This window comes from Lactuca virosa, chromosome 5, assembly GCF_052849685.1.
Source record: "Lactuca virosa cultivar CGN04683 chromosome 5, Lactuca_virosa_CGN04683_v6, whole genome shotgun sequence".
NCBI lineage: Eukaryota > Viridiplantae > Streptophyta > Magnoliopsida > Asterales > Asteraceae > Lactuca > Lactuca virosa.
Genome location: NC_136430.1, coordinates 460,531,770 through 460,603,858, shown reverse-complemented (window position 1 = coordinate 460,603,858; position 72,089 = coordinate 460,531,770). Strand labels below are relative to the sequence as shown.

The 72,089-nt window shown below is 37.6% G+C and overlaps 2 protein-coding genes across 2 annotated transcripts; both read left to right on the top strand.

Annotated features, from left to right (window-relative positions):
• The first annotated feature begins 25,143 nt into the window (after positions 1-25,143).
• On the top strand, positions 25,144-27,438 carry LOC145114578 (Nuclear pore localization protein NPL4). Its single transcript, XM_079050625.1, has 2 exons — positions 25,144-26,311; positions 26,929-27,438. The coding sequence occupies exons 1-2, from the start codon at positions 25,331-25,333 to the stop codon at positions 27,181-27,183; spliced, it is 1,236 nt and encodes a 411-aa protein (XP_078906751.1). The 5' UTR covers positions 25,144-25,330; the 3' UTR covers positions 27,184-27,438.
• Positions 27,439-46,881: 19,443 nt separating this feature from the next.
• On the top strand, positions 46,882-48,887 carry SWA1 (transducin family protein / WD-40 repeat family protein). The gene has a single exon (XM_079050624.1). It carries the CDS (start codon positions 46,965-46,967, stop codon positions 48,564-48,566), a length of 1,602 nt encoding a protein of 533 aa, XP_078906750.1. The 5' UTR covers positions 46,882-46,964; the 3' UTR covers positions 48,567-48,887.
• The last annotated feature ends 23,202 nt before the right edge of the window (positions 48,888-72,089 follow it).

Below are 72,089 nucleotides of genomic sequence, written 5' to 3'. Positions count from 1 at the left end.
TCTATAATTGTACAATGTATACAAGTTGTATATAATTCAAGATTAAATAGACCTTCGAATAAGTGATCCTACCCCAAAACCACAACCAAACAAGGAACAGGTAGTGAAGCGTAGATTACAAATTCTAAGTCTATAAAATCTCAATTATATATAACTTTGGAAGTATACATTGCAAGATTATAGACCTATCCGTAAGGGTCTTTTAAGTTATCACATAAGTTGTTTATATGGCCTAAAATACTCCTATGTATTTTAACGTAATGTACTTGGTATGTTTTAAACTTGTTATCGCGTTATGGTATCATAGAATACTCCTATAGTATTCTAACTCTAATGTACTTGTTCTAGTATTGTCGTGACTGGTGTTCAGGTAAGTTTTAAGACTGTTGCAACACCACATCATTCCCAAACACATGTCAGTCACATCTCGAATGAATATAGTTGATCAGGCTATATTGATCCTAGCTATGATTACATAACTGTTCAGGTTGACGACAGTGTTCAACCTTTAAATACTTTAGTTCTGTTCTCCTCTTGGTACTTGTTCTAATATGTACATGTATAAGCAAGTAGGTATATTTTTATAACTTATCGTTATACTCTTAAAATATATCATTATCCAGAGCACTTAAGCCCCATTGTATTTATAGTTGTATATCTTTTATCGGTTGATATACTTAGTTCACTATAAACAATGCTCTGATACCAATCTGTCACACCCCAAAACCGGAACGGCGGAAACGTTCGGGGGTGGAGGACGTCATGTGTAGTATCACAAGATATGCATTATAGTAAGCAAGTAATGAACAACCATTTCATTAGAAAGAAAGTGTTTACAATGTGTGTGTTCACAAAACATAGAATTCATAAGCAAATAACAAAACAAGACTTGAAGCTATTATGCTCCATCTTCTGAATTCCCAGCACGAGTACCTGTCTATTAGTCTCCTGAGAATACAGGTTATTTGAAAGAGTTGATCAGAAATTAAGCTGATGAGTTCATAAGATTTTAGTGATGTAAGTAAGTTGTAAAATGTTGTTGAAAAATGTAGTTGAAATTGTATCTGAAAGATGTAGTAAGTTGTAAGTTCTGTTTAGAAAAGTTCGCATGTTCCTCTAGAAAACCCTATATTTCCTACTTTAATGAAAGATAAGTAAAAATGACTTTACAACCCTTTCTATGAGTACTAAATGGATACAAGTTATATAAGACTCAGAGTAAACAAACAATCGACTGTGCGCATCTGCCCTAAGCCCACAACCAAACAAGGAACAGGAAGTAAGGCGGATAGCACACATCCCATTGTTTGTTAGATCATTGTTGTATATAACCCTGGCGTATTCACTTGTTACTCATGGAGTTAATTGTAATAGTTCCTTTATATTTAATGAAAAGATTCTTTAAGAAAACCCTTATTTCTTATAATAAAATGGTGACCACAGTGATTACTTCTATAATCACTTAGTTTATACTGGCTATATATGATCTAATATCGAATAGATAGTTAATTGGGTGAATCTGCCCTAAGCCCACAACCAAACAAGGAACAGGAAGTAAGGCGGAAAGCACACATCCAACTACCTATTGGGTACTAATGATATATAACCATGATGTATAAACTAAGATATTATAGAGTTAATCACCTAAAGGCCTTTAAGCTTATACTGGTTTAATAAAATGGATTAAACCCTTTACTGGGAAGTTTCTAGTTTTGTATACCAAAAGTTATTATTTGGAAAGTATGTTTTGTACTAGAAAATTGTGCATTGACTTTGTGTCCTATGACTTGACCCATACCTGGTACCCTTATGATGACTTAATGTATACTGAGCATATATACATATATATATATATATATATATATATATATCTAGAATCGAATAGAAATTAGACTGGGTGAGTTCGTTCCAAGCCCACAACCAAACAAGGAACAGGAAATGAAGCGGAGAGCACACATCCTATTACCTGTCGGATCCTATTGGTATATATATATCCTATGATGTATACATTAAGGAATCATAAGGTTAGCATTATGGTCCTTTCTATTAAACATAGCCTTCTACCAAGGCATCTACTGTTATGTGCTAGACTCGACTGTTTTGTTTGTCGTTTGTAAAAATGTAAGTTTTCCCTAGTTTATAACTATCTTAACTCGAAAATAGTTTTCATTTGTCTTTCAAGTGGTACTGTCACTTTATGAAAGTAATGGGAAAAGTAAGTACACAGTTGTCGTTTATAATGACATGCGGATGTACTTATGACCTTAAAACATGTTTATTTTATACTGGTCATAATGTGAAAGCTAGAACCCCTACTAAATGCTCTCCCTGTCTAGAGATTAAGGGAACGAAACGCGACCTCTGTAAATTCTTGCAAGCCGGGTAATTCACTTTAAAGTTATATGGTCATGTATACCCAATATAACTATCACCTTTTGTTTAAAACAATGAGTTAGTGATTCATTGGTATAATTAGATCATGTATGTTCTCATGCTATAGCAACTTAGTTTGTTTTTATTTTACTGTATATTGTACGTTCTGTTTGTTTCTCATCATCGTATGTTCTCTCTGTATGTTATTGTTTGTTTCTCATCATAGTATCTACTCTCTGTATGTTATTGTTTGTTTCTCATCATAGTATCTACTCTTGTATCTAGCATGAACTGAACCCCTAAACTATACCCCTTATAGTTTACTAGTAATTTACTTGTACTGTTATTGAAAAGACTCATTTTCTACGAAGTTATGTTGATACCTTTAAAAACGGAGTTTTGTTAAACTATAAAGTAACATAACTTTTAAAAGAGTTTTTGAAATGTTTTGACAACTTATAAATGACATAAGTAGCATTTTGAAAGATGTTTATTACAAACAATTACACAATTATCATTGTGTTCAACTTTTATTCCCCCCCTTAAAACATTTAAAACAATTAAAAGATTCATTATGGGGTATGAACTCACCTGATGTGGGTGATTCAAACGGGTATGCGTGTAAGGATGAGAAGTTCCACGAATGAAGTCCCGAGACACAATAAGTCCTAAATGACATATATTGGCATGAATATAGTGTTTATAAGCAACTATATGAAAGGAAACACCTTCCGGGACTAGGAAACACTTTGTCCAAGTGTTGGAATCACATGTGATTCATCAAAGGAAAGTGAAATGACACTAACATGAGTTTACTACCATGGGTTTACGGCCCAAGGGAGTTTACGGCCGTAAACTCATGGTCAACCATGCCTAAGTGTAGGTTTGAAGGCTAGGGAAGTTTTAGGGACTTTTGCTCTACACTAGTATGAAAAAGACCAACTCATTGAAGGCTTTTGATGAGTTTACGGCCCTAAGGAGTTTACAACCGTAAACTCATGATCATTTATGCATTTGAGAGTAGTTTAAGGTCCTATTCTCATCAATGAAGGGTTCTAGGTCACAAGCCTTGCATCTAGGAGGGTTTATGGCCAAAATGGCACCCTTAAAGGGGTTTACGGCCATGGGAGATGGCTTGGCCGTAAACTCCTTTTGATCTTGTGTTTGTGATGTTTTCAAGTCTCTAAGCATGATTCCTAACTAGATATGAAGTATAGGGAAGAGTACTTACGATCTAGAAGCTTGAAATGGTTGGTTTTGGCCAAGAACACTAGTGTGTGTTCTTGGTGAAACTTGAAGATCTAAGAAAAGAATGATTTCCCTGGATGAAATCAAAGAGGGTAACTAGGAGATGAAGTGTAACAACAAATCAAGGAAATAATACTTACACTTTTGAAGATCTAGAATGAAAATCATGATGATAGTTGAGAGAGAATGGGGTGTTCTTGAGTTGGAAATGAGATAATGAAGGAAGATGAAGAATATGAGCCTATAAGGGAGAGTTTACGGCCCACCTTGAGTTTACGGCCGTAAACTTAAGTGTTGTGGCCGTGAACTCTTTTTGAAGAGGTTAAGGCTTAATTCTTTGTATAGTGTCTCTAGCAGGTACATTCTAACACTCATTCTTTAAGTGTACTAGGCTTAAAACTCCTTAGAATGACCTTTAAACAGGCTAGAACTCATTACCAATGAGTCTGACACTCAGTTGAGTTGATTGACTGAGCTTTAAAAGCAAAAAAATTTCGGGTTGTTACATCATCCCCCCGTTAGATGGAATTTCGTCCCGAAATTAGCTTTCTTAGCATTACTACTGGGGTTGAGCTCCTCTGATTGGCAGAATACCTACTCGTAGACCTGGCAACTTTGCCATGGTGTTCATGACAGGATTCATACTTGGTCCATCTATCATTACCCCGTATATACAAGTCGTATATAATTAGGATTAGTAAGACGGTCGGATGTGCGATTCTGCCCCAGGTCCACAACCAAACAAGGAACAGGAGATAGGGAGGAAACACACATACTAAATCTGCGTAATCATAATTATATACCACCCTCGCGTATACACTGATTAGTGATAGGTGGGCTGTATTCGTCCTTAGCCTCTATGCTTGAACTTGGTCTGCTGGATGAGTGGTATTTCATGACGATCTGCGGACATCTGACGATACGGCTTCGGAGGACAAAGTACTCTTCGCACGAGTACTTCGGGGTTTAGAATACGAAAGATAAAACTGAGGATTAGGTCGGACTGTCGATACGAATGACGAAAGTTTCGACAACTTGCCGATCGAGGCGGTAGAAACATATGAACTTGGTATGGTGAGGACCACGCCAAATCATGACGAATGATAGTAACGGACTCTTTACTGAACAAGGTTTTGGACGATTTGAAAGAAATGTATGTTATACGATGATGTATTCCTAGTGTGTTCGACAATGTACCTCTAGTGTGTTTGACAATGTATTCTTTGTAAATGTTCCAGTTTTTCCTGTTTTCTCTTTCTGATGTTAACACTCCTACGTATCGTACCGCTATGTGCGCATACATACAAATGAAAGTGCTTTGATAACTGCTGATGATACTTTATATCATGATCCTCCTTGGTACCACTACGATCGCCTGCCATATACAAGTTATGAATAATTAAGATGAATAAGACAGTTGGCTGAGTAACTCTGCCTCAAATCCTCAACCAACTAAGGAATAGGGATTTAAGCGGAATCACTCACTCTAAGTCTGCAACATCTTAGTTATGCACAACCCTGATGTATAGGTTAAGCCGCCATAGCTTCTCTAAACGGATCTTTTAGTTCTCTTGAATACTGTGACCTATTTCAATATGTGAGTTGTTATAATTACTTTTAAGTGATGTCCCCAAGTTTTAATCTTATATGAATATAAATTAATTTCCAAAGTAATTACTATTTCGAAAACGTACCGCTGCTTGTCGACGACTCCGGGGTTAATTTCCAAAGTAATCTTATATGAATATAAATTAATTTTCGAAGGGGGAGTTTACGGCCCACCTTGAGTTTACGGCCGTAAACTTAAGTGTTGTGGCCGTGAACTCTTTTTGAAGAGGTTAAGGCTTGATTCTTTGTACAGTGTCTCTAGAAGGTACATTCTAACACTCATTCTTTAAGTGTGTTAGGCTTAAAACTCCTTAGAATGACCTTTAAACAGGCTAGAACTCATTACCAATGAGTCTGACACTCAGTTGAGTTGATTGACTGAGCTTTAAAATCAAAAAATTTCCAGGTTGTCACAAAGAACCCTAGACGTTTTTGGTGTGCCTCCTAGCCTCTCTCTCATTGTCTTCCATTGCTTATGGTGTTTGTGAACCATTTGAGGCATCACATTTGAGGTGCTAAGCTCTTGAAAAGCAAAGTTCTACAAGCTAGAACAAAGAGGTAATCATCTAAATTGTTTTATATTTTAAAATATCAATGTTGTATGCTAGTTAGGTTTCATGCTTTGGATAATATGAAATTGCATGTATAATTAGAGAAAACTTAGATCCAAGGCATTAGGGTTGTATGTGCACCATAGGAGTGTTATAGTACTTAAAACCCAACATATTTGGCCTTCAACATAAAGTTGGTATGCCCTGAGTGTCTTAGCCTTCAGCACAAAGCTGAACCACCCTCAACTTGTTCATGATATGTCTACCTATATAAATGCACAGGCAAACAAACAAACAAACCAACAACAACAGACAACTATCTAAACAAGTCTACCTTCCTAACAACTCACTACAACATACTAACATCCTAGCATATAAAGGATCCATACTATAGTATAAGGTATAGTGAGAAAACTCACCTGAGCTTAAAAAGCAGAAGCTCACCAGCAACCTCAATGCTAAAACAACTAACACAAGCCACCTAATAACAACCGAGACCGGTCCTTAGACAAATACCCAATTCTACCAAAGTTTGACCAAAAGTCAAAGTGGTCAAAAAGTCAATTCTATGGTCAACAGGCGTGTCGCGCCACCTCCTAGACGCTCCGCGCCCACAATGGGACAAAATAGTCGGGATTCCAGCTCAAAATAAATGCGACTAGACAACCCCTAAGGCGCGTTGCACTTTCACTGTACTAAAACTTATTTTTCGATTTAATCATTAAGTCCAAGCTTCCTACTTCCATATATTGATCAAAAATATGTTTTAATGTATAAAGTTTCCAACTTTATCTATTAAAACACTTCAAGCTAACTACATCTAAAGCCCTAGTCTCCAAAAAGTCAAAAATCCCACATGGAGTAAAGAGAGCTTTTGCATGCACTCTCACTCCATCCCAACATCAGATCTGAAGTAAAACCTAACACAAAGATCATGGGTTTGTAGAAAATTTGTAGGTCAAACCATCAAAGGGACTAAAATATCAAATAATGGACTAAAACTCCAAATATTCTTAGATCCAAAGGTGAAACTAAATAAAGCATGTAACTTTGTGACTTACAAGGGCCTAGAAGGTGAATGAAGGCATAATACTTTAGATATAAAGATCCCTTGATCAATTTTTTTTGTTTACCTCACTCTAGGCAACAAAGATCGCTAAATGAGCACCAAAATGGATTTTAGGAGAGATGTTGAGCTCAAAACCCTTCAATGGAGGCTAGAGTTTCATAAGGGTCGTTGAAGAGGTGATGGAGGATGAGAATGATCAAACCTTAAGGGTAAATGGTCTTTAAATACCCCTAAGACCCTAAATAAAATGTTCAGTTTATGGTCCTCGGAGCCCTGCATCCGACGTTTATATACGAAAAAATAGTCGTACGTGAATAAACAAAGGCGCTCCGCACCCTCAGTGCAAATCGGCACCGTTTTAGTTTTTTAGCAATTGCGATAAATGGTTTCTTGCTTTGCCCCTTCCTTCTACTTTCTTATGGACTATAAAACACCCCAATTAAAGAATGGAAAATCATAATCGGAACTTGGATGTTACAATCCCCCCCCCCCTCCACTTGAATTAGATTTCGTACTCGATATATGTCCTAACTATAAATGTAGAGAACAACCTTATCCACATTTCTGTGACTTCACCAAGCCACACACTAAACTTATGCATCCACATAGGGGTTCTCGAGTGAAGGTTTGTATCGATCGGATACGCTCAAGTATGAATAACAATAAATAAACAAACTAAGCAAAAGACTAAATAGAAAAACGAAAGAACATAAGTAATCACAAAGATGCTTTCACTAAGAAAGAATGTTCTCACCAAGAGAATGAAGGTCACAAAGACGACCACCAAGATCTTACATTAGGGTTTCACCCTAATGTTGAATATATACGATTACAATAACTGAAATCCCACTAATTAAGGGATGTATACCTATCTAAGTAAAGGTCTAATCCTAATCACAAAGATTACGGATCAGATATCTATTTATATATATATATATATATATATATATATATATATATATAGGTATAACTTCCTAATATACAAATGTTACTTAGATTATGAAGTTCACGCTGACACTGATGAGATCTGGTGTTGGCTTTGGCGTTGGTGCTGACGTTCGTGTTGGCGCTGGTGGTCAGCGTCTAATGTGTTTGACTCATTAGATCGTAAGGTGTGACCTTACAATCCCCTATCTGATGATGTCAAAACTAATCTTTAATGAAGTTTTTCCACATATACTCCCCCTGAGAAGGTATATGACTCCACTGAGCATATACCGTTCTCCTGAACCTACAACATATAGATGGACCGCTCTTTTGAGCCTACATCACGGGGTTGGACCGCTCTCCTTGGGTCTATAGTATCAACTGCACTGTCCATGTATCTTGTCCTACAACATAGAGCAAGACCGCCTCAACCCAACCACAATATGTCGACATATGCAAACAATCAAATAATAACCAACAAACACATATAATCATAACATATCTACCAGAATAATAGATCACTATAGTGTAACAACATCCTACACAAAAGGATACATACTGCAATACAAAGTATAGTGAGAAAACTCACCTCGCAGACTAGCATGCAATCCACACAGCTCACATGAAATAGAGACTGGTGCTATAAGCCACCTATACTACAATCAAAGACACATTCTCAACCTATAGTATGAAACCCTGTGACATCCCCAAATTCACGGCCAGAAAAGACCGGTTTAATTTATGCTTTTAAAATAATTTCAGAGTAATCATTTGATTAAAAGTGTTGCGGAATTTGTTCCCAGAAAAACATGATAAATATGTTATCAAATCATTTCCGAAGAAATGTATTTTATTCATTTAAACCATTGGGATGTCATCGTCAATACAAAAACATAAGCATAAACAAAACTTACATTCATTTACACTAGTGATCTACTTCTCTTTTAATCTCTCAGTGTAAAGCAACTTCGTATCGATACCTGTGATACAAATAAACTGAGTGGGTCAGGCTTGGGAGCCTGGTGAGCATATAGGGTTTTCAACCCACAATAAATAAATTTATTATGCTTAAACATCAAACAATCAACCAAATTACCCCAACCCCATTATCTTATTTATTTCTTAAGGATTTACCCTAAGAATCAACTATCACTCATTCCTAAGGAATTTTCCTAAGGAATAGGCACGAAGTCCATCGCTGCCCAAGGTTTATACTACTAGCACTAACAAACGTCGATCCCCACATACTGATCCTATACAGTGATCTTACTAGATCTAGCCTAAAGGATCGATATGAACAACCAACTGACGAAACTGCTTCGGAAATTCCCTAGCAGAAAACGAGGATAAAAAAAGACATCAAATGAGAGGAATGGAATAAGTTTCACCACGAACCTTCCTTCGTAAAAGAAAGAACCACAAGACAATTAAGTCAGGGGTAGTTATCAATGCCTAGCCGTGGTCCGAATATCGTGAGGTAATTTACCCCCAGACTTACCCTATCCAGCATCGAACTTTGCCTAGCAGTGGTCTGAATATCGTGAGGTATGTAACCCCCAGACTCACCCTATCCAGCATCGAACTTTGCCTAGCCGTGATCTGAATATCGTGAGGTATTTTACCCCCAGACTCACCCTATCCGGCATCGAGAACGGAAACGCTGACTCATGAAGCTCGTCCGATCACTTCATAAATGAAACGAAGACTCCAAAGCTCTTCAAAATAAAAAGTATAGGGAAAATACTAATAAAGTACTCCCGTACGCTCCCGTACCCCGACACGTAATAGTGTCAAAAAGAAAAACTATCGGATGAACACATAGTTCAAAAACACCTAATGAACATATAGTTCGAGAACACCTTATGAACATATAGTTCAAACATACCTACCGATTACAAGTCTGCTAACGTTCCACTGGACTATCTAGAGTAGTCTGTGGCCGTTGTCTATACTCTGCTAGATGATTAGATCATCTTAAACATCGATACCTCTCATAAATTTTTATTTCATCACACATCATCTAATTCATCTACCCATGTTTTACCCAACATATTTGTAGATAAAAATACATATACAGTTTAAAAACTTGTATAAATCATTCCTTCAATATCCATCTCAAATAAACAAACAATATATATTCACATAGCACGTATTTTATATAAAATACTTCATATCTATGTGTAAGATGAAAGTAACTATACACTCACTTGATTTAACGATAATCGGGCAGCACTTCGTTTCCTAAAGCAATCGTTTTCGATAAAACCGGGATGTTTTATTGAAAACCGGGCCCTGCAAGGGTGGAGCTTCAAACCGAAAAGATAAACTTCTCGGGCTTCTTGAGCACTTCGGGACGTGTTTCGGGTGTTAGAAATAATCCCGGGGCTTCGGGGGAAGTCAAAATAATAAAAATATTGAAAAAGGGGTGAAAAATGGCAATTTCCTAAAATTATCCGAGAAAGCTCGCAGCCTTCTATTTATAGGGCCGAGGTTCGGACCCGAAGCAACGAGAAGAAGACACGCATCGCAGCTGCGAGGTTCGGAGGCGAGGGAAGGCTGATGGAGGTGCGAGGCTCGGACACGTGTGGTCTTCGGATTGGTCCAGCTTCGGATGACTCACCTGCTTCGGATGACTCACCGAGATCGGACACGGAGAAGGCACGGGGCAGCTTCTGATTGGCCGAGCCTTCGGTGCGAGGAGGGTGCGACACGCCTCGCCAGCTGGCCTCGGCTGACTCAGCAATTCGGGCACGTGGCGCGCATAGAGCGAAGGTGACGTGGCAGAAGCATGACTATGCGAATTTTCTCGATTTTTGTGCAAAAACTTCTAAAATCCATAACTTTCGCATGCGAGCTCTGTTTTTGACGTTCTTTATATGCACGCGCAGGTAAAAATTACGCTCTACAACTTTCGTTTAGACTTCGTCGGCTAATTTTGATTTTAGTTTTTATATTATTATTTTTAACAGACCGGGACAGGAAATCCGTTAAAAATTCATAACTTCTTCATCCGACGTCCGTTTTCGTCTATCTTTTTACCGTTGTACTACTATTTACGAGAGCTTCGATTCTCGTTTAGGTTGTGTCGGCTAAAACTCACTCGATCTAAAATTCGAGTTTTTAGTTGTCTACTGCTAAGCTGAAACTTAGAAAAATCATAACTTCCTCATACGAAGTCAGATTTGGGCGTTCTTTTTATACATACTCTCGGTTTGACGAACACTACGACTTTTGTTTAGATCACTAAGGCTAAAAAGTAGTTTATCAAAAACTCACTTTTTACGTCATTCGGCACCGTGCCGGTTTTGTCGCAAAACTTCGACAGGTCATAACTTCTTCGTTATAACTCGGATTTCGGTATTCTTTATATATCCGTAATCCTTGTCACGACCACTACAACTTTCTTAATAAATATCGGCTTTATCTAATATTTATTTTCGACGCTCATTTTTATTCTTAATTAATTAAATCCTAATAATTAAGTATAAAACACATAATTCACATAATATTCACATAATTCCTTTTCATTTCTTCCAAAATGAGTTTCAAAGGTTAACCTAGACTATTATGTCAATATTAATGCCTAGCCTAGAAACACGGGCGTTACAATTCTCTCCCCCTTAGAATGATTCCGTCCCCGGAATCACACATCAGCAAACAAATACGGGTAGCGACTCATCATGTCACTCTCCGTTTCCCAGTTGAGATTTGGCCAATTCGTATGTTTCTAACGCACAAACACTAAATCGACCATCTTGCGTCGCAACTTCTTAGTCTTACGGTCAACGGTTGCCTCAGGTTCTTTAATCAACCTCTTGTTTCATCCAACCTTAATTCAGAAATGGGAATTATGTCGGGCACATCTCCCGTGAAATTTCTCAAATAACACACATGAAAGGTATTATGAATACCCTCCAGTTCTTCTGGTAATTCTAGCTTGTAAGCTTGATTCCCGATCCTCTGAAGAACTTTAAATGGTCCAATAAACCTTGGACTCAATTTTCCCCTTTTACCAAATCTTATAAGTCCCTTCCACGGCGAGACTTTAAGTAAAACCGAATCTCCAACTTCGAAGGATATCGGTTGTCTTTTCTTGTCAGCATAACTCTTTTGTCGATCTTGAGCTGCTAACATCCTTTCCCTAATCACTTTTAATTTTTCAGCAGTCTGATGGACTATTTCAGGTCCCATAAACTGCTTTTCCCCAGCTTCCAGCCAACATGACGGCGTTCGACACTTTTCTCCATACAAAGCGTGATAAGGTGCCATCTTGATGTTCGAGTGGAAACTATCATTATAGGAAAATTCTACTAGAGGTCAGTGTTCACCCCAGTTACCTTGGAATTCCAGGGTACATGCTCTCAGCATATCCTCCAACGTTTGAATTGTTCGTTCGCTTTGACCATCAGTTTGCGGATGGTAAGCTGTACTCAAACACAACTTGGTACCCAATTCCTCTTATAGACTCCTCCAAAACCTTGAGGTAAAATGTCTGTCACGATCGGATACAATCGTTAACGGAACACCGTGAAGCCTCACAATTTCCTTCATGTAAGAATTCGCAAGTTTATCCATAGACCATTTCTCGTTGGCTGCTATGAAATGTGTACTCTTAGTGAAGCGATCAACGACCACCCAAATCATGTCGTGACCGTTCCTTGTTCTGGGCAGTTTAGTCACAAAATCCATGGTAATGTCTTCCCATTTACCCATGGGTACAAGTAAAGGTTCTAAACTCCCATACAGTTTCTGATGTTGTGCCTTAACCCTAGCTCATGTTACACACTCGGCCACATACTTAGCAACATCGAGCTTCATCGTCGGCCACCAGTAATAGGGTTTTAGATCCCTATACATTTTTGTACTGTCGGGATGAATCGAGTACATGGTCTTGTGAGCTTCTTCCATCAGAAGATCTCTTACTCCTCCCGTCTTAGGTACCCAAATCCTATCTTTGAATACCTTCAGTCCTTGACCGTTTGTATCAAACACCGACGTTTTACCCAAACGTTCTTCCTTTCGGTCATTTTTCTCTAAAGCTTCCTTTTGAGCTTTCTTTATACTTTCCACAATTGTCGAGACAACTTCAATTCTCAATGCTCTTGGCCTTTTCTTTTCAAGGTTTACCTTTCGACTGAGAGCATCAGCAACAACATTTGCTTTACCAGGGTGGTAAAGTATCTCACAATCGTAGTCCTTGAGTAACTCTAGCCAGCGTCGTTGCCTCATGTTCAATTCCTTCTGATTAAAGAGATATTGAAGACTCTTATGATCAATGAAAAGTTTGCATTTAATGCCATAAAGATAGTGCCTCCATATCTTTAAGGCGAATACTACCGCTGCCAACTCCAGATCATGAGTGGGGTAGTTCTTTTCATGCTCTTTCAATTTCCTTGATGCATATGCTATCACTTTATCCCTTTGGGTCAGAACACAACCTAACCCAACTTCTTTAACAACGAACGCGATACTTCTATTGATCGCTTTGATCATCATTTACTTCAATTTGGCTTAAGTCAAATGCTACATCGAACTTGGTTATCTGAACCACGTAATAAACTCATCGTAGTCGGACTCGATTCGATATGACCTCTAGGGTCAGAATAACAATCATCTTCTTAGTCATTACCGAAACGATGGTAACGACAGACTAGAATAAGACGGAATCAATTACTAGTTCCTTGGTAACCTTGTGACTTTCCCTGATCCAAGTGTGAGTCTTGTGCTTCCAGTAGTATAGATCTCTACTACTATTCACACCTACTCATACTCGTCCCAAGTATTGTCTCGCAGTCCACAAGTCCTAAAATCACAAAACAATTTAACACATACGAATGTGTCCAATTAATCATAAAATTTTCCTAGACTCTACTAGGACTTCTCCCATGCATATCTTCAATCATCAATTCTACTTCAACTTGGTTGGTGATGGAAATTCTAGACGATGGGACAGCTTCAAGAATTACACCAATCATTCCATCATCCTGCCAATCGAAGGTGTACTTCAGACGTACCGTACCCCTCTAAACGTTCTGTTATTTTATCAGACATATTCTAAAGGCAAGATACCACTCTTACGATATCTTTTGATAGGTATCATTCACTATCATAAGCTTTTCATTTCCTCCATCTACTCAATTCTCTACGAGTCTTCACCATAACGTTTTGTACACCCAAGCAGGCGTTCGGTGTACTGGGCGAGAATTTAAGATATGAAAGCTTTATTTACGATAGACGTATAAATCTCCTTGTCACTCCGAAACGTTTACATGCTAGTTCTAATATCGTAGTCATACGCTTAGAATCCTAAACACATAAAGTTTCCAGATCCGGTCGGCAACAGACCATAGATCCGAACAAACAATAGCATATAAGGCATCTTTATAGCTATAACATAAAATATTTAACACATAAAACATTTTAGGCATCTTTCCTAAAATAAACTTATGCTCGTGTCAAAAATATAGCAGACACTCATCTCACAATCATCGCTTAGCATTCTAAGTTTAAATCTAGAAATCCTACAAATTCCTAGTTCGCTTAAACTAATGCTCTGATACCAACTGTGACATCCCCAAATTCACGGCCAGAAAAGACCGGTTTAATTTATGCTTTTAAAATAATTTCAAAGTAATCATTTGATTAAAAGTGTTGCGGAATTTGTTCCCATAAAAACATGATAAATATGTTATCAAATCATTTTCGAAGAAATGTATTTTATTCATTTAAATCATTGGGATGTCATCGTCAATACAAAAACATAAGCATAAACAAAACTTACATTCATTTACACTAGTGATCTACTTCTCTTTTAATCTCTCAGTGTAAAGCAACTTCGTATCGATACCTGTGATACAAATAAACTGAGTGGGTCAGGCTTGGGAGCCTGGTGAGCATATAGGGTTTTCAACCCACAATAAATAAATTTATTATGCTTAAACATCAAACAATCAACCAAATTACCCCAACCCCATTATCTTATTTATTTCTTAAGGATTTACCCTAAGAATCAACTATCACTCATTCCTAAGGAATTTTCCTAAGGAATAGGCACGAAGTCCATCGCTGTCCAAGGTTTATACTACTAGCACTAACAAACGTCGATCCCCACATAATGATCCTATACAGTGATCTTACTAGATCTAGCCTAAAGGATCGATATGAACAACCAACTGACGAAACTGCTTCGGAAATTCCCTAGCAGCAAACGAGGATCGAAAAAGACATCAAATGAGAGGAATGGAATAAGTTTCACCACGAACCTTCGTTCGTAAAAGAAAGAACCACAAGACAATTAAGTCAGGGGTAGTTATCAATGCCTAACCGTGGTCCGAATATCGTCCCAATTTTATAAGAGGAATGGAATAAGTTTCACCACGACGCTTATCCTACATGTTTTATGATCCCTCGAACAGATCTTGGAGAGTATCCCAATTCTCTGTAGCAGATTTGCACAACTTAATGTGCTCAAAGAGAGAAGGATGGACCCCGAACACCATCTCAGAAAATGAAACTTGATCTGCATGTAGTTTCTCGATGTCGGTAGCAGTGAGTGGTGTTGGGCGTTGTTCTTCTTGACCCAAGAGAGTTGCAGTGACATCTCTCACAGTTTGTCTGACTGGAACATGTGGACCTTCTTTCACGGATCTCCATATGTCTTCACTTTTTTCCTTACCAAGTAAGAACCTTTCCATTCTGACTTTCCAGTGATCATACTCTTCGACAACTAGGAGTAGGGCACGATAAGGGCAACCGACACTATTTTCTATTTGCATTGAATACATTTGTTGAGAATTAGGAGCAGCCATTGAAGTTAACATATTAGAAGAGAAGCGGTATATAGAAGAACTTTTATCTTGAACACAGAAATGATTGAAATACCAAGGTAATTTCAGATCAACTATAATCTATTCTTATGGATTTAAAGGACAACCGCTCAAACTCTGATACCAATTGTGAGTACTAGAATCAATGCGCAAGGACAAGGTTTGAAAACTCAAACCTTGAGTTAATCTTTAAGATCAACGTCTGCTCTTAATATGAAGTTCCAGTCGAATCTGGTAAACCAGTTAAGACTTGAAGATAAATATTCAACAAAGTATTCAAGTAATAAATGAAATAAACTTAAGTATAATCAATGCAAAGATATTTAAAGAACAAGAAGAATGTTATGAAAGAACTTTTACTTGAAGGAAAGTGAAAGTGATGTGAAGAGAATATTTTCTATTCTTGGATTATAACTTTGAATCGTTCACATGTATTAAAATGGTGAAACATTCACTCCTTATATAGTGGAGCAGGAACATATTACAAACTGAGGAACATTCTTAGGATTGGACAATAATCAATGTTTGACAAACTGATATCTAAAAGATACACATAAAAAATCCTATGAACTGTTACATCAAAGATAAGACAAAATGCATTGAATGCGTGAATAGACTTCGGATCTCGGAACATCTTGATCTCGGACTTGATCTCCATCTTGGAACTTCACCTAATCTCGGACTCAATTGACATCGGAACTTGATTTGTGGGATTTTTAGAGGTTCACTTTTCATGATTCAACAATTTAAGGTATGTCCACTATGTTTCATATTATTGTTTATACAAAAAGTATTGTAACATTATGATGTTAGTTAGTTGTTTGACATATTAATTTTGTAGATTTGGATCATGGAGACATTTTCCAACAGTATGATAGTTGGTACCTCTACACAGGGTGTAATCCCTCGGGCAGTTGCATACCCTAAGATGAGACGTTTACGGGCTTATTATTGTACACGTATTCTTAATGTTACAAATGTATGTATTTTATTTTACCTTATAATTTATAACTTACTATGAGAGACTAAGATATGATTAACCTTTATTTATAGTTTTATACAACTTCTACACAACGAGATGTTGTATCCTACTATGCAGGAGCGTGGTGTTTTGTGGTGGTCTGAGAGTTGGTCATGTATAGTAATTGCAGATTTACCTAGCATATGATTATATTGTTTGTATATGTTTAAAACAATTTCCTTGTTATGATGTAGCAAAAAAAAGTTTATATGACCGAATAATATATATATATATATATATATATATATATATATATATATATATATATATATATATTAGAATTATCTTATTTGGTACAAAGATGACTACGGGTAATCCAAATTAACAATATCATACTCTTGACTATTTGTTTGACTAGTTTTGACTTAGATCTACTCTTAGACTTACTATTACTTTTGACACTTGACTTAGTCCTACTTGAAGATTCATTTTTTGTTGAATCTACGGGAAACTGAGTGTCATAATTTCCGTTTGTGCGATCGATCCTTTGGCAACGACTGCAATTTTTTCTAAATCGGAACTTCACTTTAGGATAGGATACGATTATGGTTTCGTGAACGTTCCACTTTTCATTTTTCCATTAATGGTGGTAATACAATGGTGACTTCATCCAGTTGTTTGTATTCATTTGGAACTGGCACAAGAAACACAACCTCTATATATGTTGCTCGATATTTTTTTTATTGTGAAGTACGATGACATCCATTTATTGAAGTGTTTATATCTCGATCCCTTGAATACCACCATAACATGAGAACAAGGTATACCAGACAATTTTCATTTCCCACATGTATATGAACGAGATTCCAAGTTGACTATACCATTTTTTTTCATTTGGTCAGTCACTTCATATTTGCTTTGATGAATCAGGTATACCCGAAAACTTGAGGATTTGTTGATCCTCTTTTCGATAACCTTCTCATCATACTCAGTAACATGTTTTTCACTTTGAGCAAGAAAAATACAAGCATACTATCATGGACAATAAATTATGGTATAGTAATTTGAAAGTATTGTAATTTATATAAGGACCTCCAACATTACACCATTGTTGCATTGTTGCTCGAAAGAAGTCAATCAACATGGTTATTGGTAGTTTTCGTGCGTCTTTTTATAATGCATTGATGGATTCAATATTGTTTGATGTTATTAAAGTATATCGAACCACAAGGAAACACGACCTGACCCATTTATGGTTATTGATTCTGTATATCCATGTACGAAAGTGATCGAATAGGGCACGACGTAGCTCAGCCAAAATTTCTTTAAAATCAGACTCTCGCTAAGCTTTTGAAGCTTCCTAAAAGAAATTTGTGGTTATTTCTTGTTTGTCAATCTCTGTTCTCATATTCATCAATAAATAGCAACAATAGAGTTTGTAATATGCGTTCGGAAACACGACTTGAATGACCATTTCAATGGAATTGTCTCTATCTGATATGATAACCAATGCCTCCATGTCCCTAATACATTCTTTGTGTCTTGATAAAAACCATATCTATAAATCCTTACTTTTAGTTTTCCAACACCAAATTCTATTGGGAGTATTTGGTTATTATTGTCTATGCCTACTTCTAGGAGCATCCTGTCCAAGTATTTCCCTTTAAAATGTGTTTCGTCAATGATAATAATAGCACACAAATATGTTTGAAACGCTCGAACCTACAAAATAATTTAATAGATTAGTCATAGAATCGAATACACGTATATTTAATAGATTATATAAAAATTATTATAGTGCAACCGATAACCATGAAAAAATATTCAGATTTGGTGCCGTTACTTGTCTTTATATGTGTAACGGTCCCTATATTCTTCCTCTCCAAATTGTAACAATATAAAGGGAGTATTTGAAAGTTTTCTTTAGGGGTCCCGCTCACTAAATTTAAAGCATATACATTTGCACTCCATGTTTGCCAATATGAAATATGTACACTAAGATGGTCATTTGACGTTCATTGGATCTGTTTTCCCCGCAACATATTACAAGTACTATCAGCTAATTTTCCCTTCAAGAACTGACCCAATACTTTTTTGTTGGCTTGAAGATGATGGGGGAAGGAGTTGTGTGTTTGAGTAAGTATTGGTATATGATAGTTTAACCACTTGAAACGAATCAATGTCTTTACCGGTTGTATCATGTGAAATCCATTTACATTTTTTTGCAAAGAGAAACCTATCTTTTGTGTATTTTCTCACTCTAATTTGAAGTCCTTCGGTAACACATTTGAATCCAAAACTAAGCTTAAGTTCTTCTTTGTTTTTAAAGGGTGATAGAGTTTCACATAAGAACTATAATTTTAGGTTGTGGCATCTTTACGTTTTTATTGATATAATTTTAGCAATGGTAAAGGTTCAAGTATCCACCAATAAGTGGTTTGTGTTTATTTAGAATCATAAAAATAATAAGGAAACTTTTCCTCTTGCGCTTTTCAGGGTTTTAGGGGCTCAGTTTCCTCCCCTTCAGGTTCAATATCATCCTGATCAAATTCAATGAAACTTTTAAACTGTTCAAATGGCTCTCCATGTGGAATTATATTACTATCATCAACCAACAACATTAGTTTTGTCTGATCATTTGCAAATTCATCAACATCAAATGTTGGAGAAGCATCATCAACAACCTTACCTTTATACCTAAAATCACCCCCATCTACATGTCCATTGTAAGAAGGAACATGATTGAATGTCATAGGTAATAAATAGCAAATTTGGTTACTTCTAGCACCGGAAGACTTGTTACCATCCAAACAATTTTCCATGGGAAATCGATGAATACCACTTCCTATAACATTATTAACAACAAACAATTATATTGTTTTAGGAGGCATACTACTAACAAAACTAAGAAAATATATAACATCACTATAGTTAAGAATCTACATAACTATATTTGATCCAGGACATTGATAAGATAAACATATTTGATTAGTGTGTAACATGGACTTGGAAGCAACTAACATGATTAAACCAACGAAGTTGATATCATTGCTTATATCTATACAAAAGCATGTATAGTTTGGAGCAATGTACTGCATAGATCCATCAATTCGCTGCCATTACCCTCCACTAGAAACTGGTACTCGATAAAATTCCTTATACAAACTCATTTTTTACCACTACAGAATTACACTCTTTATTTCAAATCTAATAAACACAATACTTAACCAAAGAACCTTTAAATAACCCAAATTTACCACTGCAGAATGATCGTATATTCCAGAATACAGTTTGGAATGCGCTTTTCCAGCCTGGAAACGTACGGATGTCAAATTCCGGTCTCGGAATCTACCAACCACCACCAACTCCAAAATGGTTATAATTAGTCCAGAATGCCACATTTTAAAGTAAGTGATTATTTCAGAAATTTTAATAAATGTTCGTTCTTTTTCCAAGTAATTCACTTATATGGGGTTGTTTACATAATTTCCCATTAAAAATGTCGAGTCTATACGTACCCCTAAAATCATTTTTAATATGAGCTTATTTCACGGTTCTAAAAAGTTTGACATGGTTTCGTCATGGTTCCAAGGCTTGACATTACCGTCTTAAGTCACATCTTACAAACGTTGTGGCTCGCCACGACTCGTAAAAGCTTGAGGTTCGACATTGTCATCAAGTTTCGCCTAACGTTATTTAAAACCTTGACTTATTTTATACCTTATTATTATGTACTTATTTTTATTGAATGGTCAATACCATTTGAATATACAACTTATTTGTTTTTTTATTGACCACTTAATATATATATATATTAAGTGGTAAATATATTTTCATTCTTTATATATATCTAACCCTTTCTATTTTAATTGTATTCCAATTTCCCCCCTTAAGTATATTTTAGATTTAAATATTTTTTATTACTCATCTAATTAATCATTTATAATAAATATTTAAAAACATTTCATTTATGAAATATAACGTTTTTAACGATTATATAAGATTTTAATCTTTTTATTTACTTTTATAGCTATAACGTAATAATTTTTTTTCTTATTTTATGTATAAAAAGTAAAATTGATATACTTATATTTATACTATAACATCTGGTTTTGAAGCACATCTATTGTTAATCCTTATATTGAGATGTATTGCATTTTTGGTCCCTAAGTTATGATAGAATGGAAAAGGGGGGGGGGGGGGGGGTTAGTGGCATTTTGATAAAAGTTGAGAAGGGGTGAGTACGTCCTGTGTACGTGTGTGTACGCTAAGCATACTAAGGTTCACCTTAGTACGTGGGGCGTAATTAGGAAGCATGCAAACCCTCATCATAGGGCTTTGGCTCATATTTAAGCATCTTTATGGACATAAACCATATTATTATCCAACCTCTTTCATAGATTTCGACCCTCAAGCAACCCTAGAGCAAAAAGGAAGCCATTTTGTGATTCTTAAGAGAGTTTGGTGTGGTTTTGAAGAAAGAAGAAGTTGGTGTGAAGACCTTGGAGTGGAGTGCATTGTAGATCTATGATTTCTAGCTTGTTTGCAACATCAAAAAGGTATAAAGCTTGCATCTTTTCCACTCCATCTTGTAGATCTAGGTTTTTGCTCTTTAGAGTCTCTTTTTGGTCCCAAAATGTTGATTATTGAACAAAGCATGTTCTTGAACCATTGAGCTATCCTTTCAAACCCTTGGAAGGGTATTGAGTCATAAAAATGGAATTCAAGTGGTTGGTTTTGCTCCATGCATCATTTAGAAGGCCTTAATTGGTTAAGAAGTGGAGTTAAGCTCTTAATGGCAATGCAAAGTCATAAAGTTGGAAACTTTATGACTCTTGAGGGTATTTTAGCCATGGATGTGAGAAATGGTCGTGAGTGCTTAATCCATTAAGCACTTATTGGTTTTTGAGTCTTCTAGGAGTATGCCCTACGTACGAGGTCAACCACCCCGATGGTGGTCAACGTGCGAGGTTGCGTGTACGCCTAACGTACCTTCGGGGTACGCCCCACGTACGCACCATGAGTTGATTCGGTCGAGCTAACTCGGTTGGGTTGACTTGGCTGGGTTAACTCAGTTGACTTATGGGCTTTGACCAAGTTTGACCTAAGGGTATTTTGGGTATTTCGGGATTTTGATTGTGATTGGTCACTTGGAGGGATAGGTGTCAGTTGGAGCTGAGATTCGGAGTCGGGACCTCATCAACTATTGATCATATTGAGAGATGAGTCTTCCTCACTGTACTTACGAGTCGAAGGCACCAAGGACGGCCTATTGGATTAGATATCTTGTTATGTGATAATATGTTATTGTGTTGGAGTGATCTGTTAGATCGGTATCATGGTATATAGGATGATGTTATGCTTAGTGATCTGTAGATCTGGCCGATTGTCTGTTGACTGGTTATATGTTGGTTGGTGATTGAGGTTTTACTGCTATATGTGTGAGCCAACAGACCGGGGCATTCCAACCTGATTGTTGATTAGGCCCGAGGGTATTCCATCACGGGGATGACTGGACCCGTTGTATATTGACATTCCAACCCGATGGTTGATTGGGCATGGGGTATTCCAACCCGATGGTTGATTGGACCCGACATGATTGTATGGTATATAGTGAGACTGGACTGCTTTATGCATTGGTCGATAGGCATGGGGTATTCCAACCCGATGGTTGATTGGACCCGACATGTTTGGTATTCCAACCTGATGGTTGATTGGACTAACATGCTTATGATACGAGGGTATTCCATCTCGAGTATAATTGGGCCTAACGTAGACATGCCTGGTATTCCAGCCCGAGGCTGATTGAGCCAGGCATGAGCATTTGAGCATACTTGTTTGTATATGTTATCTGTTTGTGTGGTGGTATTTTGGGGGAACTCACTAAGCTTCGTGCTTACAGTTTTGGTTTATGGTTTCAAGTACTTCAGTGGTCCGTGGCAAAGCGAAGGCGTGACCGTACACATCCTTGGTTTTACAACTGATTGGATCTTGTGAGACTCTAATTTTAAATAATGTTTTGAAAATAATAGTTTGTACACTTTTATTAATAAATTGGTTGTTTTTGGAAGGTTTAAACTTGTTGAAATTTTTGGAATGTTACATATACTTTCGTTTGTCTGTAATGTTTTAGATATGATATATATTTCAGAAAACTAATTAAATGAGGGAGTTTTATATAATATTTTAGATAAGTGAGAATAAGTTAGTTATTTAAAAAAAATTATGGAAAAGGTTAGATCATTGAAAATGTCATTTAATTAGAGGTTAAAGATCGTAGATTGATGAGTTGATAATTATTTTGATTCATAACATAGGTTAACAGTTGGAATGATTTTGTTGAGATTTTTAAATACATAACTTACTTTATACCGTTTATTGATGCGGTGCGAGAGAACTTGCCAATGAGAAAAATAGAGCCCACCAAACATGTTCACAACAAGAAAACAATGTTAATTAGCCAAATATCCTGCTGTCATAAACTCTGATCGAATGGAATTCAATTGCATAGTCTTTCTAATTTGTACTTTTAGAGATGTGATCTATGCCGATTTATTGGGTTTTAGGTAGCCCTGTCGAAAATACCCGATACCCGAATTACCCGCCCGATTTTTTCGGGTATCGGGTAAAATTTTTCGGGTAATTGGGTAACCCGATTTTTTCGGGTCGGGTAAAGGGTACGTTTTTTGGCTTTCGGGTATACCCGAATTATTTTTAATTTTTTTTTTCGTAGAGCTTGTACTCTGTAAAAGGTATTTGATCATGCTTAAACTAACTATCATTATTGTAAAACATGAATCTCTTTTATTATGACAATATGATACTAACAATATTAAAAGTAATTGTTTATATATCATCATGTTCTTTAAAATTAACTGTTTTCTAAATTATAGTTTTTATTGCAACTAACAAACTCATTATCTTGACGAAACTTCAAAACATGACAAAACTTATGGCTACAATTATCTTAAACATTTTAAACTTTTAAATTACGATCTTTAAGTATTTGTTTTTTTTAACATCTTATTAGATTAGATTAAGTTGTAAAAAAATTACTTGATATCTCATGTATTATTCACTAAAAAATATCAATGTTCAAAGCTTAAGTAACTTCATTTATGCCTCGTTTGTTTATATAAACAAGACTAATAAAGCACGACGTATTTATTTCATTAAATTTATTTTCAGGTGAAATTCAAAAAGAAATTATATATTTCGGGTAATACCCGAATTACCCATACCCGACCCGATACCCGAATTATCCAAAACCCGAAAAAATTACCCGATCAACACCTCTAGTTTTAGGTTTGATGTAGTTTGACTACTATAGTTCTTGAGTTTAAAACCCTGTTTTGTTTTTGGTTGAACATGTCAAGTGATAAGTGATAATTTCCCAAGTGATAATTCTCCATTTTAAGTCATACTTAGTTTAATTAATATATTAAAGGGGTGTTTGTTTTTTGATAATTCACTGATTGTTTGTTTTTTAAAAGCCCATAGACCTAAAAAGGTCTGCACGTTCTTTTTTTGGCACAGACATTGACTAAAGTTTTCTAATATCTTCAGAAATCTTCTAGTTAAAAAAATATTTTTTTTTCGGTTTTAGTCATTTTATATAACATAAAAAATTATTTTTCCGGTTTTAGTCATTTTATATCACATAATTATATGTCGTTTTATATCACAATTATATTTGTGAAAAAAAAAATCGTTTGATAAGTTGCGATAAAAAGATTCAAATGATATGATAATTTTCATGCATTTTCAATTGGAAGTTACCCTAACGGTCCCTTCCATTTTGTTTCATCGTCACAATCTAACCTCCTCTCCTAATTTTTACCATCCCTCTTAACGTGAGCACCATGTGAAGATGATATACGATTCTCACCAAAACTTAATTAAAGTACCCTTAATTTTCCATATTTTAAGTGTAGATATTACTTCTTAAACTATATAACTTTTAGTTATAAATTGTTTTAACATTTGCAAAGCTTTAAGTTACTACTTCTTATGAAATAATTTATTAAAACAAAACTTTTAACCATTAAAATTTATTTAACTTTGATAATTACTGAAACTATGCTAGTTATAAAATAAAATCATATACATTTAAAAATTTATAGTCCAAATTTGCGGGTGTTACATATATAAATTTGATGGAACCTTTCGGTTGTAAACTAAAACTATTTAAATTTTAGTATTGATAAATTTTTAAATTTAAAATATAAGTTTATTAAAATTTTGGTTTATTTTAACAGTCTGCGGACGTTAAAAAAATAAACAGTTTTCTTCTTGTAGACTGTAGATTTTTTGTCCATCTCTTCTACTGCAGATGTCTATAGATATGATGCGCAGATTTCATATATTTTACCTCTAAAAAAACAAATAAATAAATAAATAAATAAAAAGAACTAAGGAAGAAAACAACTGTTAAAATGTCTTTTTTTTTCAAGGGCTAAAAGCCTTAAATGTTTAAACAGCGAATCATAGGCCCAGTGCTAAACGTTTGATAGGATTCTTGGCCCATAGTTAAAATCTTATACTATAGTTTGATAAGTTGATTGTTTTGTTTCCTTTTTTGTTCACAAAAGATTGCAACCGAAGTTCCGAACACATTTGGAAGGTAGACGAATCCTACAACTTCTACACTACCAAAGTTCCTTCCTTTTGCTTGTTCTCCAAGAGATCTGTCTATAAAGCTTTCATCTTCGATCACCCATCCTCCAGATTGTTCAATTTCACAGGTTGTTTCACCGGAATCTGCAAGATGTTTATCAGAATCCGAAGCAGAGACGGATTAGAGCGTCTGCAGGTCGATAATCCAAACATAACGATCGCACAGCTCAAAACCCTAATCGAATCGCAACTCAGAGTTCCAGTACACAACCAAACCCTATCAACAAACCAATCATTACTCTTAGCCAAAACCCCGACTGAAATGTCACGATTCTCCGACATGTCTAACACTCAAACCCTAATCTCTACTCTCGGTATCGCGCACGGTTCTATCATCTACCTCGCTTACGAAGGTGAACGCACTGTTGCCGGACCCAAAATTCGTCCTGCCGGATCTTTCGGTCGGAAGATGACGATGGATGACCTAATTGCGAAACAAATGAGAATCACGCGACAAGAGAACCCTCACTGCGAGTTAGTATCGTTTGATCGTGATGCGGCGAATGGGTTTCAGCATTATGTGAATGAAACCCTAGCGTTTGCTGTGAAGCGTGGGGGTTTTATGTATGGAACGGTGTCAGATGAGGGGAAAGTGGAGGTGGATTTCATATACGAGCCACCGCAACAGGGGACGGAGGATAATCTGATTTTGTTAAGGGATCCCGATGAGGAAAGATTGGTGGAAGCGATTGCGTTGGGATTGGGGATGAGAAAAGTAGGGTTTATTTTCACTCAGACGATTGGGCAAACAAAGAAAGATTATACTTTGTCGAATAGAGAGATTTTGCAGGCGGTGGAGTTGCAAGGGGAGACTGATTTGAAGGAATGGGTGACTGTGATGGTGAAATTGGAAGTGAATGATGATGGTGGTGCTGATGTTCACTTTGAGGCGTTTCAGATGAGTGACCTGTGCGTTAAGTTATTCAAAGATGGGTGGTTTGAGACTGAGATTGCTGCAGATGCTGAACCAAAGTTGTCAAAGATGAAGAAGGATGTCGTGGTTGGGGGAAAAGATACAAGGGAAGTGGATAACGATTTCTTCTTGGTGGTTGTGAAGATCTTTGATCACCAGGTTCTTTTTCATGTCTTGCTTTTTAGCTTCTTGAATCTTGATTGCTTGGTAGTTGGTATATCATATATGATCTGGTTCTTAATCTTGAATACTTTGATGATATTATATTATTATATACTGTCAGTAACCTATGGTAAAGAATTCGGTATGCTGACAATGTTGCTTTCATGCCTAAACGCATATCTGCTTCAATTATTTGTATGTTTGATGCAACGATCTTCAACTAGATGCTAACTAATGGTCCAAATCTCTCGTCTCTCTAGGTGTGATCAAGCTATAACATAGGATTGATATACCTGAAGTGCCTTTATGTCTATGTTTCTATGATGTTTCCTTTTATGGGCTATGTGTTAACTGAATTTCAAAGGTTAATTATTTCTTGAAGAATAAGCTGTTAACTGCATGTCAATGGTTTAGGTGTGGTTCTTAGTTGATGCCACATTATTGCAGCACATGTATGTTAGTGGCAATGATGTTTAAGTGTAAGCATATATGCATTTCTACTCTTTTTGACCTAAATAACACTGCGATAGGTTTTTTTTTGGTAGGATTTGGTTAAATGGGGTTTAATATAAAGTTGTGTGTTGATATGTATTTTTTTTGGATTTGGATTGCAGGGTCCGTTGTCATCAACATTTCCAGTTGAGAATCGAAACACAGCGATTACGATGAGAACCCTGAAGAATCATTTGGATCAAACAAAGAATTTCCCTTTTGTGAAGAGAATTTCAGACTTCCATGTGTTGCTTTTGTTAGCCAGGTATCTGGACGTGAATTCTGATGTGCCAGCATTAGCAGGCTGTGTCCATGCACAGGCAACTGTTCCTGAAGGCTACCAGATCCTAATCGATTCCATGGCAGCATCTGCTTGAAGCTTGATAGATCTTATTATGGAGTATCTCTCTTTCAAGTTTCAACCAAAACCAAAACCAATGGAATGGGCTTTGGTTTTTGAAACATCTCATCTGTTCATGAATATGTCATCTGATTGGGTCGGGTTAACCATAATCGTTTATGCACATTCTTTTCTATGTTAAGTTCTGTTCTGTGTATTTATAGTCTGACTTTTACCCTTAAATCCAATCCATCTCTCAAGCAATACATGTTTTCGTTTTAATTTCGGTTTATCTTTTCTTGTTATATCATCAATTGTGATTGTCTGTCCTTTTTGGACGCATGAAAAAGGGCAATCACGACTTTTGCATAAATGAAGGCATCTTTATGGGTGAGACAAATGAAAGGACCATTTTCTATACTTTCATATTTCTGAAAGACCCAAACTTTCATACTTGACAATATAGTTACTCCAAAACATGCTACATGCATATTTATAAAATAATATTTTTACATTGATAAAGTGATTACAAAAGATTGGATACAAACCAACTATGTTTTAATATTTTACATAACTATCCAGGATATTGTAAGTCTATACAAACCTAAACCAAAATACAAAAAATAATATTACAACTATTCTAAGTCTTCCAACTATACTGGGTGCTTATTGCCTGCATTATGTTAAAACATTGGGAGGGTAAGCGATAACGCTTAGTGAGTTCAATAATAGATACAATATAACGTTATGTCATATATACCAATATGGCAGAAGCAAATAGGAGCAAGGAACAACAAAGGCATAATGTGATAAGCTTTCCCTAACAATTATTGATTTGATTCACAGATATACAAGACATAACAATTTCCATACTTGATATACATCAATAACGCTTTGGCCCAAATGGCACAGAAGACATACAACTTCGGATTAACCTTTTAGTAGATTTCAGGTTTTTACGCCCTATCTAACCCTTTTTGCCAATACCATAGAATAGAAATCATTCTCTTTCGGAGACATGTTCTACATGGCCAGAGGCTACATACCAGTACCAATATGAATCTAAGTCCTTTCACTGATCACATGGTCAAAGGTATTACTTTGCTATTAAACGTAGCGAATAAAAATTAACACGGAAAAATACTCAGGAATATTATTCTACCGAAGCCAAAGTGATGCCTATGTCATACACTTCATGGTCAACGGTTCATACCAATACCCAAATGATGCCTATGTCATACACTTCAAGTCAGAGGTACAGCCTTGCTATAAAAATAGCGGAAACAACAACTCGAGATGATAACATGGAAAAACACATAGCACATATAACACATAACATACAATTGTTCCTATATATTAAACTCACCGTGAAATAATCGGGGGTCAAAATAGTAATTCGGGCAGCACTTCGGCTCTAAATATGACTTTCTTCGTTGAAAACCGGGAGTTTTCTTGAAAACCGAAAAGATAAATTTTTTGGGCTTCTCGGGAATCTCAGGGCGTGTTTCGGGCTTTGGAATAAGTACCGGGGCTTCAGGGGATGTCGGGATAGTAAAAATATTGAAAAAGGGTGAAAAGTGCCAAAATTCTAAAAATACCCGGGAGGGTTCGCATGGTTGCTATTTATAGGGGAGGAGGACCGAAGGCTCGGATCCGAGGCTGGGAAGCGAGAGGCTCGTATGCGAGGCTCGGACCAGCTGTCAGCAGGGCGAGGCTCGGTTCGGACAGATGCTCGCTTCGGATTGGGCCTCCTCCTCGGTCGAATCAGAAGCCTACACGCGGGTCGGATCACGTGGGTTGCATGCGAGGATCACGTGGCTTCTTCGGACACCTGTGCGACACGCGTCGCCTCTCGGACATGCCACACAGCAGCTTCGGACACGTGCCCAGCTCTGAGCGAGGGTGACGTGGCAATCACTATTCATGTGATTTTTCTCGAAAATTGTGACAAATCTTGTAAAATCCATAACTTTCTCATACGAGCTCCGTTTTTTACGTTCTTTATATGCACGCGTAGAGAAAATTATGCTCTACAACTTTCGTTTAGACTTCGTCGGAAAATTTTGACTTTATTTTTATATTATTATTTTTAACAGACCGGGACTGGTAAATCCGTTAAAAATTCATAACTTCTTCATCCGACGTCCGTTTTCGTCAGACTTTTTACCGTTGTACTACTAATGACGAGACCTTCGATTCTTGTTTAGGTTGTGTCGGCTAAAAATCACTCGATCTAAAATTCGAGTTTTTAGCTGTCTACTGCTAAGCTGAAACTTGTAAAAATCATAACTTCCTCATACGAAGTCAGATTTTGGCGTTCTTTTTATCGAAATTCTCGGTTTAACGAATACTACGACTTTCATTTAGATCACTAAGGCTAAAAAGTAGTTTATCAAAAACTCACTTTTTACGTCATTCGGCACCGTGCCGGTTTTATCGCAGATCTTCGATTGGTCATAACTTCTTCGTTATAACTCGGATTTCGATGAGGTTTTCGCCTACATGTTTCTAACGAGATTATCTACAACTTTCAATAATAAAATTTTACTTATTTCAAATTTTATATTTTCGCTAAATTTCACTATTTAGCTTTTAATTGGAATCTCATAAGACTTCCAATAGTTTATGAGTGATTCTAAACATAGTTTTACCTTATTTCTAATAAAAACTATCTGTTAGAACTCAATACTCAATTTCACATAATATTTCATAATATTTTTAACTTTTTGAATTACATAACACGATTTCAAAACGTGTATGTTACAACAAACATTTGTAGTATTGGCTGATTGACATCAGTCTTGGTCAAATTTATGCCAAACACAACATATGACTATCTTGTTTTGTTTTGTAGAAAGAAATAAACAGGCCTTAAAAGATCTCATGTTTTTTCCTTCATTATGATCATCGTTGTTTATGGAATACCGTTCAAAGTGTAAACCATAAAAATGTGGTTCCAGGGAAGTCATGATGAATTGGTAATCTTTAATATGACTGTTGTTCTCATGTTTTGAAACTACATTAGTCTGTTATATGAAAATGTCCTCATCTTTTGCAAGAATAATAAAGGGATAATGACTTAAAGGGTAATGTAATTTTTTGTTTTGTACACATTTAATCATTGAATTTTTTTGTCCATATTTGCCCATTAAATTTGTTTTTTTTTTGTCAATATCTGACCTTATGACCGGTTGGTGTGGGTTTATTCAGTTTCCGGCGGTCTTTGCATCTTCGGTGAGACTTTGGTCATCTTCTCCGGCGAGTCTCCAGACTCCGGCACACATGATTTTTCCAGCAAGTTGTAACACATACAAGTAAGGTTTTGATTTTTAGATCAACAACTCAAGAACACACACATGCATCACACCAGGTTTGGATTTTCAAATAAAAAACACAAGAACACACACACACACAAATCTGAGTATTTGGAATCGTTCAACGTATCTTGTTCTTGTTTAAGTTTCGAAAGCATGTGTGAGTTTTTTAACAGAAATCGATGTGTGTTCTTGAACAAAAACCGATGTGTGTGTGTGTGTCTATTCATCTTCTTTCAAAAATCAAATGATCTTCAAAGTTCGTAGATCTTCACCGTGTCCATCTTCATCCCATAAATCAAACGATCTCCAGAAGTGTTCGTGTGTATGTTTTCATGCTTTGATCGATTCATGGGTTTTTGGGGCGATTTTCAGATCTATGTGTGTTCATGCTTGATTTTTGAACAGCGCATACGAACTTGAATCTGAAATCGAGTTCATACAAGAAATCTAGCTTTGGAGAATAGAAAATAAGGGGATAAAAGATTACCTGAGAAGACTGTCGGAAAAAACATTGTTTGCTAAAGAAGATGACTGGAGACTCGCCGAAGAAGATGACCGGAGTCTTTCCAAAGATGCAAAGACCGTCTGAAATCGGCTAAACCCACACCAACCGGTGATAAGGGTAAGATATGGACAAAAAAACAGGTTTAATGGACAATTAGACAAAAAGAAAAATCAGTAACTAAATTTATATAAAACGAAAAATACATGACCCTTTTAAATCATTATCCCAATAATAAAAGACTATTAAGTAAATTGTGGTTCATAATAATTATCTTTTGCTAAGAAATACATGTTAATCCAAACGTAACATTTGACAACGTATAACTTTTGTTTGCTAAACGTATTCATAGGTCCAGATTAGATTCTAGATGGGTGGGGATTGAAATTTTAAATTAACCTTAAAAGTTAAAACACAATTCGATCAAGCATAAGAACGGTTGCAATTTCTTTATACTGTAAAATAAGAAATTAAAGTAGCCCTAAAGCGAAAATAAACTATCATATTGGAGAGATTGAAGGATATACTTCAATTCTATATAAAATAACTAGGTTATATCCCGTAGAAATGGACAAAAATAATTAAATTTTTACAGTAAATCTCATAATTATAAATCAATTATTTTCAACCAAGAACGGACAAAAGTCTTTTAAGTTGGATCATGGTGACAAACGTCACCCCCATCATCTAACTGACATGTGATATAATTCTTAATAGAAGATTCAGGAACCAACCAAAATTGTTTGTCTATACAATCTATTTTAAGCCAAATTGTCTAGGCTTGTGAGCTTTTTGGAAGCCTTTTAACCATTTAGTTAATATGGTTTGAAGCATTTATGACATTTGATTCTGTCATAGCGTTTTAGTGGTCTTTTAAATCATTAAGCACAAAGACAAGTTTGAACCATATCGACGACAACATTATTCGAGCATTGGATGGATGATGGTTGACGTTCTACCAATGAGTTATAGTGAAGAAAAGCATTATGGATTTCTTTTGAGATTACTTGATGTATTTTCCGAACAATTGTTAGTTTTGTTTGTATTTAAATTTATAGCAATATGGTTGTTTTATGGTTAAACTTCAAAATATTTTGTGTGTTGTCTTGACCTTTTGAGACATTGTTTAACGCCCACAAGATAGAGTTAGATGATTAAAGAATAATATGATAATTAATAGTCTTTGCGATAATTAGACATTATCAAAGAAGAATTATCTAGGAAAAATAATCTAAACGAAAGTCGTTGTAGTCGTTAAACCGTGAGCGTTCATATAAAGAACGTCTCAAATCTGACTTCATCAGAAGAAGTTATGATTTTTCGAAGTTTCAGCGCAACAACATACGGTTCAGAAACCGAAGTAGAGATCGATTGATTGTTAGAAAAAAAAACAATCCAAACGAGAGTTGAAGATCTCATCCATATGGTTTCGTCGATATAAAGATAGTTGAGAACAAATATCATATGAATAAGTTATGAATTTTTAATGAGCTTTAACGGTCTAAGCCTGTTAAAAATATAGCTTTAAAAATAAAGTCAAAATTAGCCGACAAAATCTAAAACGAAAGTCGTAGATCTCGTCGAGAGCTTTCCGGGGATATAAAGAACGTCAAAAACGGAGTTCGCATGATAAAATTACGATTTTCTGAAGTTTTCCGAGAAGCATCACGCGCAGGTGGGCTGCACGACACGCACCTTCTAGAAGGTAGGGAGTAATCACAGACACTTTGTCAAGTGAAGGCATAGTCATTTTCATGAACATTATTTAATAGAAGTATTAATTAAATATTAAATATTTTATTGCCTGGATTATATGTTAGGATATATACTATGCTATGTGCGGACCAGATATGGTTCTATTTTATGTTAGGATAAACAGATAATATTATATAATAATATTGAAAGTAGAATTGTTAAGAAGATAAATTATTAATAATACCTAATACTCTTATGGAATCTATATACACAAAGATAGGTTAGTGTCGCCCAAGAATAGAGTCGGTATTAAAAGTTGGTTGAGACACAATAATATAGTCTAGGGATAAACTTAGACTCGTGGAAGATACCTTAGCTCAATTAAGTTTGATATTAGGTAGTCTCATTAGGAGAATATGTGTAACCTAGGAATGAAGAGTAAAGTTTTGTTTCATGACATTATCTGTAACGCACGTGTCTCTAGGCTAGGCATTAATGATAATGTAATAGTTTAGGCCAACCTTTGTAACTCGTTTTGAAGTAATAAGAATGAATTATGTGATTTATACTTGTAGGCTCGTAACCTGTAGGTGTTTTTGAACTAGGTGTTCATTAAGTATTTTCGAACTGAGTGTTCACTAGGTATTTTGATTTACGTGTTCACCAGTTGTAATCTAAATATCCTGGCAGCTGCGCCTATTGGATAATATTGGCAGCTATGCCTAATAGATACAACATAATCCTGGCAGCCGCACCTAAAGGATAATATCAGCAGTTGCGCCTAATAGAGAACGTCATAATCCCGACACCTGCGCCTAGATGATAATATTGGCACTCGCGCCTATATGATAACATTGACAGCTGCGCCTAATAGATGATACTGGCAGCTGCGCCTGGTTGAGAACAACACAATCCTCGCAGCTGCGCCTAAAGGATAATATTGACAGCTGTTCCTAATAGAGAACGTTGGCAGCTGTGCTATTGGCAACGATGGACTTTGTGTCTATTCCTTAGGACAATCCTTTGGAATGAATGAGTGAATGATAGAGGATTCTTAGGGTGGAACCTTAAGAAACTGTAGAAGTATCCATTAAGCAGTGTTGTTACCCCGATGATGATCCTTAAGCTAGGTCCCATTTATTAGATGTTTAGGGACGTAAAGTGAGGATAACGGGAACGGGTAATCATGGTTATTGTTGATTGATTAAATTAATAAATTTATTGTTAGTTGATGAAAATTAATAAATTTATTTATTGTGGGTTGAAAACCCTATATGCTCACCAGGCTCCCAAGCCTTACCCACTCAGTTTTCTATATTACAGGTATGGAACAAGAGCATAGTTGGACGATGACGAGAGATTTTGAATTATAAGCCAGTAGATATAAATAACTGTTGTAAGGCCTATATTGTACAGTTTATGCTTTTGGTCTGTATCGATATGGACATCCCGAGTTTTGTAATGAAATGAAAAATACATTTCTTTAAGAAATGCTTTGATAATTTTTTTTTATCATATTTTGTTTTGGGGACAAATTCCGCAACACCTTTTGAAAGATTACTCTGATTTTATTTTAAAAAGCATAAACGAAATCGATCTTTTTTGGCCGTGAAAATGGGGATGTCACAGTTGGTATCAGAGCATTAGTTTAAGCGAACTAAGAATTTGTAGAATTTCTAAACTTAAACTTAGAATGCTAAGTGATGATCGTGAGATGAGTGTCTACCATATTTTAGACACGAGTACTAGTATATTTTAGGAAAGATGCCTAAAATGCTTTTATGTGCTAAATGCTATATGTTTGCCATATATGCCATTATTTGTTTGGATCTTTGGTCTGTTGCCGACCGGATCTGGAAACCTTATGTGTTTAGGATTCTAAGCGTATGACTATGATATTAGAACTGGCATGTAACGTTTCGAAGAATTTAAGCGTCTATCGTGAATAAATATCTAAATTCGCCTAATTTAGTGTATAGATCAAATGGCAAGAACCCGACGTGGAGCTGGAAACGCGAATGAAAACAGGAATCAACAGTCTCGTCCCCAAGTGATTGCGCAGGTGCCGATAGTAGAAGCTACACCAGAGCCAGTCACAATGGCTGGAGTTCAAGCCATGATTCGGGCTATGATGGATGAACAGAAGAAATGAGACAATTGTTGAACAACAGGGATGAACCTTCAATGCTTGCCGAACAACCTGAACTAAATGATGGACAGTCAGAGGAAGGAAATTACAGCCGTACTGTCAGTCAAGCGGAACCCACAGTGGCAGAAAGGAATGACCCGGAGAGGGAAATCAATAGAGATGGGCGTATGTATAAGAATTTCTTGGGCGCCAAACCGCCAAGTCTTTCCGGAAGCCCAAAACCTGTAGAGATTATGGACTGGATCTCCGAAATGGAGATGGTATTTGAAAGCTGCAACTGTAGCGATAAGCAGAAAACAGTCTTTGCGGTCAGACAACTAAAGACCAGAGTTTTATGCTGGTGGAATTTATTGGAAGATACGATGCCATGAGGAGAATCCTTGAAAATGTCTTGGGAAGCATTCATAAGGCAGTTGAAAATGCAGTACTGCTCCGAAATCGATCTGATAGATCTAAACAATGAGTTCTAGAACTTGAAGAAGGGGAGAATGAGCATTGATGACTATGTTACTGCATTCACCGAAAAGATGAATTTGTTTCCATACTTGGTACCAACTGAACTCGCCAAGATAGAAAAATTTGCTAACGGATTGCCCTCAGACTTTGGTCCGACGGTCAAAATGGAAAGCACGTTGAAGGCAGTCGTTAGAGCAGCCAAAAATGTTGAGACCCAGCTAAAGAAAATGGGTCTGGAGGGAGCCGATGTTGGCGAGAAAAGGAAGTTCGATGGATCATCAAAATCCAACAAGAAGAGCAAGTTTGGTTCAAAGTTCGAAGGAGGAGGAGGTGAAGCAATATGGTGCGATAAGTGCAAGAAGAAACACGTAGAAAAATGTGGCGTGGAGGTGACATGTTTCAAATGTGGAAAGTATGGGCATTACGCCAATGAATGTACATTCAGTAAAAGGGTGTGTTATGGATGTAATGAAGAAGGGCACTACACGCAAGACTGTCCAAAGAGGAAAGGAGCTACAAAGCTAAACGTACTTCCGAAACCAAAGGCAAAAGCATTCCCGATGATCCTTAATGAAGCAGGCGAGGATGCAAGGGATCGGGAGTAAGGACTATATGTTCCAAAATCAAGATATAACGTAACCATGCAGATAGTATTCGGTGATGTAGCCTTTTAGAGGCATTGTATAGATTAAACTTGAACATCCGTGTAATCGTTTCAAGAAGTAATATAAAACGTGGTTTTGTTATCTGGTGTGTTAAGCTTTTATGTGATTTTCTTGTATGGTGACTTGGATAAATTGCGAGACAATACTTGGGACGAGTATGAGTAGGTGTGAATAGTAGTAGAGGCCTATACTACTGGAAGCACAGGACTCACACTTGGATAAGAGAAAGTCACAAGGTTACCAAGAAGCTAGTAATTGATTTCGTTTTTGTTCAAGTATGTCGTCGCCATCGTTTCGGTAATGACTAAGAAGATGATTGACATTCCGAACCTAGAGGTTGTATCGAATCGAGTCCAACTAAGATGAGTATGTTACGTGGTTCGGGGAAAGTTGAGTCCAAGGTTTATTGGACCTTTTAAAGTTCTTCAGAGGATTGGGAACCATGCTTACAAGCTAGAACTACCAGAAGAACTAGATGGTATTCATAACACTTTCCACGTGTGTTATTTGAGGAAGTTCACGGGAGAAGTTCCCGACATAATTCCAGTTTCTGAATTAAGGTCGGATGAAAGCAAGAGGTTAATTAAAGAACCATAGGCAATCGTTGATCGTAAGACTAAGAAGTTGCGACGTAAGATGGTCGATTTAGTGCTTGTGCGATGGAAACATAAGAATGGGCCAAATCTCACCTGGGAAAAGGAGAGCGACATGATGAGTCGCTATCCGAATTTGTTTGCTGATATATGATTCTGGGGACGAAATCATCATAACGGGGAGAGAATTGTAACGCCCGTGTTTCTAGGCTAGGCATTAATGATAATGTAATAGTCTAGGCCAACCTTTCTAACTCGTTTTGAAGTAATAAGAATGAATTATGTGCTTTATACTTAATTATTATGATTTAATAAATTGAGGATAAAAATAAGCATCGAAAATAAATATTAGATAAAGTCGATATCTATGAAGAAAGTTGTAGTGGTTGAAACAAGGATTCCGGAGATATAAAGAATACCGAAATCTGAGTTATAACAAAGAAGTTATGACCTGTCGAAGTTTCGCGACAGAACCGGCACGACGCTGTGTGACGTAATAAGTGAATTTACGATAAAGTGCTTTTTAGCCTTAGCGATCTAAATTAAAGTCGTAGTATACGTTAAACCGAGAGCGTGCATAAAAAGAATGTCCAAATCTGACTTCGTATGAGGAAGTTATGAATTTTCTAAGATTTGGTATAGTAGTATGCAGCCCGGAATTCGAATTATAGATTGAGCGATTTTTAGCCGACACATCTAAACGATAATCGAAGATCTCGTCGATAGTAGTTTAACGGTAAAAAGACAGCCGAAAACGGATGTAGGATGAAGAAGTTATGAATTTTTAACGAACTTTTGCGGTCCTGGTCTGTTAAAAATATAACTTTAAAAATAAAGTCAAAATTAGCCGACGGAGTCTAAACGAAAGTTGTAGAGTATAATCTCACCTACTTGTGGATATAAAGAACTTAAAAAATTGGAGCCTGTATGCAAAAGATATGAATATTTGACGTTTTAAATATAAAACTCGAGGCTTATCCAAAGTCGTACGCCCAGCGTACGAGTTTACGGCCCGCGTACTCGGACTAGGTCAGAAGTTGGCCACGCTGCCTCTTTCTTCGGACGGATGACACGTATCTTGTACATCTACGCGTCCGAGGCCCGAAAACCGAACCAGCGACACGTCTCTCGGAACGCCCAGCGTACTCGGTCTACGCCCAGCGTAGAGCCTCGCAAGGCAGTACGCCCCGCGTACTTTAGAATTACGCCCAGCGTAATTCGAGGCATCAGCCTCCTATAAATTGGATGCGAGGCTTCCCATAAATGGTTGCTAATTTTCTCTCTCTCTCCTTCACTCTCTATACCCTCTCTAGCCATCTTAAAACACCCCGAAGCCTCGGGAACACCCCTAACACCCGAAGAAAGCCTGGAGCCCCGAAGTCACCATGGAAAAGAGTTTTTCGATTCGAAACTCTGCCCGCGTGAAGCCCAATTTTTAAGAAAACATCCCCGTTTCATCAAAAAAGATTGTTTTAAGGGACGAAGTGCTTTCCAATCACCATCTTATCAGGTGAGTGTATAGTCACTTTCATCTTACACATAGATATTAAGTATTTTATATAAAATATGTGTTATATGTATATATATTGTTTGTTTATTTGAGATGAATGTTGAATGAATATTTTATACATGTTTAGAATGATTTAAACTGTATATGTACTTTTATCTACAAATATGTTGGGTATAACATGGGTAGATGAAATAGCTGATGTGTGATGAAATAAAATGATGAGAGACCTCGAAGTTGTTGATGTTCCAGTCATCTAAAGGAATATAGATGACGACCATAGACTTTTCTAGACAGTTCAGTGGAACGCTAGCAGGCTCGTAACGTGTATGTGTTTTTGAACTAGGTGTTCATCAAGTATTTGGTGTTCATTAAGTATTTCGAACGGAGTGTTCACTAGGTATTTTGATTTACGTGTTCACCAGTTGTAATCTAAATATCCTGGCAGCTGCGCCTAATGGATAATTTTGGCAGCTGTGCCTAATAGATACAACATAATCCTGGCAGCCGCGCCTAAAGGATAATATCAGCAGTTGCGCCTAATAAAGAACGTCATAATCCCAGCACCTGCGCCTAGATGATAATATTGGTAGTCGTGCCTAAAAGATAACATTGACAGTTGCGCCTAATAGATGATACTGGCACCTGCGCCTGGTTGAGAACAACACAATCCTGGCAGTTGCGCCTAAAGGATAATATTGGCAGTTGTTCCTAATAGAGAACGTTGGCAGCTGTGCTATTGGCAACGATGGACTTTGTGTCTATTCCTTAGGACAATCCTTTGGAATGAATGAGTGAATGATAGAGGATTCATAGGATGGAACCTTAAGAAACTGTAGAAGTATCCCTTAGGCAGTGTTGTTACCCTGATGATGATCCTTAAGCTAGGTCCCTTTTATTAGATGTTTAGGGACGTAAAGTGAGGATAACGGGAACGGGTAATCAGGGTTATTGTTGATTGATTAAATTAATAAATTTATTGTTAGTTGATCAAAATTAATAAATTTATTTATTGTGGGTTGAAAACCCTATATGCTCACCAGGATCCCAAGCCTGACCCACTCAGTTTTCTATATTACAGGTAGTGGAACAAGAGCATAGTTAGACGATGGCGAGTGATTTTGGATTATAGGCCCGTAGATATAAATAACTGTTGTAAGGCGTATATTGTACTGTTTATGCTTTTGGTCTGTATCGATATGGACATCCCGAGTTTTGTAATGAAATGAAAATACATTTCTTTAAGAAATGATTTGATAAATTTTTATCATATTTTGTTTTGGGGACAAATTCCGCAACACATCTTGAAAGATTACTCTGATTTTATTTTAAAAATCATAAACGAAATCGGTCTTTTCTGGCCGTGAAAATGGGGATGTCACAGTTGGTATCAGAGCATTAGTTTAAGCGAACTAGGAATTTGTAGGATTTCTAGACTTAAACTTAGAATGCTAAGTGATGATCGTGAGATGAGTGTCTACCATATTTTAGACACGAGCACTAGTATATTCTAGGAAAGATGCCTAAAATGCTTTTATGTGCTAAATGCTATATGTTTGCCATATATGACATTATATGTTTGGATCTTTGGTCTGTTGCTGACCGGATCTGGAAACCATATATGTTTAGGATTCTAAGCGTATGACTATGATATTAGAACTGGCATGTAACGTTTCGGAGAATTTAAGCGTCTATCATGAATAAAGATCTAAATTCGCCTAATTTGGTGTATATATCAAATGGAAAGAAACCGAATCGGAGCTGGAAACGCGAATGAAAACAGGAATCAACAGTCTCGTCCCCAAGTGATTTAGCAGGTGCCGATAGTAGAAGCTGCACCAGAGCTAGTCACAGTTGCTGGAGTTCAAGCCATGATTCGGGCTATGATGGCTGAACAGAGGGAATAAATGAGACAATTGTTGAACAACAGGGATGAACCTTCAATGCTTGTCGAACAACCTGAACTAAATGATGGACAGTCAGAGGAAGGAAATTACAGCCGTACTATCAGTCAAGCGGAACCCACAGTGGCAGAAAGGAATGACCCGGAGAGGGAAATCAACAGAGATGGGCGTATGTATAAGAATTTCTTGGGCGCCAAACCGCCAAGTCTTTCCGGAAGCCTAAAACCTGTAGAGATTATGGACTGGATCTCCGAAATGGAGATGGTATTTGAAAGCTGCAACTGTAGCGATAAGCAGAAAACAGTCTTTGCAGTCAGACAACTAAAGACCAGAGTTTTATGATGGTGGAAGTTATTGGAAGATACGATGCCATGAGGAGAAGCCTTGAAAATGTCTTGGGAAGCATTCATAAGGCAGTTGAAAATGCAGTACTGCTCCGAAATCGATCTGATAGATCTAAACAATGAGTTCCAGAACTTGAAGAAGGGGAGAATGAGCATTGATGACTATGTTACTGCATTCACCGAAAAGATGAAGTTGTTTCCATACTTGGTGCCAACTGAACTCGCCAAGATAGAAAAATTTGCTAACGGATTGCCCTCAGACTTTGGTTCGACGGTCAAAATGGAAAGCACGTTGAAGGCAGCCGTTAGAGCAGCCAAAAATGTTGAGACCCAGCTAAAGAAAATGGGTCTGGAGGGAGCCGATGTTGGCGAGAAAAGGAAGTTCGATGGATCATCAAAATCCAACAAGAAGAGCAAGTTTGGTTCAAAGTTCGAAGGAGGAGGAGGTGAAGCAATATGGTGCGATAAGTGCAAGAATAAACACGTAGAAAAATGTGGCGTGGAGGTGACATGTTTCAAATGTGGAAAGTATGGGCATTACGCCAATGAATGTACATTCAGTAAAAGGGTGTGTTATGGATGTAATGAAGAAGGGCACTACACGCAAGACTGCCCAAAGAGGAAAGGAGCTACAAAGCTAAACGTACTTCCGAAACCAAAGGCAAAAGCATTCCCGATGATCCTTAATGAAGCAGGCGAGGATGCAAGGGATCAGGAGTAAGGACTATATGTTCCAAAATCAAGATATAACGCAACCATGCAAATAGTATTCGGTGATGTAGCCTTTTAGAGGCATTGTATAGATTAAACTTGAACATCCGTGTAATCGTTTCAAGAAGTAATATAAAACGTGGTTTTGTTATCTGGTGTGTTAAGCTTTTATGTGATTTTCTTGTATGGTGACTTGGATAAATTGCGAGACAATACTTGGGACGAGTATGAGTAGGTGTGAATAGTAGTAGAGGCCTATACTACTGGAAGCACATGACTCACACTTGGATCAGGGAAAGTCACAAGGTTACCAAGAAGCTAGTAATTGATTTCGTTTTTGTTCAAGTATGCCGTTACCATCGTTTCGGTAATGACTAAGAAGATGATTGACATTCCGACCCTAGAGGTCATATCGAATCGAGTCCGACTAAGATGAGTATGTTACGTGGTTCGGGGAAAGTTGAGTCCAAGGTTTATTGGACCTTTTAAAGTTCTTCAGAGGATTGGGAACCATGCTTACAAGCTAGAACTACCAGAAGAACTAGATGGTATTCATAACACTTTCCACGTGTGTTATTTGAGGAAGTTCACGGGAGAAGTTCCCGACATAATTCCAGTTTATGAATTAAGGTTGGATGAAAGCAAGAGGTTAATTGAAGAACCAGAGGCAATCGTTGACCGTAAGACTAAGAAGTTGCGACGTAAGATGGTCGATTTAGTGCTTGTGCGATGGAAACATAAGAATGGGCCAAATCTCACCTGGGAAAAGGAGAGCAACATGATGAGTCGCTATCCGCATTTGTTTGCTTATATATGATTCCGGGGACGAAATCATCCTAACGGGGAGAGAATTGTAACGTCCGTGTTTCTAGGCTAGGCATTAATGATAGTGTAATAGTCTAGGCCAACCTTTGTAACTCGTTTTGAAGTAATAAGAATGAATTATGTGCTTTATACTTAATTATTATGATTTAATAAATTGAGGATAAAAATAAGCGTCGAAAATAAATATTAGATAAAGCTGATATCTATGAAGAAAGTTGTAGTGGTTGAAACAAGGATTCCGAAGATATAAAGAATACCGAAATCCGAGTTATAACAAAGAAGTTATGACATGTCGAAGTTTCGCGACAGAACCGACACGACGTTGTGTGACGTAAAAAGTGAATTGACGATAAAATGTTTTTTAGCCTTAGCGATCTAAATGAAAGTCGTAGTATATGTTAAACCGAGTATAATCTCACCTACACGTGGATATAAAGAACGTAAAAAATGGAGCCCATATGCAAAAGATATGAGTTTTTGAAGTTTTAAATATGAAATTCGAGGCTTATCCGAAGCCGTACGCCCAACGTACGAGTTTACGCCCCGCGTACTCGGACTAGATCAGAAGTTGGCCACGTCGCCTCTTTCTTCGGTCAGAAGTTGGCCACGTCGCCTCTTTCTTCCCAGAAATGGTTGCTAATTGTCTCTCTCTTTCACTCTCTATACCCTCTCAAGCCATCTTAAAACACTCCGAAGCCTCGGGAACACCCGAAGAAAGCTCGGAGCCCCGAAGTCTCCAAGAAAAAGAGTTTTTCGAGTCAAAACTCTACCCGTGTGAAGGCCGGTTTTTCAGAAAACATCCCGGTTTCATCGAAAAAGATTGTTTTAAGGGACGAAGTGTTGTCCAATCACCATCTTATCAGGTGAGTGTATAGTCACTTTCATCTTACACGTAGATATTAAGTATTTTATATAAAATATGTGTTATGTGTATATTTATTGTTTGTTTATTTGAGATGGATGTTGAATGAATATTTTATACATGTTTAGAATGATTTAAATTGTATATGTACTTTTATCTACAAATATGTTGGGTATAACATGGGTAGATGAAATAGCTGATGTGTGATGAAATAAAATGATGAGATACCTCGAAGTTGTTGATGTTCCAGTCATCTAGCGGAGTATAGATGACAACCATAGATTTTTCTAGACAGTTCAGTGGAACGCTAGCAGGCTCGTAACCTGTAGGTGTTTTTGAACTAGGTGTTCATTAAGTATTTTCGAACGGAGTGTTCACTGGGTATTTTGATTTACGTGTTCACCAGTTGTAATCTAAATATCCTGGCAGCTGCGCCTATTGGATAGTATTGGCAGCTGTGCCTAATAGATACAACATAATCCTGGCAGCCGCACCTAAAGGATAATATCAGCAGTTGCGCCTAATAGAGAACGTCATAATCCCGGCACCTGCGCCTAGATGATAATATTGGCACTCGCGCCTATAAGATAACATTGACAGCTGCGCCTAATAGATGATACTGGCACCTGCGCCTGGTTGAGAACAACACAATCCTGGCAGCTGTGCCTAAAGGATAATATTGACAGCTGTTCCTAATAGAGAACGTTGGCAGCTGTGCTATTGGCAACGATGGACTTTGTGTCTATTCCTTAGGACAATCCTTTGGAATGAATGAGTGAATGATAGATGATTCTTAGGGTGGAACCTTAAGAAAATGTAGAAGTATCCATTAAGCAGTGTTGTTACCCCGATGATGATCCTTAAGCTAGGTCCCATTTATTAGATGTTTAGGGACGTAAAGTGAGGATAACGGGAACGGGTAATCATGGTTATTGTTGATTGATTAAATTAATAAATTTATTGTTAGTTGATGAAAATTAATAAATTTATTTATTGTGGGTTGAAAACCCTATATGCTCACCAGGCTCCCAAGCCTTACCCACTCAGTTTTCTATATTACAGGTATGGAACAAGAGCATAGTTGGACGATGGCGAGGGATTTTGAATTATAGGCCAGTAGATATAAATAACTGTTGTAAGGCCTATATTGTATAGTTTATGCTTTTGGTCTGTATCGATATGGACATCCCGAGTTTTGTAATGAAATGAAAAATACATTTCTTTAAGAAATGCTTTGATAATTTTTTTATCATATTTTGTTTTGGGGACAAATTCCGCAACACCTTTTGAAAGATTACTCTGATTTTATTTTAAAAAGCATAAACGAAATCGGTCTTTTTTTGCCGTGAAAATGAGGATGTCACATTATCAGGTGTTGATGTACGGTAGCTCCGTACGGGATGACCAAAAGTGGTGGGTGTCAATTAGGAAACTGTTAGCAGTATGTCTGGTCACCCTAGAGTAGGTGACAACACTTGATCATTCTAAACGATCTTGTAAATTACGTTGCTAATGTGAGCTCATTACTCACAGACGTAGATGAATTTGAAAACAATATTCATCAAATACTCTGACAACTCATATGCCTTTATGACTTACACCGACAAAGGAAGCCCCTAGTTGTGTGTAGTCAGTCTTAACGATTCACCAGGCAAGATAACTTCTCTATGATAATCATTGTTTAGGATTTGTGAGGATTGATAGAAATGGATAGTCTAGGATATGTGAGGATCGATAAAAATGGATAGCCTAGGATATGTGAGAATCGATAGAAATGGTTAGTGTACGATTTGTAAGGATCAGCAGGAATGGATATGTAGGAATGGTTATTGTATGGTGACAGTTGATTTGCAGGTCTGATAATTATGGAATATTATCATATCAATATCATTGGATTGAAATCCCTATGTATCCCACCAGGTTTCCCCAACCTGATCTATTCAGTTTATATGCATCACATGTATCAAGACTTAAGCTAATAGAACTTGATTAGGATGATGAGTAATTAAGAGACAACCTGCAATAGTATTCAGGACCATCAAGTCTCTACGCTGTAACTTATATATCTATATTGATTATGACATCCTTAGGGTTTTAACATTTTGGAAACAAACATTTGTAATCAAAATGATCTTTTGTACTGAGATTTTCTGCAAATATAAATAAGTGATTTTAAAGCGTAAAAAAAAGTTTTAATTGGTTCTGAAAATTAGAGGATGTCACATATTGTCTTGCTTATTAAAACATGTTGATTTTTCTATATATTAACAAAGGTTGAGCCAAAATGTGAATATCATTTTCTTTACGACTTCAGAACATAATTTTATTTTTCTTTTCTTTCTTTCCGAATTAATAACACAATTATTATTTTTTCTATTTTTTTTCTTTTCTTTCCATTCTATTTGGAATCTTTTGGTTGACCCCTTTCCTCTTAGGCTACTTCTATTAGTGACAACCAAGTTTGTTATTAATAAAGTAAAAATATTGTTTTTGCGATAAGAGTCTCATGGTTGAGGAGTAGAATTTTAAACAAGATATCTAGGGCCCAAACCTTAAAACACCAACAACAAAAAAAATACCAGTGTTCCGTAAATGACCTCTTACATGACTTTAGGACGGGTTCATGTGGACCGCTCCGACCGAAGTTGAAATAGTAAGTGCAACATCACATATAAATTCACGCCACAATAATTTTCCCCTTTAACTAAGTTTTATAGTTACAAAGTATACATTATTCTTCTTTTAAGAATATAAAAAAGGGAAATTATTACTAGTGTAATCATCTTTGTCGTTTTGTTCATATTTAGACAACTTTTTTTTATATACATTTGACCATTTAACTTCTTATATGTGTTCACGTATCATCATTGTCACCGACTATAGCATGTGACAATGGTAATATGTGAACACATTTAACAAATTAAATTGTCAAATGTTTACAAAATAAAGTTGTCTAAATTTGAACAAAACGAAAAATTAATTACCATGATAAGTCATTTTCCCCACTTTTAATAGCGATTTTATTTTTCATATTTGTTAATATTATTTTTTTCAAACGTTATTTTTAAAGTATTCATAATGTCTTAAATATTAATTAAATATTGATTACTTCTAAACTTCACTTTTTAATTAATAATTATGTTTTTATTTTGTAAAATATTTTATATAGCCTCTTATATTTTTTTTCTTTTGTTTTTAAGCATTTACAATATTTTTAAAGTAAATACTATCTAACAATAAAATTAAATAAATTAAATATGTATCAATAAGTATGAAATGTCTTTAAAAAAATATTAGGTAGCAAATAAAAAAATAAAAAATCTATATAATGTAAATATTTTAAAATTATTACAACTTTTTAATTAGAAGTTTATACACTTTTAATTTTTTTAATACAATGTTTTAAACTAGTATTTAACGAAAATATTTTAAAATGTTATACTCCTATAAAAGTATTAAATTATCATAAAAAATTTATGAAACACTTTAAATATGTTGTAAAAGAATGTTTAGAAATACTTGTATGAAAAAGTAAAAAAAAAAGGTTAAAAACTTGTAAGAAAATTTTAAAACATTTGTAAAATATTTTGTTTAAAAGTGTTTGTATTAAAATTATATGAAAATATAAAAAAAGTTATACAAAAAAATTATAAGCAAAGTTTAAAATAATGTATTAGAAAAATTTATAGGAAAAAATATCATAAAAATATCGTAAGATATTATAAAAAGTCTTAAAATATTTACAAAAAAAGTTGTTCACATTTAGACAACTTTCTTTTTCAATACACATTTGACCGTTCAACTTGTTAAATGTGTTCAAATATTATCATTGTTACTTGCGATAGAATGTGACAATAGTAATATATGAATAACTTTAACAAGTTAAATTGTTAAATGTATACAAAAAAATTGCTTAAACGTGAACAAGACAAAAATGTAATTAGTGTGTGAAGTCATTTTTTCCATAAAAAAACAAAATTTATTAGAATTTATAATCTTTGTACGAATAAAGATTAGTTATGATATATTTTGATATTATTTTATAACAATAAAAAATTAAGTTGAACTCAATTGCGAATAAAATTTATAAATATCGTAGATAAAAAATGATTTGATTGGTTGTAAACTTGTAATACAAATGCCAAATTTACAAAATCCTGAAGGATGGGGGACTGAAATAGCAAGAGAGTAAAAGTTTTCAGCATATACACAACGAAAAACAGAGAGGAAAAACCCTAAACCCTAAAATCAAGAGCCTGTCTACCGTCGTCTTCCTTCCTCTACTACAATGGCGGTCGATGATCGATCGGAAGCAATCGTGAAGACATTCGCCGTAAAACCAAAACTCAAACCCACTACAAACAAATCCACCCCAACGCCGGAATCCAAATACTGGAAATCGTTTAAGCCAAAACAAACTCAAACCCTAGTATCATCCGTAACATCACTTTCTTTTTCCCCAACGGCTCCACATGATATTGCCGCCACCCACTCTGCAACTGTCACTATCTTTTCATCGCAAACCCTAGAGCCCAAATCAACTATCTCCTCCTTCAAAGACACCGCTACATCCGCATGTTTTCGTTCTGATGGCCAACTGATTGCCGCTGGTTCATATTCTGGTCAGATCCAAGTGTTCGACCCTAAGAAACGATCTGCGCTCCGGCGCCTCCGTGGCCACTCCCGCCCAGTCCATTTTGTCAGTTATCCTCGCGTTGACAAGCTCCATTTGTACTCCGGTGGTGATGATGCCGTAGTTAAGTACTGGGATGTTTCGTCGGAGATTTTGATTCATAATCTAATTGGCCATAAGGATTATGTACGTTGCGGTGATGGGTCTCCGGCAAGTGATGATATGTTTATCACGGGGTCATATGACCATACAGTTAGAGTTTGGGATGTTAGGGTATCAAATCAAGGAGCCATGATGAACATCAACCATGGAGCACCGGTAGAGGATGTGATTTACTTACCATCTGGTGGTCTAATTGCCACCGCCGGTGGAAATAATGTGAAAATTTGGGATGTGATTGGTGGTGGTAAGCTGTTGCATTCTATGGAAAGCCACAACAAGACTGTAACTTCACTATGTGTGGGGAAAATAGGGAAAGATAGTGGTGAGTTCTCAAATCAGTATCGGATTTTGAGTGTTTCATTAGATGGATATATGAAAGTATTCGATTATTCAACACTGAAGATCACCAGCTCGATAAGGTATCCATCTTCTCTCATGTCAGTAGCATTCTCACCAGATTGCACAACTAGGGTGATTGGTGCTTCAAATGGGATTCTATACGCAGGGAAGAGGAAAACTGATGAAAACCTGGGGTCTGTTAAATCTGAATGGGGAAAATACGTTGGTTTTGGAGCCATAGATGAGCCTGAGAAGAGAGTTCTAAGGCCTTCTTATTTTCGTTACTTCCATAGAGGCCAAAATGAGAAGCCTTCAAAAGGAGATTACTTGATCATGAGACCAAAAAAGGTGAAACTGGCTGAACATGACAAACTGTTGAAGAAATTTCATCACAAAGAGGCTTTAGTATCTGCTTTAAGAGCAAAAAACCCTGAAAACATAGTAGCAGTGATGGAGGAATTGGTGTCAAGAAAGAAACTATTGATGTGTGTTTCAAATTTGGGGATGGAGGAACTTGGGTTGCTTTTGAGTTTCTTACAGAGATACTCAACAATGCCAAGGTATGCTGGGGTGTTGATTGCATTGGCTAAGAAAGTTGTTGAAAACCGATCTGATGATATTAGTGGTTCAGAGGAACTAAAAGGCCATATTCGAAATCTAAAGAGGTCAATCATGGAGGAGATAAGAATCCAACAATCTTTGCAAGAAATACAAGGTATAATTTCTCCTTTACTGAAGATTGCAGGGAGAAGATAGTTGATAAATCTCATATGCAATTTTTGTTTCTCGTCTTTAGGTTTTGGGGTTTTAAAAAGTTCTACAATTTTGTTTGCCAGAAGTTAAATTGTTGTTTATTATTAAATTGTTGTATTTTGAGGGATATGGATGCTATTCTGTGACCTTATATTTTGTTTGATCCAATTAGAGGTGTTACTCTTAGTTTATTCAAATTCGGGTCAAGTTTATCATTCCTTTGCAAATTTACCCTTACATGGTGGTGATCCAATTGTACAATGTTTGGTAAAAGGGTTCTGACATAATCTTGACTAAGAAATAAGAACCCTACTTCGTTTTAAACCTTCAATATCTAGTTTGTAATATGGTCTTAAATTTTGAATCCAATCCAATGAAGACTCTTCCATAAATTTCCTTTAGTCAAAAAAAAAAAAAAAAGTCGTGTGTTCAAGGTGAAATTATACATGTGACAAGATTTGCAATTAAGGTTCTATAGGGCATGGTTTGGCCACTACCTGGGGCACCCCAAGCACTCACAAGAGAGAACATAGAAGAGGAGAAAAAGAGGAAGAGAATATAGAAAAGATTCAAAACCCTAACCCCATCCTTTACTAATAATGCTCCTCTCATCTGATTCTCTCAACCTCTAACAGGCACGAGAGCACAATTGCATCAAGAAGACACAAAACTCTAAGTCGATAAATCGCCTAGTTAATCCGTCAATAAGAAGCAAATAAGATAAAGCCTCTCATGTCCCGACGCAAGGAAGACAACAACACATTGGATTTGTTACATTTTATTTAGAATTGCTGAGAAATAAACTGAAACGCAAAACTGATCAACCCATGGGTTGAACTCAAAAACCCGACCCATAAACCCAAAAACCGATCAAAACTCAAATACCGAAATTATCGGTTTGGATTCGGTTTCACTCCAAAACCAACCTGTGCAGACCCCTAAAATTTGAGGAAAATACAATGTTGTATGTTATTAATTTTTTAATGGATATTATATATTAATAATTTAAAAGAAAAATGAAAATGGATAAGATATTGTTAACGGGTAAAATGGTTCATCAAAGTCATTTCGTGACTTTCGGTAGAAGATGTGTAGGGGATCATTACCCTTTAACATTTATTAAAAATGTATTAAATAATTACTAATATGTATATCGGGTCGAGGTTTGAGTCGGTTCGTTTAGTGGGTCGGTTTTAAATCCATATCAAATTTTTAGGTTTTGAAAAATCTAAAACTCAAAACCGACGGTTTGGTTTGGTTTCAATTTAATCGGTTTTTCGATTTCGCTTTTGCTCGACCATAGTTAAAAGTTAAAACAACTTGTGTGAATTAGAATCATGTCATTACAAGAAAAAAAATATAAAATAAAGAATATCATAAGAGATTAAGAGTGGATACTTTCATGATTGGCCCAAGAGAGAAAGGAATGTATCGGCCCGACACATGTAATGAATTTTTTTTTTTTGAACTAGCAAATGAATATATTGATAAAGCGACCCAGCAAGATGCTAGTCAGCGAAGGAATACAAGTAGATAACATGGAATGAATCACAACTTGGAATCTAGGATCTCAACTTTGCATCATAATTAATACCTCTTTAAGACCTGGGTATTGTTTGTTTTCTCTACAACTCTTTTTGGTCTGTTTTGTTTGCGTCATGTGGACATCAATCATACAATAGCACTTGCATATTGTTTGTTTTTAGAATACCGCAGACCTAAAAAAATATGTGCACCCTCTTCTTGAAAAGGACATTGACTAAAGTTTTCTCACATCTTCTAACTTAAAAAAAAACACATATATCTCCTTAACCATTGTATTTTTAAATGATTTCCAATAAATAAAAAAAAGGATTTCTAACTTAAAAAAAAAATACTAACACCATCAAAATCACTATTTTCATATTTTTTTCCTGCATTTTAACCGAAATTAAAATAAAATATAGATTAAACTTATTAAAAGTCAGTTATTGATTATTTAACTTATAATCAATAAAGCATATATACATAAAAAAAAAATTTTATTTAAATTTTAATGTTGAATTTTTTAAGTATAAAAAACAGTTTATTTAAATTTCAATTTATTTACTTTAGACGTTTAGTTCATCTATTTTTCTGCAGATGTGGTCCGTAAACTGCAGATATTTTACCTCTTAAAAAACAAAGAAAACCATGGTTATATTTCCGGTTAGTCAATAAGATATAGTTGTATTTACTTAGACCGGCACGATACTCACACTTCACATTTCACATTTTCTAGGTTGCCTCATCGCCATCTCATTTTCAGTCCACTTTCCTTCACTCTTCAAAACTTAAGAAATGATCACACTTCACTTTACTTCACTACTTGTATATAAAAATTTAATAATAAAAATGAAAATATTTAATTACTTGGATATAAAAATTTCATAATAAAAATAAGAAATCATATCTAAAATATAACAATGATTAAAATACTACATCACGCCGAGTTTTCTTTCCAAAACGTCACCAAAATCCTTGACGAACAAATTGGAATCTTCAAATCATTATGTAATCCTCGACCATAGGTTATATGTCAGTCTTGTAAATATGTTCCACCAAAGTTGGGCGAAGGGCTTGATTGATATAACAGTCATGTACTTCTCTTCTATTTGCCTTATATTGTTGCGTACCAATATCTACTCCTTCGAAAGTTGGCAATTTTTTGTTTTCATCGTAAGTTGGCTATTCGTTCTTGGTCCCACGGATCGCGCCAAATGTTGTGACATGTGCTCCAGTCGGGTCTTCTGTGTTGGATCCGGATCGGAGATCTGGGGGTGGTGTCGTTAGCGAGTTTCCGACGAGATACCTAAGCTGCCATCACTACAAAATCATTAGAGTTGCCCCATGGACTGTGCCCCAGGAGCAAGCTCCGACGATCAAGTTAGATCAGTTGGTAGAGATGAAATGATTCTCCCTAGCTGGAGAGAACCATCTTGATGTGTTGGGTGAGAGTTCGGCCATCGAGGCTCTAGGTAGAGAAGGTGACTAGAAGCTTGTTAGGAGTTGCCTCCTCATGGAGGAGGAAACATTCTATTTATATGGGACAATTAAGTCAAGGGAGAATTAGACCAGGCCTTGGGCCAGCCCAACTCAGGCCCAGTTAGCAAGGAGCTGGGTAAGAGCGCCCAGGCACCAGGCGCGAACGCTAGACAAGGCTGACAGGCAAGCGCCAGGAAAGTGTCAGGCAAGGCTGGCGCGTCAAGTCTTGACGTCTGGGCCATGCTAATGGACCATATGTTAACACGTCCCAAACATACTGATACAAATTTTCATTTTTAAATCATTAATTCCATACAACCATTTGTTTCAAAACTAGTCAGAGTAAACTATATTTTCCAAACATCAGAATAAAACAAATATAATCAATGTGGAAAAGCCATTAGGGGATGTTGTGCAGTCAAGTTGGGCCCTTCCCTTTGGAACTGGAAGTACCTGAAAAATGTTAAACCACAAATCGTAAGCACAAAGCTTAGCGAGTTCCCCAAAATACCACATATCATACATAGGATATGGAATGCTATGCGCCAAAGAGCAAAAAACCATTTGCATGTCTTAATGAATAAAGTCTCCGACTTTATCCATTTGCATGATCACAATGAATGTCTTAATGAATGTCTCTCAAACTCCCAGATACGATCTAAATGAATGTCTTAATGAATAAAGTCTCCGACTTTATCCATTTGCATGATCACAAAGAGCAAAAAACCAGAACCTAGGTCCATAAAGTTATCTATTGCTCAAGAACTCATGCATGGATGGATGAGAGTGCCTAAGCTCTCATTTTATGACTCTATAACCTCAAAAACATCAGAAGGAGGCACTCAAATGGTCTGGAGTAACCCATACTCACAAGAACCAAGATTAAGGGACAAAAAGCATAAAACCCATGAGCTAAATAGATCTAATAAATGGACCATCAAGATGAAAGCTTTATACCTTCTGGAAATTGGTTATGAAGTGAAAAGTCTGTATCTACAAAGCTTGGAGCTCACACTTGCTTCTCCAATGGACTCCTTCTTCAAGAATGCACCCAAAGTCACACTAGGGCTTCCAAAACTCATAGTTGATGGGTAGGGTTTCAAAGGAACGATTTGAGGTGATGGAGGTTGGTTATGGGAGGGCTTGGAAGAAGTTAGAGCCCTTAAATTGGGCCCAAAACCTTAGGGTTAGGGTTTTGGTCAGCAGCAGCTATGCCATGCGTAGCGTAATCTACGCCATACATATATCATTAAAGTCGCGATTCCCATTCAACTTCCACATCCTGCGTAGCTCCCCTATGCCCTGCGTAGGGAAAAACCCCTAACTTCCAATTCAACTTCAGCCATCCATAACTTCTTCGTTTCAACTCCGTTTGCAACGTTCTTTATATGAACGGAAAGGTATTGAAGAGCCCCACAATTATATCTAGTTACTTTTGGCTTACCACATGTCGAACGAAAACCATAATCCATGCAAGAAGCCTGGCATATAACTTTCCCCATTTTACCTTTTGGTACCAGCACGCGAATCAAGGGCTTCGATCTCATAACCAATATTATCATCCTTCAATAAGGTCTAAACATTACCTCCTTAAAACCCAAAGCCTTTACATGATCGAATTACGGTCCACAAACCCTGAATTAAAAAATTTCTCGGAACAGGGTGTTACAACTCTCCCCCACTTAAATCAGTTTTTGTCATTGAAATCATTCCTACTACTTCCCGTGCCACACCAGACGATCCTGCTCGAACTTCCTGAATTCCAATTCGGATTGAGAAGTCATCTCATACAGACGACCACCTTCAAACATTGCTATCAAAGCCCAGTCTTAGTAGAAATCACTTACCTTAACGAAGAAATGAACCTTAACACTCTGTCCTCAGCCAATGAAAGAAAATCCAACTGCTCTGCCTGAAAACTAAAAACCCTAAACCATGTATGGCTTCCCGAAAGACAGAAGTATCCCATCCCACATCCATAAAGACTCCAATCTGCATCCCGAAACATACAAAACCCCTTCTAACACCGAATACCTCGCTGACAACCGGAAAACAAAACCCCTGACCATTCACCGATGCCGACAACCTCGCACACGGTCGCACCACGAGACTCTAACCAAGAGTCTAACTGACAAAGGCTATCCTAGCATATTCACCCACACAGATCCAACATCCTTCTTGTCCAAACAAAGGTCAACATAACTAGCCAACACGAGCAATAACTAGTTCGATTCATTTTAGGTGAATGTTACTGGCTCAACCGTAGTCTTACATCACACCCATCCCTAAGTCGGCCTACTACATTCCTCAATTCTATGAATGATGTGGCCCTCCTACAGTCTCACAACCATCCCTGGAATGGTCTAACTCATCCTAGTGAAGGCTACTAGCCATATCGTATTCTTACAACACTCCCATAATTGCTTATCGACCTAGTGAATGCTAAAGGCCACCCCCACAATATTATAACATTTCCACAACTACCTTCCAACCAAGTGAATGCTACAGACCACCCCGTAGTCTTATAACACTTCTATAACTACCTACCAATCCAGTGAATGTTACGGGCCACCCCGTAGTCTTACAACTACCTAACAATCTAGTGAATGCTACGATCCACCCTGCAGTCTTACAACACTTCCATAACTACGACATGCCCATCCCATGGTTTCGCCAACTATCTACAAGAATATCTAGCCAGAATCAACACGAGCCAAAACTCTAACTTGTTGAACCCCAACATGCGTTCGGGTCGTGCTTCGAACCTCAAAGCCTTCATCAGAAAAGGATAGGCAGATAGGTCTTCACTCAATCCTCAACTTGAACACGTTACTGAACCCAAATGTGTCACTCTCGATGCTTTATGTCCCCCGACGAGATGACCATAATCCTCAACATTTGCCTCCTTGTTCACAACCGATCATCAAACATTATATCTTGCATAGACCTCGCCTCATAATAGAAACCATAACTGACTATCCGATTGTCCTTAGTTATGAAATTCCATGTTGACCCGCATTTGGAAATATTCCCATTATTCCCAAACGATTCTCCCCCACTTGCATCCCGTTACACTCTGTCAGCCTCATAACCATTGGATTTCCGAGCCATCCCACCACCTCTCCATTCTACCATCACCATCCTGAGGTTACAAGAACTAAAATTCCATGATAAAAAAATTTGGGGTACACTCCCAAAACTAGGATAAACACTTCGCTACTCTTGCAGAAAACATTACCAAGCCTAAAGTACTTTCCCTTGGCACAATTTCACATCCTTAAACAACTTAATCGATGACAAGGTACATATAAACCCATTATCGGAAACAAATAGGTAACACTCCAATGACTCCCTTGCTATTGGGAAAAACCCATGCGAACATGCATCACCCATGCTCTGAAGTTAATAGACCAACATCAGCTCTAACCCTTATAACGACAACGATCAATTCAAATAGCTAACCAACCCTTCAACCAACCTTCAACCTGAACAGAACGAGCACCTCTGGACTTTATCTTCGCTATCCCATAAGGGACATCCGGTTAAAACGAGATCTTTTCCTAAAAGCTTCTGATGCGAAGACCACACGCACATCCCTGAAAGCATGAATCTAACAACAACTCACCCTACACTAGCTTCCTATCCAATCCCTTATGCTTCGCACCCACAGAAGATCACAACCATCTCAAATTCTGATAATCCAATGAACTTACACTGCAACTTCCTCCGACCTATTGTGTTGAGACCATCAAAATCAATTCGGTCGCTAATCTTCCAAGCAGAAACAACACATCTCATCATTATGTCTCTTGCAACGATTCATCCGCCTGATACATGAAAAAAAATAAATTTTTTTAAATATAATTATTAGAGTTCTCAATCATGAAAATTAATTTATTATTATAATTACCTTTCTTTTTGAACAACTAGTAGCATGATGACCCAATCCTTGAGAGTAATAGCATGTTCGTTTTTTGGGGGCTTATAAAGAAGACTTGATTCTACTTGCAAGTTTAGGACGCCCTTTTGTAGTAGTTGGACCAAGAGGATCACAAACAGATAACTGTGGCATCATATCTACTTGTGAAACTCCCATACAAAAACTTTGAGATGCATTCTCCAAAGACATAGGTTTCTTTCGATTTGCTTGATCATCTAAAAGATTTATCAATATCGTATTGAGTTTTTGTATCTCCGAAGGGGTGTCCCTTGCTTATTCAATTAGTTTAGTAAAATTTGAAAGGACAAAAAATAATGTGTAGGCAGTAACTCCATTTTCATTATTTATTTATCCGAGTCCGATACTAACACTACCTAGTTTGTACCTAGCATCAAGGGTCCATCGCGATAAAATATAGTGACTCGACAGTTCTTGGACATTCTTCTTCTTCATCACGTATAAGTTATGCTTGCATAAAATCCCGTTTGTCTCATACATAGAACAAGAACATGTGGCGCTGACTTGATTTAAAGAACGAAAGGTAACAATACGCCAATATTTTTTATCAACGTCCAATTGCCCAACTCTATATGTGATTTATTTTATAGTTTTTGTTAGAGTCTCGTGAGTCAAATTGGTAATAGCTTCATTCCATTCTTTTTTGAAAGTATCAAACATCTTTCTAGTATAATATTGACATGCTTTTGCTTCGATTGAATGCACTGAAGAAAGAATCGGCCTCGAGTTCATAGTCTTGAAGTCTTCATCTTCTTCGGCAGCCCTTCGTGACTCAACTGCTTTGTCGTATTGTACAACAAAATCATTCAACATGGTCTTCGAGTTATCAAATCCATCAAAAAATGAATTAATACTGTCACTTCGTCCGGTTTTGGTCATACCAGCAAAGAAAATATCCCTCAAGAAGGGTTTATACGTTGGTTATACATGTCACTAATCTAACAATTGATTTCCAGTTCATACTTAATACACATATCTTCCCATGTTGCTTCAAATTGTTCAATGGTGTCACTATTTACCCATTTTATGTGCGTTTATTGAAAATCACTGTAACGGGAAACATACGATTGAAGGTGCTGAGTTTCATGCTTCCTGATATGCCATGAACAAAAGCGACGTCGAGTCTTTGGAAACACTTTTTTTTATTGCATTGCCCATAGCTTTTTCTTGATCGGTAATAATTGCCTTCGGATACTTGCCAAACATACATTTGAGGAAATGTTAAAATAACCATTTAAATGTCTCTTCCTTTTCGTTTTCAAGCAATGCTCCACCAAGAAGTATAGACTGCCCATGATGATTCACCTCAGTAAAGGGAGCAAAAGGCATCTTGAATTAGTTAGTCATATAAGTGACATCAAACACAAAACATTTCTGAATTTTGTATAGGCATCTCTTGATCTACCATCAGCCCAGAAGAATTTTGTATAGGCATCTCTTGATCTACCGTCAACTAATGTTTTATCTTGAAAATGTTTTATAAGTCCATAGAACTCCTTTCCTCTATGCTGTTTTCGATGCTCAAATAAGACATCAACACATTGCTTTGAAGTTACATCAGCTACATTTGAGGTTTTCATTGTATTAACAACCTTTTTAATCTGAGAAGGTTTCAACCCTGCTTGACCAAATTGCACCATAAGAGATTTACCTTCTATTGAACGGTGGAAATTGCTATGAGATCGATGCTTCATCACCTTCGTAGTTGTCATGGTCAAGTCGTGATTGTGTGTGTCATTAAACGAGTCCACCAACCACTTCCCATCCTCCTGTCTTGTTATTCGAAACTTTTCTTGACATCCGGTTTTAACATCTCTATGACGTTTTTTCTCATTTTCACTTGAAGCATTTTTGTCCATCCGTTTGAAACCTTCTTTGTTGCGTACATATATCTTTCGAAAAGGATCACTTGTTTTTGGATTTTTTATTGTGTCATCTCTACGTATACCAAAGCCATGCAAAAAAGAATAATCATTATAAAATGCATAGGCATCATTGGGTGTATCAAAAACCTTTCATAGTATCCTTTCATCATTAACATCATCTTCGTCAAATTCAATGTTCACTCCGAAATCGTTAAGTTCTTCAGATTCATATGTTGCTTCCACAAAATCATTTGTGTCAACATTTTCATTTATATATGGTTCTATAGCCCGATCAACTGCTTCGGTTTCAAACATCATGGCCTGCACAAAATCACAAGTAAAAGACAATGAGAACTTGTGTAACACCCGAAATCCAGAAGGCTAATTAAAGGAAGAAAACCCCAAGTAAAGAAGGTCTACTCGCCGAGTCCAAGGGAGTGACTCGACGGGTATAAGCAAGATCAGGACGCGGGTAGGAAGGACCTACTCAACGAGTCGGGAAGACCTACTCGACGAGTTGGTCAGGGTTTGAGAAACCCTAAATCCGGGTTTGTGTCTCCTATTTAAGCATCTTATTCTCCACCTTTCAGCCCCATTCTCATCCCCCACTGTCCAAACCCTATATCTCTAACCCTAATGCTATAGTGAGCCATTATTGAGTGTTCTTGAGTGCTTTGAAGCTTGAAGAAGAAGGATAAGCTTGGGGGATTCAAGGAAAGGCTTGTAGATCCAGAAATAACTTCTCATCCTCTTCATTTTCTGGTAAGCAAGTCTCAACCTTGCTTAATAGCTTGATAGATCTCTTCTTTGTCACTTTATGGGGTTTTTGGTCCAAGGAACTTGATTCTTGGGTTATGGATGTCCCAAGCAAGGATCCATTCAGATCTAGAATCATTGAGGAGTGTTAAGGCATAAAGGTGCAAAATTTATGCCATTGAAGTCTCCATGCAATCTCTAAGGTGTTAGTTTGGCCTTGATAAGCCCAAAAGGCCATATATGGAAGGAAAGCCTGAGACTTTATGTGCTCATATGGTGTCTAAGATCTGGACCTCGATTTTCATGCTTTGGTTTGAAGTAATATGAGTTTTGGGACAAAGACTTATGTCTTAAGGAGCTAGGATTTGAGTTAAACCCATTAAGAAGGACTAGTAATGGGTAAAGTTGGAAACTTTACCCTTAAGAGGTCATTTCCAGCATGTAGATGAAGTTTGGGACTTAGATCTGAAGTGTAGGGGCTTAATCCCTTAAGATAGCCCAAACAGACTGACGGACTCGGCGAGTCCAGGGAGGAACTCGATGAGCCGAAGTGAGTTGTTCCGTTTTCTGTTCTGGTAGAACTCGACGAGTCTGAGGAATGACTTGACGAATTGATATGATAAGTCGCGACCATGAGTAGTCAGGGAACTCGACGAGTCAGGGGTTGACTCGATGAGTTGGATCGCGAATTCAGGAATCTGAGTTTTAGAACTCGACGAGTTGATGGAGCAACTCTGTGAGTTGAGTCAACTCGGAGCGTTAACTTTGACCATTGACTTTGACTTTGACCACGGTTGACCTAGTTTTATTTTTGAGGGTATTTTGGTCTAAGTGTTATTTTGGTACTGATAGCTCGGGGAGCCGGAGGAGTAGTAGTTCGGGGAATTGCCAGTTAGCAGCCAGAAGAGCATCAACAGGGCTTCAACAGTGCAAGGTGATTCTCCTCCTTGTGTGCATGGGTCTACAGCCACAATGCCGACCCATTTAGTTTATGTGTGGTAGGAAGACCCGGGGGTTAGCCCTAGGCATTGTATGTTAGTATGTAATTCCGGACCAAGGTCCGATGTCGGGCTGTGCCCGAGGAAGGTTTATGTGTATGTTATTCCGGACCAAGGTCCGATGTCGGGTGGTACCCGAGGAATGTTTGCATGTTAGGTTATACTTGTTGTCTGTGTGATACTTGTATGTGCCTGGTAGGGAGGTGAGTGTGGGCGAGGTCCCGTATCTCATCACTAGTTGAGTATGGACGGGGTTCCATATCTCATCATTAGCAGAGCAGGGGCGGGGCTCGTGGTAGAAGAGAAGTGAGTGTGGAGGGGGCCCGTATCTCACTTCAGCAGGAGCGTGGATGCGGTTCCATAACTCATCAGTAGCAGGACATGGGCGAGGCCAAAGTTAGGCGAGACCTTAGAACAGGAATACATTAGAGTATATTTCTTTATGTGCTAGTATGTTTATGTGATTGTATGTGGATAGCGGGCGAGGCCCAGAGACAAGCGACGCCTAACAGAAACAGATCTGTATACCGAGCAGGGCTCGATGCCAGGCGGGGCCTGATGCCGGGCGGGGCCCGATGCCGGGCAAGTCCCGATGCAGCGGGCGGGGGCCCAGTATGTGGTTATGTGTATGATATGTGGTAGGTTGGGGAAACTCACTGAGCTTCGTGCTTACGGTTTTCTATTTTGGTTTCAGGTACTTCCGGTAGCGGAGGGAAGAGCTCGGGATGACTGCATTGCACACACCAAGAAGTTTTAGCCTAGGATGTTTTACTCTAATATAATGAACATGTGTTTTGAAATGATACTCTGATTTGATATGATTTTGAATGAATGATTTAATACCTATGGTTTATGTAAAGATTTTTAAATGAAATTTTTGGACCGTATTTTTGGGATGTTTCAAGTTGGTATCAGAGCCTTGGTTTGAGGGATTTGGGCACACTATCGGGTGTGTCTGAACTCAAACTAAGGAATTGCTATGAAAAGATTTCCAAAAGGAAATCATTTTATAAAAAGGATTTTGAAAAGAGAATGAATTTTGAAAAGAGAAAACGGAGTGGTGCAGGCAATCAGCCGAGCTCAAGTAAGTTTTCCCAAATTACCCATACAAGTTATGTTATGATATGTGTATTAGAACTGCATGCTAGATTAGGGCTAAGGATATAGGAGGATGCCTTAAGTGTCTGTTATATGTGTATGAGCTTTATGAACTGCATGCTAGTACTGATTAGTCAGTGATATGTTGGCCTGAGTAGGATATGCTTGATTATGGTTACCTAATGCCCGAATGCTGCTTGCTTTGTGCTTTTAAGAGTTCTAACTATCTTTAACTAACTAGTAAATGAATATGTTAAGTTACATATTGTGTGGACTAAATAATTTCAGAAAGTTAAGTTTAGCTCTATTTCGCAGCTCTTGTTTGAGTCCAACCGTTGTAAGGCAGGACCTCTCATTCGAAGAATTATCTAGTCTTAGGAATATGTAATGGTATTCGCGAGCTAGATAGGGGGAGATAGCATGGACTTCTTATGCAACTGATGGAATAGAGTGAGTTGGAGGAGACCCTAGGGCAAGCCTAGGATGAGAGTAGTGCTGGGAGAAATAGTAGTAGTGAAAGGGACTTGGTGGAGCCGAGGCAATTCTTGAGGAGAGTACGGATAAATGTGAAAGGTAGTATGGGCCCGTACTACTGAAAGCAGAGGATCCGTACTCAATTCAAGAAGGGCTGAGATAAAACCAGGGAACTTGTAGTGCATGTGTGATCCCTCAGTAGTGATGAGTATTCTGTTGGTTATTATGATATGTTGCAGAATGGTGATGTTACGTACTAGACCAGTAGGCAGCTCTGGTGCAGGCGAGGGATCAGGCTCGGGCTCAGGAGCCGAGCAGCTCGGGGAGCAGATGAGAGAGTTTATTTCAGCTGAGATTACGCGCAGTATATTGGACCAGACTCCTTTGATCTTCGGTACGGTCAAGGAAGGCATCTTGGAGATTCTGGATGAGAGGCTGGGAGCCTCCCGTACTAAGATGGCGGCCATGATGGGGGCGTACACATTGACATTTCGATAATTTAGAGCTTGTGGAGCACCAGATTACAATGGGGCTAAGGACCCCATTACTAGCAGCCGGTGGTTGGCCGACGTCGCCAACGCTTTTCGTTCTAGCCAGTGTCCCGAGGGGGACAAGGTCCGACTCGCCTCCTGTCTCCTAAAGGACAGAGCGCGCAATTGGTGGGAGGATGTAGTACATGCCATCGGGGATGATGCCGCGTTGGACGCAATGACATGGGGTGAATTCTCGGCCAGGTTCAGGGCCGAGTTTACACCAGTGATTGAGGTGCACCAGCTGACACGGGAGTTTCAGGATTTACAGTAGACTACAGAGACGGTGGCTGAGATCACCGCCATGTTCAGAGAGAGGGCTCTTCTTGTTCCGCAATATTGTAGCAGACGAGGAGATGAAGAAGGCCCAATATCACGAGATGCTGAGGAGTGACATCAGGTAGTTTGGGAGTCGATCCAGCTGCAAGACGCTGGAGGATATGATCGCTCGAACCAGAGAAAAAGAGATTGACTTAGAGTCAGAGAAGAAGAGGAAGCCGGAGGAGATTCAGGTACCTACAGAATCGGGCAAGAGGCCCAAGAGGTCAAATTCGAGGTCGAGAGATTATCAGGGCCGCAGTCAATGTGGCAAGTGCGGCAGGATGCACGAGGGTGCGTGTAGGAGCGGCAGTGGTGGTGATTTTGGCTGCTTCAAGTGCGGCCAGATCGGTCATTTTAGCAGAGATTGTACAGTGACCACCACCCAGGGATCAGACCTGATCTGTTTCCATTACAGTCAGCGGGGCCACAATAAGGCCCAATGTTCGAGCTTGGTTATGACAGGACATGTGATAGCACCTGCTAATGCGACGTTGAGGATCAACGATCGCCGTCAGGGCCGGGAAAAGGCGCCTACGACGAGGAGTAGGGCTTTCCAGCTGGTCACAGAGGAGGCGCGGGCAGTTTCCGATGTTGTAGGTGCGTATCTTTTGCTTTCCTGTCAGCTTTTATTTATGATTTTATTGTTATGGTACTGCATCGATATTAGTAAGTGTACTTTAGAATTATATTTCCTGCTTATGATTGAGTTTAATGCCATCTGCATACCATGGATATTAGAGTAGTAGTTCGAAGACGTTCCCTTTCAGAGCAGGTTCTCAGGATGCAGTAACTGTAGCAAGCGTGATTGGAACTCGAGAAGTGTTCTGCGAGCTTTCAAGAGCAGTATTGTATTAGTATTGGTCAGCATAGATCACTAGCAGTGGTAAGCGTTGGTTATCAGCAGATTGATCATGGGATGGTAAGGAGGATTGGGAATCCTTTCCAAGTTGTGAGTTGTAAGGAGCTAGTTGAATCGAAGTGGGGGAGAACCATCCAAGTAGTCAGGAGCATAAGTAAGTGCGAAACTAGGATGAGTTCGCATCCTTGTTGAGAAGGAAAGCAACCCAAGTGGCTGTTTGGATAGAGGGGCGCGAGAGTTGGGAAGTTTGGGAAACTTCCTAACGTTGAGTTCGTATATTCACGGTAGTTGATAACTGGTTTGGGAAACCAGATTGGAGAATTCCTGTCAGGATGTGGTTTAGCCAGGATGTAAGATTGCGAGATGGCCGTAGCATTCACCAGCAGTTAGACAGTGTGGGAAGTGTTGTAAGACTGTGAGATAGTTGTAGCATTCATTGGCAGCCTAGTTAACGGAGTGTGGGCGAGGGCCCGTATCTCCTAGTTAGTAGAGTGTGGGCGAGGCCCGTATGTCCTAGTCAGCATGATAGGAATCGTGAAAGGATAGTTCGCTGAGATTTGAGGTGGATTTCGACCTGTGTAGCCCTAGATAGGTGAGACCTGTGGGAAAGGCCGCTCCATAGTACGGTTTGGGAGAGGCCCATACGATCAAAGCAACGCAGGTGGGACCTGGTAGAGACCTCTAGGTCAAGGCAGGGGATCGAGGATCCCAAGATTTATAGAGCCAGAGTGGCTAGGTAAATAAAACAATGTTAGATAGCCGAAGTTTTCTTCAGAAGTCGCTGGGAGCGACCGAGAGATTGTGTTGGGTTCAGTAACCAGTGGGAGTCCGGTAACCCAGATAATGATAGATCAGTTGGGACCTGGGTGGTCTCAGTTCATTCGGAAAGCAGATAAAAGACGACAAGGTCTTCGGACAAGAGCAATGACAATGGAGTTTTAGTGTGGAGCAGCTAGTTGACCGAGAAGTGTTGAGTCACTCACAGTTGGGTTAAATAATCTCAGAGTAAAGGATTTGACTCTGTTGCGCAACTCTCATCTGAGTCTAACCGTTGCAGGGGTGAGTCTTTTACTCGAAGGATTATCTTATCCGCAGGTTGAGTTGGGTGTTCAGCACCGGCACATAGTAAGTGGAAGCAGTCAGTAAGTAGCAACGAGGTGACCAACACTAGGAGTGAATGGAGATTTAGTTTCAGTAAAGGATTTATCCTTCACAGAGATAGGAAATGTTGTTGCGTATGAACAGCTGCCTTGGGAAGGCCGTGGACCGCGCAGGGTAAAGGGTGAACCCTTTCGATGTCAAGTGTAAATACTCGGGGAGTACTAGAAGGATTGTCGGTTGGGTAAGAGTGATGTATCCAGGATTGACAGTGATTAGATTACCCTCAAGATTTTTAACTCTAAGGGTTAGCTTTTCGCTCAGGAAGACCGGGCGAAAGGCCAATAGAAGCGGTCTTTCGAGGATTGGATCGAGCAGACGGAGTTATGCATCGTATATAACTGTTGTGAGATGTATGCACGGTAGGTGATAGATAGCGGAAGTCGAGGGCATGACACGTGAGGAGTATCCGAGATGGCTAACCGCAGAAGACTTCGAGGACGGAGTATAGTTTAAGTGGGGGAGAGTTGTACCACCAAAAATCCAGAAGGCTAATTAAAGGAAGAAAACCCCAAGTAAAAAAGGTCTACTCGCCGAGTCCAAGGGGGTGACTCGACGGGTATAAGCAAGATCAGGACGCGGGTAGGAAGGACCTACTCAACGAGTCGGGAAGACCTACTCGACGAGTTGTTCAGGGTTTGAGAAACCCTAAATCCGGGTTTGTGTCTCCTATTTAAGCATCTTATTCTCCACCTTTCAGCCCCATTCTCAGCCCCCACTGTCCAAACCCTATATCTCTAACCCTAATGCTATAGTGAGCCATTATTGAGTGTTCTTGAGTGCTTTGAAGCTTGAATAAGAAGGAGAAGCTTGGGGGATTCAAGGAAAGGCTTGTAGATCCAGAAATAACATTTCATCCTCTTCATTTTCTGGTAAGCAAGTCTCAACCTTGCTTAATAGCTTGATAGATCTCTTCTTTGTCACTTTATGGGGTTTTTGGTCCAAGGAACTTGATTCTTGGGTTATGGATGTCCCAAGCAAGGATCCATTCAGATCTAGAATCATTGAGGAGTGTTAAGGCATAAAGGTGCAAACTTTATGCCATTGAAGTCCCCATGCAAGCTCTAAGGTGTTAGTTTGGCCTTGATAAGCCCAAAAGGCAACATATGGAAGGAAAGCCTGAGACTTTATGTGCTCATATGGTGTCTAAGATCTGGACCTCGATTTTCATGCTTTGGTTTGAAGTAATATGAGTTTTGAGACAAAGACTTATGTCTTAAGGAGCTAGGGTTTGAGCTAAACCCATTAAGAAGGACTAGTAATGGGTAAAGTTGGAAACTTTACCCTTAAGAGATCATTTCCAGCATGTAGATGAAGTTTGGGACTTAGATCTGAAGTGTAGGGGCTTAATCCCTTAAGATAGCCCAAACAGACTGACGGACTCGGCGAGTCCAGGGAGGAACTCGACGAGCCGAAGTCAGTTGTTCCATTTTCTGTTCTGGTAGAACTCGACGAGTCTGAGGAATGACTCGATGAGTTGATGTGATAAGTCGCGACCATGAGTAGTCAGGGAACTCGGTGAGTCAGGGGTTGACTCGACGAGTTGGATCGTGAATTCAGGAATATGAGTTTTAGAACTCGACGAGTTGATGGAGCAACTCGGCGAGTTGAGTAAACTCTGAGCGTTGACTTTGACCATTGACTTTGACTTTGACAAAGGTTGACCTAGTTTGACTTTTGAGGGTATTTTGGTCTAAGTGTTATTTTGGTACTGATAGCTCGGGGAGCCGAAGGAGTAGCAGTTCGGGGAATTGCCAGTTAGCAGCCAGAAGAGCATCAGCAGGGCTTCAGCAGTGCAAGGTGAGTCTCCTCATTGTGTGCATGGGTCTACGGCCACAATGCCAGCCCATTTAGTTTATGTATGGTAGGAAGACCCGGGGGTTAGCCCTAGGCATTGTATGTTAGTATGTAATTCCGGACCAAGGTCCGATGTCGGGCGGTGTCCGAGGAAGGTTTATGTGTATGTTATTCCGGACCAAGGTCCGATGCCGGGTGGTACCCGAGGAATGTTTGCATGTTAGATTATACTTGTTGTCTGTGTGATACTTGTATGTGCCTGGTAGGGAGGTGAGTGTGGGCGAGGTCCCGTATCTCATCACTAGCTGAGTATGGACGGGATTCCATATCTCATCATTAGCAGAGCAGGAGCGGGACCCGTGGTAGAAGAGAAGTGAGTGTGGGTGGGGGCCCGTATCTCACTTTCAGCAGGAGCGTGGACGGGGTTCCATGACTCATCAGTAGTAGGAAATGGGCGAGGCCCAAGTTAGGCGAGGCCTTAGAACAGGAATACATTAGAGTATGTTTATTTATGTGCTAGTATGTTTATGTGATTGTATGTGGATAGCGGGCGAGGCCCAGAGACAAGCGGGGCCTAAGAGAAACAGATATGTATACCGAGCGGGGCTCGATGCCAGGCGGGGCCTGATGCCGGAGCGAGTCCGATGTCGGTCAAGTCGTGATGCAGTGGACGGGGGCCCAATATGTGGTTATGTGTATGGTATGTGGTAGGTTAGGAAAACTCACTAAACTTCGTGTTTACGGTTTTCAGTTTTGGTTTTAGGTACTTCTGGTAGCGAAGGGAAGAGCTCGGGATGACTGCATTGCACACCCCAAGAAGTTTTAGCCTGGGATGTTTTACTCTAATATAATGAACATGTGTTTTGAAATGATACTCTGATTTGATATGATTTTGAATGAATGATTTAATACCTATGGTTTATGTAAAGATTTTTAAATGAAATTTTTGGACTGTATTTTTGGGATGTTTCAACTTGATCCTATTAATGTTATGCCATTAACTTTTTAGAGATTGCCTAACTTTTTCATTATATCAAAAGCAATAAATTCTACTAAATTTGATCAAACAAAAGCAAAATGGATAATAACAGAATCTATAAACTAAAAAATTTGTTGATAAACAATAGGAACTAGAAAACATATGCAATAGTTGAAAGTGAAATCATTGGTGAATTGTGAAAAGTGTTATAGCAAACCAAACAAAAGTAACATGAACATTCACCTGTGAATTGAAACTTCTTGGGAAGCTGCAGCTACACTTTATCGTGTTGTCTGGGAATCACGATTTCTATGATTTTTGCCCTTTGAAATCTTTTTTTAACTGTCTATGATTTGAAATCGTTTTTTTTAACTTTCTGTGAATTGAAATCATTTTTTTTCCAACTCTCTGAATTGAAATCGGTTTTTTCTGGGAATTACAATAAGTTGAAATTCCGATTTCTTTGAAATCGTTTTTGTGATCGTATGGAATTTTTTTTTTCGTTCAAAATCTCATGGAGTATGGAAGCAACGTCGATCATGGAACAAAAAGAATTGTGCAATTGAATTCGCCAGTGAATAATTGCCCACGTATTGAAATTGTTTTTTTTTTCATAAAATTAAATCACTAATCAAAACTACGTAGTTTTAATGAATGGGTACTTAATCTTATATACCCTTAAGGGTATATATATATATATATATATATATATATATATATATATATATATAACAAATATCACAGGTTTATTGAAATTTATAACAAAATAGATGAATATCAATAACAATTATGATTTTTCTTTTAAAAAAATCAAAATTGTCGAGTTTTTCCGAATTTTTTTTCTTGTTTTTCTGAGTTTGCCTGATTTTCTATGAGTTTTACCAAATGGAGCCGAGTTTGACCGATTTTGATCGAGTTTGACTGATTTCGAGTATTTTTGGTCGATTCCTAATTAGGCGCCTCGAGACATGTCTGAGTGAGTACTCGGACGCCTAGGCTGAATTTTGCAACATTGGTCATATTCAAGTTCATGAGATGCGTTGTGATTAGGGATGAGCTTTAGAACCGGACCGGTTCGGAACCGCAACCGGTTTCCTATATTATAAGAACCGGGAACCGGTTTTCCGATTATTTTTCAAACTAGAACCGGTTGAAATGTTGTAGACGATATGCTATCTTTCAGAGCTTGTAAATGATTCAATATTTAACGAAATTATGACTTTTTACATTCTAAATTGAAGTACAAACACTAAATTACATGATGAAAAAAGAATCAAGTAATTCCGACTTCATATGAGTGAGTTATGCGCATTTTAAAAGCGGGACAGATTAAAAAAAATGTTGAAACAAAAAATACGCAACATTGATATGTTGTCTTCCGGGGTCTATTGCTTATTCAATGTCTAACCAAAATATGTGTTTGTACAGTCTAAAATGAAGTACAAACACCAAATTAAATGCTAGAAAAAAATGAAGTAATTCCGACGTCATATTAATAAGTTATGCACATTTAAAAAAATGAACAAATTCAAAAAAACAAAAAAAGTGCTGAAATAGAAAAAACGCAGCATCAATATTCTTTCTTTCGGGGCATGTGTCTGATTCAATATCTAACCAAAATACATGTTTGTACTGTAAAAAATAAATTACAAACTCCAAATAACATGTTGGAAAAAAAATCAACTAATTACGACTTCATATGAGTGAGTTATTCACATTTTAAAAAACGGAAAAAATGTCAAACCAGTTCCGGTTTTTAGAACCGGGACCGGTTTTCATAAAAATAGAGAACCGGTAACCGGACCTTATTTCCAACTACGGTTCCGATTCCGGTTCCGATTCTGGTTCCGGTTCTGACGATTTTAATGCTCATCCCTAGTTGTGATACACATAAAGTCCTGGCATAAACACATATTCACAGTTAACATCCACAATTAAGAATCTTGCATTTGAGGACATTTCAGGAAAAAAAAAACAAAAAAAAAACAAAACAAAAAAAAAACTAAGACCGAGAAAAGAAAAATAACTCACACCGTAACAAAGAAATCTGTAATGAATCCTAAAAAAGAAATCACTAACACACCCTAACACCCTAACGTAAGTATAAATAAATCAAGTGTAACAAACAACATAATACAAACCTCAAAGTAGTGGTGGAATCCTAGACTACTCTTTTTTGCTTGACAAAATTGAAAAAATAGTCCCTGTGGTATGCAAATTTTTGGGGTTTTAGTCCAAACCCCGAGTTTTTTGGATTCATGGTCCTTTTGGAGTGGTTTGTATGTGAAAATAGTCCCTCCGAAAATTGAAATGACTATAATAATACCCTTGGGGTATTTATTTTTCATTTTTCTTAAAATTTAATATTTATTTATTTATTTTAACAACTAAAAAAATAAAAAGGGGCCCACCTCTCTCTCCCTCTCTCTCTCTCTCTCTCTTTCTCTCTCTCTCTCTCTCGCTCTCTCTCTCAGTGTGTATTCTACTGTATGAAAAATATTTCCCCATTTCTTCATCTTCTTGGTTCCAATTATCCACCAGGCATGGCTACCCAAGCTTCCCTCTTTGCACTCGTAATCCCCAATCAAACCTCCCTATGGAAACAATCGTAACCCATCTCCTTCAACAACATCAAACCATACAAAACCACCACCGTTTGACCACCATCAAGGTTGCGGCGACAGGGGAGGTACCCACCAAAGAAGGTCCGATGGGATTCATCCCACCCGAACTCAACCCCAACATCTCATCTCCAATCTTCGCCGGAAGCACCGACGGGCTGCTAAGAAAAGGATTTATGGGTTTTTGGTTGACAAATTTTCTAGGTTTTATTTTAGATTTCCTGATTTTGGGATGGTCGTCACTACCATCTACATCCCCTGTTCTTGACTTCAACTCACAAATCAGAAATCAAGGTAGAGAGATATCTCTTTAGTGTTATGGAGTTCTTAGGCTATTAGAAAGAACATGCACACAAGACACTTGATGCAAAGAAGAGGGATGTGTTTTGTGCTTTTCTAATTATGCCATTCGTTTGTAAAAGAGGAGTAATCAGGTTCTTTTGGGGTTTTTGTTCGTTTGCAACCCAAACAACATGAAATCGCATTTAGATTGGTTTAAATCATTTATGAACTCACTATTTTTGATAATCAAGAACATGTCTTTGATAATCAAGAACAACTGAACTCATTTGGGGTTTCAGTTCTTGTTGTTACTTGTTAGCCTTATGCAATTAAACATAGAATCAACACAATTTCTTTAGTGAAATCCCATATGGACATGGTGAATAACTGATGAGTACTATAAGGTGAACTTGATGATTGGATGATGTTTGCTAGCTTAAAACAGTGGTCAAGATGGCGATGATGGTAGACCAGGTGGTGATTTTTGGTGGTTAAGATGGTGATGAAGCTGGGTAATTTTGGTCTCCCTGAACACTAGTGAAGATCGCGATTAGGATTTTCCTCCGACTAGAGAAGATGAACTTGGGATTGTGCCTAGTAGGAATGAAGTCGTGGAGAGAGAGAGAGAGAGAGAGAGAGAGAGAGAGAGAGAGAGAGAGAGAGAGAGAGAGAGAGAGAGAGAGAGAGAGGTGGGCCCCTTTTTATTTTTTTAATTGTTAAAATAAATAAATAAATATTAAATTTTAAGAAAAATGAAAGAAAAATGAAAAATAAATACCCCAAGGGTATTATAGTCATTCCAATTTTCGGAGGGACTATTTTCACATACAAACCACTCCAAAAGGACCATGAATCCAAAAAACTCTAGGGTTTGGACCAAAACCCCAAAAATTTGCATACCACAGGTACCATTTTTGCAGTTTTGTCTTTTTGCTTTGATGAATCAGGAAGAAAATGACGAATGAATTAAACACGATGGGGGAAAGAAAATCGTATAAGTTTTAGGGTTAAAAAGGTGACGTGGCTATTTTAGTTTGTGTAATTTGTGACACAGAGTGCAGTTAGTGCACACAGGACAGGAAACCGCTTATACATGGTTAAAACCAATAAACCATAGTCAACAGTCAAATAAAACCACACAAATAGTTTGAAGATTAATTCGACACAAATAAGAAAAAGGTTCTCATTTTAAGATATTTTTCCTTAAGTATATATCCGAAAACCACCGATACACATCAACATTGTCGGTGTGCCCTTCAACCTTTAAATAGGGATATCAAAAAGTCTCTCCGTTCCTGTGAAACCCCGATCCGGTATTTGTTTAAAAAAAAATAGGGGCGGGGACGGAGGCATGGTTAACCCACGTTTTCACTTCGGGGGCAGGGGTCGAGGTGGACAGTCTCGTCCCGAAACCTCCATGGGGTCCCCGTGAAGATATATTATATATATTTATATAAATATAATAAATAATAACATGATTTTGAGCTAACAAAATTCAAAAAAATCATGTTTATTAAGTTTTTAGTATAATGTTTTTGAGATATAATAAAATTTTTATTTTTAACATATAAAATTTTGTTATAAATAACTATTTCTTATCCAAAAAAAATAGCTTCTTTTAGCGCAAAAAAAAAAACAACCCAAAATCAATCGGAAACGGGGAACGCGGGTGTGGGTAATCCAGGAATTTAGGGGCGGGGCGCGGGAGTGGGAAGACTAGATCGGGGACGAGGCGAGAGCGAGGGATATAATCCCGGTCCCACTTGTCCCCATTGACAAACCTACCTCTAAAAGCAGATCGGTAATCACAATAATGAGAATTTGCTATTTTTGTTAGTCTTGTAATTAAAAATTAAAAATAATGTCAAAGTTTCATTTCTATCTTTGGGATTTTGTATAGGCCTGACAATTATGTCGTGTTCGGGTTGGCCTGTCGCGGGTTGACAGGTTGACAGGTCAAAATATGCCAACCCAAACACGACCCATTTAAATATACAAGTCACGGGTTGGCGGGTCACGAGTTGGCGGATTTGGAACATAAACTCATATATGACCCGCCAACCAATTTATTTATACGGGTTCACAGGTTGGCGGGTTCGTGGGTCAGATTTGGGTTCGTGGGTCAGATTTCATAAATAAAATTGACAACTAAATATGAATAAATTATTGACGGTTGATGCAAAAATATCCGAATTTTAGACACTTAACTACTTAGGTCTTAAACATCCAAATGAAAATTAAAAACATTCATAGAAACATGTTCAAACTAAACATTAATACAAACATAGATAATTCAAGGTCATCCACCACGAGTAAAAATGTCAAAACAATCAAATGGTCTATGAATCAATGGTATATTATATAATACTTATTAAATATTAATATTTGATACATAAATACATTTTAAAATAAAAAATATATTTTTTTTATTAAAAATATAAACGGGTTGGCGGGTCAACCCGTTTATTTTTTGAGAAACTCATATATGACCCGTTTAATAAACGGGTTGACGGGTTGAAAAAATCAACTCAAACCCATTTATTTCGTGTCGTGTCGAGAATTGTCAGCCACAATTTTGTATATCTTTAACTTGTAACCTTTAAAATCGTATTAAGATATGCGAGTTTGATGACAAATATGGAAATATTGTTTCTTTATATATTTTTACCATATCGTTTCGGCAGTTTATTCGAACATAATTATAAAACTATCATTTGATTTTATATTAATTTAAGTTATCTTTTAAAAAAAAAGGTTTTTATATGTGTTTAACAACAAAAATAGTTTTAAAAAAAATATAAATATATGAAATAATATAAGAGTATCT

Coding starts and splice junctions, on each gene's coding strand:
- LOC145114578 (XM_079050625.1), top strand. CDS start 25,331: ATGTTTATCAGAATCCGAAGCAGAGACGGATTAGAGCGTCTGCAGGTC. Junction 26,312..26,928: donor TGAAGATCTTTGATCACCAG/GTTCTTTTTCAT, acceptor TTTGGATTGCAG/GGTCCGTTGTCATCAACATT.
- SWA1 (XM_079050624.1), top strand. CDS start 46,965: ATGGCGGTCGATGATCGATCGGAAGCAATCGTGAAGACATTCGCCGTA.